This window comes from Hakea prostrata, chromosome 5 (assembly GCF_041222555.1).
Source record: "Hakea prostrata isolate BN-2017 chromosome 5, UWA_Hpros_2, whole genome shotgun sequence".
Classification (NCBI taxonomy): domain Eukaryota; kingdom Viridiplantae; phylum Streptophyta; class Magnoliopsida; order Proteales; family Proteaceae; genus Hakea; species Hakea prostrata.
This window is the reverse complement of record NC_142604.1, coordinates 7,549,371-7,621,459: the sequence shown is the minus strand read 5'-3', so window position 1 is coordinate 7,621,459 and position 72,089 is coordinate 7,549,371. Positions and strand designations below refer to the sequence as shown.

Sequence of the window (72,089 nt, the reverse complement as noted above, 5' to 3'; positions counted from 1 at the left end):
CACCCTTCAAGAGACTCAAGGGTAGAAATGTCAAACCCTAGTCTTTTATCCCCTTAATCCTTATTCCCTTTGTTTAATGGAGACTTTAGAATCTAAAAGAATTTTCTATAAATAACCTCACAATTATGTGAGCATCACGAGTTTATGGGCTAATCAGATGTCTCAAAGGGGAAATTTTTTTATTTGTTTATTTCCATATTATGTGTTTCTAGTGGGTAAGGTTCATTTGTGACACGTAAGCGTTGGACTCTTTGCCACGTATCTCTCATATATTATATGAGATTAATAAGTATTTGACTTTATCCTTGAAAAGAATCTCCAGATGAGATGAGCAAGTTATACAATTGAGGCACTTATAATATTCAAATTCAAGAACAATTATTAAATTTATCTTAAGCCTTAGAGTAGAATATTCGACATGACTTTCTATAATTCATTGAACATGTGTTGAAAGAGCAAGTCTAAAAAACGATTGAAGCTCCAAATTCAATTAAAAAAGACCTTAATTATGGTTTATTCGTTAAGACAAATTAAGAAAGTAAACCTTTGGAGGATCTCATGAATGGTGTCCTCTACTTGCCCTAAAGTTCTTTAAAAATATCAAATCCCCATAACAAGATTTAGGTTTTCTTCATATGATCGACTATGGATTAATTCATTTGATCACAAAGTGTACTTAAATCCTGGGGTTGGGTACCCATAACTTGTTCCATGTTCCAAGCTCTTTAGTGTAAATATTCAGGCACTGGATATTTATACATGAGTGAGATCATCTCAGTAAACTATCTCTCACAGCAATACATATCAGCACTACCACTAACTTCCTATGAAATTCATTCATTTCTTTTCCAAAATCACTCATAAAAGGGGGATTCTACCTCTCAAATCTGAAGGAAAAATCTGATTTGGTTAAACATCAAGGAGAAGTTCTACAGGTTGAAACAGAGATATTCACCTGAAACCAAATCATGTTAGCTATCATTGTCTCATTTCTCTAAATAGATAGTCATAATAAATTATAACTATAAATGAGAACAAGGCAACTGTGTGATGTGCACTTTTGTCATGTAGTCACCTATGCAGATCATACAAATCTCTGTAGAAGAGGAGTCACTAGCAATTAAAATAGAGATGGCAAATATAGTTAGCAAGCCAGCCATGACTTTTAGTTCCATCAGACGTTCTTATTTGTTAAACCAATCTAATTTGACCCCCCCCCCTTTTAGTTCCCCCCCCCCCCCCCCCCCCCCAAAAAAAAACCTAATTCGAATTTGCGAACTTGAAAAACACAAGAAATGTCAGACGATTTAGTGGATTACTAGCCTTGGTTTGCCGTCAATCATTCTCCGCAAAAAACATACAAATGTCCTTTCTTGTTAAGAATTAGGATTAAGCCATGCCTCGAGACTACTAATTATAAATTGAAAAGCCACAAGAACATGTGAACTTCAACTTGTGTAGTAATGGCGTCTTCATTGTTGCAATCAGATGAATTGCCATTCTCTTTTTCACTTCAATTTTTCCGAACTGAAAATTTTTATAATCAGATTGCGAAGAGATACTTTAACTATTAGAATGTGACCATCCGTTTATCTTCCCATTCCTAATTGTATTCAAGTTCCCTTTTTGGACCTCCGAGAAAGGAGTCCATCTAGGCCTTTTTTCACCAAACCAAACCCCCACTTCCTTCCCCAAAAAAAAAAAGTAATGACTATTCATCCGCCTATATTAAGGAGTATTTAGTGGAGAAAAACATTTTTTGCTGTGCACAGCACTCATAGTAGTGCACATATATGCCAAATAACTGGCTGAGAAAACCAAAAAATTATAAGGCTATTTTAGACTTTTTAAATTTAAAATCAATCTTTAAATCTTAACTAGTTATGTGGTATATATATACACAACAAAAGATTTTTTTTCCGCATTCAATGAGATACTTTAACTATTTTTTTCTCATTAAATTTATTAAATGATAATTTGATCATTTAATATTAAAAATTAATAATTCAAAGTTGAAAATTGTTTTCTGAAATTTTGTTTTGTGGTGACATCATCACTTAACCTTACTTAACAACAAATGGGCATTTCTAATTGATTTTTTTCTCAGAATAGCATATATAAATGATTGCAAAAACTAGAAAACTCGGGGCTTATATGTAATTTGTCGTTTAGAAAATTAAAGCCAAAAGTCTATCGAGAGGGACAGGGAGGTTTTATTTAAACAAAATGGTGATAGTGATACGTTAAATGCCTAAATAGGGACCACTCGTCTGCCAGCCATAAACGGCATAAAGCAACTTCTGGCAATATAAATCAAGAGAGGACCTGAGTTGAGTTGAGCCCAGCATGTTGGGCCTGGGTTGCAATATCACAATCTAAACCTGGACTGAGTTGGCTTGGGTTGAATTTGGGTCAATAATATAGGTGGGCCTCGGTTGCAACATCCTAGCCAGACCCTTGAATGAGTTGGGCTGGATTGAGCCAAGGGAAATTAAGACTGGACTGATTTTGAAAAACAAAGCCCTATTTAGCCCAATTGCACCCATAGCTATGGGCCTATGATCCATACAGGGATTTGAACAAGCTACCCAATCAAAACCCCCGTGGCAGTTCGAAACCAAATGAAATCCAACAGAAAATGAATTCAATTCAAATTTTTTTTGTATTGAAACCGTACCAAATTTAGGGAAATAATGGAATTTTAACAATTAAAACACTTTACCTTTACCCTATTCATAATTTTCTGTTTTAGTTTTTCGATTCATACTTCATTCTTCTTCTTAGATTATTTGTTTTATATTTGAATATCGACTTGATCGTTCAAGCCATTAGGATCTTAATGAACTAATGACAAAAGTGGCATGGGTTCGTTTGTACCCAAATTGTACTGCACTAGATACGGTGTTTAAACTATTTTTTTGTACCAATTTAATATCGAAACCATACCGAAACGATCATGCAAATACTGAAACCATGTGGACCAGAAGGGGGGTTTTTTCTCGAGTCTGGATTCTCTATTCATCAAGGTATAGTTCAATGCATTGCTCACATCTCTTCACCATATATTAAGAGATACTTATGAGTTTTAACAAAACGAATCCAAAGTGGGCAATGGGTCTTCTATGGGTAGTCCTAAGGTGTGATAGAAATATGTGAGAAAAGCACAAAAATCCAAATTGATGGATAGAAGACTTGGTTTATTCCCAGGGGGAGGTGATCCCAACTCATTTATTCCTAAATGTTAATTGTATCATTGTCCCTCTTGAAGTTGCCATGTTCATACATTGACTTAGGAAACTTCTCCCATATCTCATTTTCTTTTGCCAGAGGAAATTCCATTTCTATGATGGAGGGAACATTGTAGGGCTGCAATAGGGATGAGTTGGACTGGACTAGGCTAGGCTTCTTCAAATCCAATCCTTACCTTGACTTTTTATAGATAAGTCCATTTCCACCTTAACTCTAATCCAGAGCCTAAAATCTTTGTCCCTAAACCTAAGTTCTAATGTCCTTGATTGGGCTATAAATGGACAGGTTGTCTCTGTCCTTGATTGGCCCTAACTCTAGCCTTAGAATAATGATTCTAGTATTAAAATAATCTTAACTAAGTTGAAATTGAGATGTCAAATCGAACGAACACTTCCAAAATCCATTAGTTATTAATTTTAAGATAAAAAATCAAAGAAAAAAAAAAAAAACTAAACTTTTGAACTACTATTATTAAATATGTTATAATAATATTTTTATTATTATTATTATTTGGCCAACCTCGGTTAAAAACCGGTGGTAATATCTTAATTAGATGTATAATATGGGAAAGTTCCATAGATTTTTGCATCCACCAGAATTTGTTTAATTTAAACTGTTTATAAACAAATAATAATAGTAATAAACAACAATGACTAATAATATTCTTAATGTCTCAATGAAACAACCTCTTATAATAGTGTAACTTCTTGTTAAATTTTGATTACATGATATTTAAGAAAAATAAAGAAACAAGAGGTTTTCTAAAATACTATTAAATTTGATATAAAAAATAAAAACTATCCAAACTAAGAATAAAATGCATAAAATGGTAAAATAACTCAAATTACATATTGTTTTCTTCTTTATAAAATAATAAAACAATCTATAAATCCCTATTATCGTCTTAAATACAAAAATGAGTGTCATGATCAGGGCCCAAATCGAGGTCATGATTATGACCAACATTAGGTACTAATAGAGACAGGGTAGGCAAGACAATTACTAATCCCATACATGCCCTAGACCCTGATCGGCCCTTAGGGCTAAATTCTTGTGTCTATGCCCTAATCCGCTCAAGAAGGCAAGACGGGTCAAGGTCATCAGGCCAAACTTATACCCTTAGAATGCTGCAGCAATTTTCACCTTTATCATTTAATCCATAAGTCATTTAGCATAAATGAGGGAGAAATAAATTTTTTTTTGAAATTTTTACATGTCATCTACTTGTTATATTACAAGTTACCAACAATTAAATTTAAAAGTAAAATGATCATAACGCTTTTGGCTAATTAAATTACTTAACCATTTAATATTCTTTCATATCTAACCCTAAGTCTACTTTTACCTGTGTTATACATATCTGTCGGAAACATCTATGTCTCTCTCCATTTTCTTTAATCTATTGCGATTCGCTCAAACCTAGACATTTGGAAAAATTAAAACTATAAAAAGACTTGCGGAAGACCGAGTTGGACAATTGGAGATCCTAATCCTGTCAATAGCCCCAAGAAGAAAGAAACGAAAACCAGTTCCAACTTTCAACGTGAATCATTCAAGAAGGCAGAGAAGAATAAAAAAAACTGAATATAAAGGAAGAAGAAAGCGTACATTAAAGATGAGACTTTTGTTTTTGGCTTTACAAGCAAATCCACCTCTGAAATGGATGTGTAAGAAAAGAATGAATTTGCTTATGGGAAAACTAGGTTTTCTTGAGAGAGAATTTCAACAGGGATGTGCCGGTTTGCCTCAAAGTTGGGCTGTTTCAAGCGAGGTGTAGAATCCCTTCATCCACTCAGGGATAGGGTATGAGAGGATATTAAATGGTAGTAATTAAATAATTTAACTGCCCAAAGGATATTAGGATTATTTTACCTTTTACTTAGTAGAATCTTGATAAAAAGCCTTACTCTAGGTAACTTATAATATTGAAAGTATGGGACATGTAATTTTAGCCATAATAGTAGAAAACTCGAATTTTACCCCTCCCAATAATAGTGGTTGACATGTAAAAAAATTCGATTTTTTAAAAACTTGCTTAAAGGAGATGGATTGATATAATAGGCCCACTGTTATCCTCCCAAGACTTCTGATGATAACCCGAAGCATTATTATTATTATTATTATTATTATTATTATCTTTTTTTAGTAAATAGATATTCTTTTAGAAGAACTACCGAGAAAACCACCCAGCTGGCAAAACACTACACAACCATGGATCGGATAACAGCCAAACTGTCTCACTCAAAATAGACAGAGCCTTTCTAGCTAAGGAATCTATCAAACCATTGGCATTCCGACAAACATGAAAAAATTACAAGAAACAAAAGTGGAGGATGAAAGTAATGAATCCTCCAAAATACCCTCAACATCAATATGAATATTTCCACTCTGAGTAATTAAAAATGAAGCTACATATTGGTTATCAGTAAAGACACAAAGATGACGATAACCTCGATCAATAACATCCTTCAAGGCTTGATATATTGCAAGTGCTTCACTAGAGATCACATTGTGGAAATGTAGAGGTAGAGAAACTGCCATAAGGATCTCTTTTGTTGGAGAGATTAAAGCATACCAATGCCTCTTGTATTACCATCCCGAATTAAACTTGCATCACAAAACAACAAAAACTCTTGATCCCCAACAAGAGGGAAGAATTAGACAATATAGTAGATGATAGATGCAAAATAGCTTGAGATGCCTCATGGGCCAACAAATGAGACTACGCTCCCTGCCAAATGGGAAATGATGAAACTGTATGCTGCTAAAATTCTAAGAATGCTCTGTTGAGATTAGTAATAAGCACGTAAATAGACATATTTCCATGAGCATGTACCAAATGACATCGAGCCAACCAAAGATGCCAAAGAATAAATGGCACATAAGAACAAAATGTATGAAATTGCTCATTATTGCTGCATCTAATATCATTCCATCTTATAATGAAATCCTTCAAACTTGGTGATGTACCTGGAGGTGGGGAGAAACCAAGAGTTGATCAATGCCAAACTGCACGTGCAAAGGAACACCCAAGAAGAACATTATCTATAGTTTCCAAATATCCACAGCGAGGACAATGTGGGTCTACTGGTATATGACGACAGTGAAGTGAAAATTCCTAGAAAAGGGATTGAGGCTTGCTTGCATTTGAATTCCCTTACGAGAGAGTTCATGCTTATAAGCTGATACGATTACATCCAATCCCAAATATTCCTTTATAACGACAACTAGCAATCCTCTCCAATCAGAAAAAAGAAAAAAAAAGATATTGGTCATTTCTTGCTCCAGAAGCTTCTGCCACTTCATAGGCATTGTTGCCTCGTCACTTGGTGTGAGATCCACCATGGTTTGAGTAGTAGGAAAAGGTATGATGCTCATGCTCGTTTCTTTCACTACTTGCTCTGTTTCTTTTTCTCTCCGTTTCTTCCACTACCTGGCTCTGTTTCTTTTCCTCTCCATTTCTTTCTTTATTTTTTTTCTTACTGATAATCTTCATTGCCTTCTCAAGAAGATGGATCAACGCTGGAGAATCCAAGAAACCTTTCCTGCATCGTCAAGTTAGGATTATCACCAGAAGAAACATTTCTTCATACAAATTACCAAAGAATGTCTTGATAGTGGAGAGCTAGTGAGCCTCTCTCTTTGCCTCTCCACATTTAGATATGCATTGCTCTCATATTTCTGTTTTATGAAAATCTTGGCAATACCTGTCAACGAGTTTCTCATTTTTATTTGTTCTTCAATCCATTGTCTTACTAAACAATATCTTGATATATAATGGAGAGAGCTCGCGAGTCTCTCTCTTTCTCCACGTTTATAAATTGGTTTCGTATTTCTATTTTATTAAAATCTTAGTTAATAACAGTAGACTGTCAAGTGTCAACAAGTTTATCATTTTTATCTGTTCTTCAACCTGTTATCTTCACTCGTGATTGTGATTGAGATTAAGTATTTTCTTCTGCAAAGTGGGTTCGATTGCCGCATTTTCTATAGAGAATATGGTACATTACGAGAGTTTTTACAGGGGAGAGCTACTCCTCTCGGCGTAGATGGTAGGCAAAGTGTGTTGCTTAATCAATAAAAAGTTCACTCTATGTTTTGAATAGGGTAGGGATGAAATTTTAGGAACATGATTCAAAACCACTAACGGCTAGTGGGAAGAAGTCTTGGTGTTTTAAGTAAGTCCCATGATGGTAGGAACTGTTCTTAGTAGTTCATATTTAGTGGGATCAGTTTCCCATATTATCACATTCTCATTTCTAGGAGTTTAGTTTGCTTACGTTTAGCTATTTATTAGCTTGTTTTATTTGTTATGCACTAGCAATTTTGGAATTATTTAGTAAAAGAGACGGATCACTTTGCATCTATTGTGCTGTTAGTCATATTTCCTACTACCTTAAAGCTCTTTTATTCTATCATTTTGGTATCAGAGCCAGGTTCTTCTTTCTAGCATTCTGACTTCTATCTGGCACTCGACTTCTATTTGATAATTTCATAGCTAATTCTTGAACAAATTCGTCAATTGGAGAGGCTTTATGGAATATAGAGATTAAATATGCCAAAGAAACCACAGATACAGAACATGCCTGTGATATTGATGGCTAGTAAACACAAGATCAATGAGTTGGTTAAACTATTTATTCTGATAAACAGATCTCACTGACTTTATATCCATCATTAGAAGCTTCTTGGAGTTGATTCTTGATTGGAAGCACAATGTGCTAAGAGCATTGACCATGGTAGACATGTGAATGTACCTGGAGAGCATTGGTTTCTGCTGGGTTGGGTCATTCCTGTCCTGGTCAGATCAGACACTCGAACCAAATCTAGAGTCCAGACTCTGTTCCAACTGAACCATCAGAGCCAACTGACAAGAAAATGGACTGATAAATTTCCCAACTGACATCCCCTATAATATTCTAAAAGTGAGCTGGGCTGTGTCATTGCATACATATTCAATTCATAATCCCAAAATTTTCTTGTTTTTAATCCTAAGGTTGATTCTAGGGTTCTTGAAAGTCAATTTCTGTTCCTAACTTCGAGCTTGAAATGCTTGGAAGTTGAGATGGCAGAAGGTTTTACAGAGGAGAACCAAGACCGCCGAGTGGAGAAGTTTCAGGGGAAGGGAAAGAATTGGACAGTATAGTAGGTGATAGATACAAAATAGCTTGAGATGCCTCATGGGCCAACAAATGAGAATACGCTCCTTGCCGAATGGAAAATGATGAAACCGTATGCTGCTAAAATTCTGAGAATGCTCTGTTGAGATTAGTAATAAGCACGAAAGGAGACATATTTCAATGAGCATGTACCAAATGACATCGAGCCAACCAAAGATGCCAAAGAATAAACGGCACATAAGAACAAAAGGTACGAAATTGCTCGTTATTACTGCATCTAAGATCATTCCATCTTATAATGAAATCCTTCAAACTTGGTGATGTACCTGGAGGTGGGGAGAAACCAAGAGTTGATCCATGCCAAACTGCACGTGCAAAGGAACACCCAAGAAGAACATTATCTATAGTTTCCAAATATCCACAACGAGGACAATGTGTGTCTATTGGTATATGACGACAATGAAGTGAAAACTTTTAGAAAAGGGATTGAGGCTTGCTTGCATTTGAATTCCCTTACGAGAGAGTTCATGCTTATAAGCTGATATGATTACATCCGATCCCAAATATTCCTTTATAACGACAACTAGCAATCCTTTCCAATCAAAAAAAAGAAAAAAAGATATTGGTCATTTCTTGCTCCAGAAGCTTCTGCCACCTCATGCACTGTTGCCTTGTCACTTGGTGTGAGATCCACCGTGGCCTAAGTAGCAGGAAAAGGTATGATGCTCATGCTCATTTCTTTCACTACTTGCTCTGTTTTTTGCTCTCCGTTTCTTCCACTATCTGGCTCTGCTTCTTTTCCTCTCTATTTCTTTCTTTATTGTTTTCTTACTGATAAACTTCATTGCCTTCTCAAGAAGATGGCGACGCTGGAGAATTCAAGAAACCTTTCCTGCATCGTCGAGTTAGGATGATCACCAGAAGAAACATTTCTTCATACAAATTACCAAAGAATGTCTTGATAGTGGAGAGCTAGTGAGCCTCTCTCTCTCCCTCTCCACATTTAGATATACATTGCTCTCATACTTTTGTTTTATGAAAATCTTGGCAATACCTGTCAATGAGTTTCTCATTTTGATTTGTTCTTCAATCTATTGTCTTACTAAACAATGTCTTGATATATAGTGGAGAGAGCTCGTGAGTCTCTCTCTCCTTCTTTACGTTTATAAATTGGTTTCGTATTTCTATTTTATTAAAATCTTGGTTAATAACAGTAGACTGTCAAGTGTCAACAAGTTTATCATTTTTATTTGTTCTTCAACCTGTTGTCTTCACTCGTGATTGTGATTGAGTATTTTCTTCTGCAAAGTGGGTTCGATTGCCGCATTTTCTATAGAGAATATGGTGCGTCACAAGGGTTTTTTCAGGGGAGAGCTAATCCTCTCGGCGTAGATGGTAGGCAAAGTGTGTTGCTTAATCAATAAAAAGTTCACTCTATGTTTCGAATAGGGTAGGGATGAAATTTTAGGAACGTGATTCAAACCACTAACGGCTAGTGGGAAGAAGTCTTGGTGTTTTAAGTAAGTCCCATGATTGTAGGAACTGTTCATAGGAATCCATATAGGGGATTGGGGAACCCATCATGATGATAAAGATTATGGCAAGGCAAACAAAGGGTAGCACTTTGTGGATGTGAGAGTGGTGTGAGGTTTTTTCAAATAGTGAAACTTCTATTCTCTCTGGTGGACGTAGGCAGGGGAGGTTTTGCCGAACCACGTTAAATTCCTCTTGTGTATTTTTCTTGTGTTCATAGTTGTGTATCCGTATCTTTAACAAGTGGTATCAGAGCTTGAGGTTCTGCGATTTAGCTACTTTTCTTTTGCAAATTAGGATTTGGGATTGTGTATTTTTCTTGAGTTTCTTCTTTGTTCGTGGTTGTGTATCCGTATCTTTAACAAGTGGTATCAGAGCTTGAGGTTTTGCGATTTGACTATTTTTCTTTGCAAATTAGGATTTGCGATAGGGTTTTCTTGGTGAAACATAATTCACGAAACTGATCTGTGAAAGATGTCGACTAGTTAATTACGAATCTATGTGGAGAATTTCGGAGGAAATGATATTGAGTTATAAAAGCTAAAGATGGATGTTTTACTTTTGTAGTTGTGCATCCATATCCCTAACATGGGTGACCACTGTATCTTCAAGCTATCTGATGTTGCTAATTTGTATTTCAATGTCCATATCTCCCATGCTGCTGAAGTAGCAAAGCCTGCAAACAGGTTGGTAGGCACACGCTTTAGATCAAAGAATGCTTTATTTTTGATAACGATGACCAAAATACGAATAATATATATATATATATATATATATATATATATATATATATATATATATATATATATATATATATATATATATATATATTTATAGAGTACACCAAAAGATTTTGCCCATGAACAAATGAAAAAAGGACATCAAGAGATTAAACTATCAATTTCAGATGGCATAGAGTGGGATGTTAAATGCATTGTGTATGAAAATCAAGCAATATTAAGTGGGGGTTGGATTAGATTTTCTCGTGAGAATGAACTACAAGTGGGTTGTTGGGTTTGGGTGTCTTGTTTTTTGTGAGTCTATATAGTTATAATTTGATTGTATTTGTAATTGAAACATAGTTTGAGTCAATTATTAGCACTGCGTTAAAATTGTAACTATACTGAGATTAGGGTTTTAGGTTTTCCTATAAATAATTTATATGTGATAACATGTATCAATTCCTATAGAGGATTGGGGAACCCATCCTAGTGATAACGATTGGGGCAAGGCAAACAGAGGGTAGCACTTTGTGGATGTGAGAGTGGTGTGAGGTTTTCTGAAATAGTGAAACTTCTACTCTCTCTAGTGGACGTAGGCAGAGATTTGTCGAACCACGTTAAATTTCTCCTGTGTATTTTTCTTGTATTTATTCTTTGTTCGTGGTTGTGTGTCCGTCTCTTTAACGAGTGGTATCAGAGCTTGAGGTTCTGCGATTTGGCTACTTATCTTTTGCAAATTAGGATTTGTGATTGGGTATTTTTCTTTTGTTTCTTCTTTGTTCGTGGTTGTGTATTCGTATCTTTAACAAGTGGTATCGAGCTTGAGGTTCTTGCGATTTGGTTATTTTTCTTTTGCAAATTAAGATTTGCGATAGGGTTTTCTTGGTGAAATATAATTCACGAATCTGATCTATGAAAGATGTCGACTGGTCAATTATGAATCGATGTGAATAATTTCGGAGGAAATGATATTGAGTTATAGAAGCTAAAGATGATGCTTTACTTTCGTAGTTGTGCATCCGTATCCATAACAGTGGTGACCACTATGTCTTTAAGCTATTTGATGTTGCCAATATGCATTTCAATGTTCATTATCTCCCATTGCTGCAAAAGTAGTAAAGTCTGCAAACAGGTTGGCAGGCACACGCTTTAGATCAAAGAATGCTTCCTTTTTGATAACGATGACCGAAGATGCTGTCTCGAACTCTTTTATATTATTCTCAAATTCAACAGTTCTGTTTGAAATGCTCTCTTATATTGGTATGTTTTTATTAGAATGTATTATCACATTCAACACTCTGTTGAAAATTCAGTTACACATTATGAAAATCTTTTTTCGAAAACTACATGAATGGAGGAATCTAGAAGATGAAACTATCAATTTCAGATGGCCAAGTGTGGGAGGTTACATACAGGGCTTGTCAAGATAAGAGAATGTTTAATGTGGGTTGGGTTGATTTTGCCTGTGACAATAAACTAGAAGTGGGTGACATGTGTCTCCTCGAGCTTTCTGATTTTAAAGATGTAGATCTCAATGTTCAAATCCACCGTCTTGCTGATGCATAGCCGCAGTAGGTAAATGATAAATAAGACAGAAATAGAACAAGAACAGTGATTGATCGATAATCATTTTGGGTTTTGTTCATTTTTTTTTCCTTAAAAACTATATGGAATTAGATTACATTCTTGGTTTTCTATTGTGTATGTCTTTGACTATCGGTATTAATTGTAACTCTTATTTTTATTGTGCTCGCCTTTATTATTATGGCAATCCTAATACCAGTATGACTATTCTGGAAGGATAAACTTGAACGGGACTGGAGTCATAAAGTTTATGGGCAACAAAAGAGAGACATTATCTTTATGTTGCAGAAGAACAAACACACACACACACACACACAAAGGCAAGTGTCACTTGACTTATCTCCAGTCCTCCCTTGGTACATAGCTTTTATTGTTACCCTCGGTCGTCCCCATAACACATTTAAGATGGACTCATTTTTGAATGCTAACAAGATGGATCCCCTAAATATAAATAAAACATAAGATCCATATCTCCCGTCCTCCCTTGGTACATAGCTTATAATATTACCATCAGTCGTCCCCAGAACACATTTAAGATGGACTCACTTTTGAATGCTAACAAGATGGATCTCCTAAGTATAAAAAAAATACAAGATCAGTATTTTCTAGATTCCACCCTTGTGTAATGTAAATAAGAAAGTGCATGCTACCAACCTTATTCCTCCAAATATGATGAATGTGCCACCAACAGTGAGGGCTTTGGACAAAGATGAGGTCATAGATATGAAGTCACTCGTGACACTGCCACAGCAAAGTTGCACCCTTGTGGCTTTGGTCTCGAAAAAAATATCTCTGTGATGTATGTGTCTGGTTTTTTTCCCTCAGTGGTAGATAATAACTTTGTTCTAGTCCCCCATATCATGCATTTAGGCTTTCCACCTTCTCAATGTTCAAAATTGGGTAGCCTGATTAATTGATAACATCAAAAGCATACCTGTCTTACAACTAAAAAGAGGGCGCGGGGGAGGGGGAGCTTTTCACGATCTCTTTCTATGATTAGTGTGATAAACGTGTACTAATATTGTTTCTACTTCGAGCACTCCTATAAAAGTGATTCTGCTTCTAGAAATACCCATAATTATTTTTTCGTATTTTTCAAGGCAAAAATATTTGGTGGAGGTATCAAATGGCTCCTTGATATCCATTTTGTAATTTTATGGGTAAAGGTGCAAGTTTGGCCATATGGTCTTGGTAAGTTCTTAGTCTAAATAGGATTTAAACTCAAAATTTTGACCCGGTAGGTCAGGATCTGATGGTGTTAATTGTTTGACTTGAGTTGGTCCAACCAAGTCGTATCCTCTTATATGATATTTTTGGTAACTATACAATATGAAATTATGGATTATTTCATTGTTTTGTAGTTAGGGTTACGGTTGCGCTCAGGTTGGAGTGTTTGACTTGACCTAGCAAGATCAGGGTTAAGGTCGGATCAGATTAAACTAAATATTTATGGTTAGGATTAGGATTTTGAGAAGTCAAATCCAATCCAATACTATTTCGGCATGTAAGTTCTCTACTCTACTATTGAAGGGAACAAAACATAAATTTAAATTTACAATTCGAACTTTAATTATAAAGAGTCTACTAAAGCAAAGGATTGTGCTTCTCTTACACTCTTCCACCACAATATTTAAGAGGGGCCCCACTTTTACTCACCCATTCAGTTTATCAATGTTTAGAGCCACATCCCATCTAAATATGTGGTGGAGCATAATCCTCTTCCCAACTCAATCATATCATATTATTACTAGTTTACTACTATAAAAGCATGAACTCAAGAAAAATGACTACATTTCTATTTCCTCCTTTAACGAGTGGTTTGAATACAATCATAAATAATACCCAAAATTTAGTTTCATAATATAATAATATAGTCTATTAATTGCAACAACACTTCCAATGATATGTCATTACTTGATAACCACTTTCTTTCTTTAATATTAATTAATTTTTATAAGCCCTAAATACTTCTTGATATGCTTTAATTCTTTCCCTCCTCTTCAACTTTAGGATATAGGATAATTTAACTGGACATTACAATGGAAGAGAACAAAATAATACCTATTTTTCAACTAAAACTATAAAATACTAACAAACACTAAAAAACTTGTCTCCCTTTTGTTAGATTAGCCTAATGCCACAAATGCTTCACTAATAGTATGGGTGAAGGGGGAACCTTTCACCTATACTTCTGTGGTTCAACTTTGAAAATAGGGTCGAATTAGGTTTAGGGTATAAAAAGTAATTTTACAGTACTTGTTAAATTTATTTTTTATTGAGGATAAATGGTAATCTCCACTCAACTAATAATAGCAAAGGACTGTCAATGCAGGGTTGGTAGAGTGGTAAGATCCATACTTCTCAGTGGAGAGATCATGGGTTTGACCCTTGCGGACGACAAAGCTCCCGGTGAGGATATAATCGAGGTGTGCGGCAAATTGGCCTGAATGAACCTCAGACGCCTAAAAAAAAAAAAAAAATAATAATAATAATAGCAAAGGACATTGTTAATCACAAATTTTGTGGCAAAGCCAGGTAGGGTGGGGGTGCATGTGAAAAACTCAATACCAATGTTTATGAATAGGGAAAGTAGAGTTTATACTGTGATTTTAATGTTTTTCTTACTCACAAATTATTCATCGATACTCTAATAAATGATAAACCATCATACTATTATACCTGTTATTTCCCGTTCAACTCAATGTATCTTTAATATTGTCTATCATTCATTCTTTCCTTTACAGCTTAGTAATTTTGGTTTAAATTATAAAATAAACCCATGAAATCAATTTTTAGATTGATTTATTGATTTTGTTAACTTGTTTTTATTTTGGGAACTGAAATTTAAATGTTTGATAATTTCGAGGACACCCTAAGATTAATAATTTATTTTAAAAAAATAATGAATATATCTTTAGCTGTATTATTGTATATTTTAGATAGCACTACTCATTCTATTTTTGAAATTCTCAAACTACCAATTAAACAAACTGTAATAGAAAGCGAGGAAATTCGATTACTAAAATATTTTGGACCTTCTCCAGTTGTATGTCCTATGGGAATGCTGTCATGTTGTTGCTGCTTCAGATGTTGGGTGAGCTTCTTTTCAATAGGTAGTTTACTTGTAAGTTCTTCTATTCATAGTTTTTTTCATGTTGCTGGTTTTAGCTTTTGAATTCAATTGGGAGTAATGCAGTTTTGTGAGAATGTTATATCTCATGCATGCTTTAGTTCAAATTTTGTGTTAGACACAATTGGTGTTAAGAAAACAGAGAATAACATTAACCTGAATGTGGGCATGGCAGAATTGTTTTGAAATCCATATAAAAGTGTCAAATTTGAGCTGGAAGTCCATTGATTCTTCAATCCATTACCAAAATAGTTTTATTAATTATATTGGCCTTATGGAAGTAAATAAAGCTGCAGATTCCTTACCCTTCGATAATATATGGTTCAGTTGTCATTTCGATCGAGAATGTAACAAAAGAAAATAAGCATTTAAGTGATGAGGTTATGGTTGTACCGAATACAGTCGAATGTAATGTGAGTACTATAGTAGCAGTTTATGATCCTAACAGCTCGTCGTCGGAGAAACCAGGATCGGAGCTCAGACTTGCTTTGATTCTCTCTCTCTCGTTCATCTCTCTCCACCAATTATACTTTTTAGAGAATGAAGAAGACAAAGGTAATTAAGGGTTACACAAAAAGAACTTTGGTTCGGTCTAAATTGAGCCGGTTTGATTTGGAAAATGTGTTGAGCCGAACAGTCTACCTACCGGTTATTTCACTTAAAGCAATTAAAACTTACATACTAAAAATCAACGGTTATAATTTTAAGATGATGTGCTGGCACGATGTTAGCCGTTTGCAACTTAGCGTTGCTGTGCAGGCTACTTAAACAGGCGAAAAATAAACAAAAGATGCAACATAAATCATGATCAACTAAACCCCTTGGAGCATTGGATTCAATAAATATTTCATTCCAATTGGGATTCAATAAATATTTCATATAAATAAGAATAAGAAAGGAATTTCATATAAATACTGGGAAATAAATTTTGATCATAAACTATTGGGATTCAATAAATATTCCATTCCAAAAATAGAAAGTTTTGGAAACAATTAAACATCCAAGTCTTCACTAAACCTATTAACAACGAAGAACTGAAGTTTCTATAGGTATTTCAAAGCGACATAATGGACACGTATTCTTGTTCTCTAACCACATTACGATGCATTCACCATGGAATGAATGAGAACAAGACAACTGTGTGACATGGGCTCCTCTCATATATTCATCCATGCAGATCACACAAATCTCTGGAGAAAAGGATTTACTGCCATTGAATTTCTTAGTCTTTAAAGCCTGATCTACCTTCACATCTACATAGATGTTGAAGGTACCATTATAACCATTCTCATCCTCTTTGCAGAGAAATTTCGTGATGTTTACGTGAGCCTTCCTGGCAATCTGTAGTTTGAGTCTCCCAATAGAAGATGGAGGGATCTTTAAAGTCATAAGCATAGTTTGAATTTGGGATGAACTGACTGCAAGGTCAAGCAAGGAAGATAAATCAACGTTCAAGGCTTCGCATGCAGAAGGAGTACAAAATTGATCAAAAACAGTTGAAATCCCTTCATCATTCGGGCTTGATTCTAAAATAGTCTCACGTAAAGCAAAAATATGAATGGCTGCTTTGGTTTGGTCAGTAGATCCTAACTCGTTCCTTTTAAAAGATGTATTCCATGCGCAGAGGGCGACTCTGATTGTTTCTTCAGGCTTCGTCATGGTTATAAAAAACGAGAGAGAACACACAGAGGAGAATTGCAGTTCCAAGGAGAAAGGAAAATTTTGATTTTTTATGTTGAAGTTCAGTGATCGTTGGATATTTATAGCTCGGGCTTCTGTGATCAGTTCACTCCGAATTTGAATTGGAAATACTATATAATTATAATATATACTATAGAAAAAGACGTATTTCGTTACTTGAACCGGGTAGTTACGTAATTTTGGTTTGCCAACCCCGGTTTCCAAGGCTTTGCCCTGACTAATCCGGTGTTTGACCCGGGTCGCACACCTGGCTGTAGTAGGTGAGTCTCCCAGCGGAGATTTTTTGCATCCACAAGGTTTCGATATCCGAAATCTTGCTTAAGCGGACTAAGTTGCTTACCACTTGGACCAACCCGGTTGATTTTCCCTTTCTTTCTCATATGATGAAATAAAATAAGTGTTTAAGAAGAACATAATATATTTTTACATTATTAGATAAAATCAATTATATGTATAAATTATGTTTTAAATGTGTCAATTGATTTTGGAAAAATAATTTGCTTAAACCGTGACTTAATAATATTTGTAGCACAGAAACCTTTATTTCGAGTTTTACTAGAAGTTCCTAAAAAAAAGAAAAAAAAGAAAAAAGAGAGTTATACTAGAAGCTAACAAAGCAATTAAAATAGGGATGGTAAATAAAGTTAGTAACCTAACCATGACTTTTCGTTCTGTTGGACGTTCTTACTTCTCTTAAACTAATTATAATTTGATTAGGATTCTTAACAAATTATAATTTTATTATCCGTTTTATTTTTTGGTAGAAAGATTTAGTAATAAGCCGTGACAAACACATGGCTGAGTCACAACAAACTCACAAGTCATAAAGCTGAAATAAGCTTAACCATCAAACATGGCACTAATAGGGCTATTCGAGCCAAGGATTCAGCAATTCCTCCCTTGGAATATAGAGAAAATTATATGCGGGCAAATGGGAAAACAAAAATACATCATCATTACATGGCATAATTGGAATAATTGAATGTACTTTCATAACTATTGATGGTACCAACAACTTCCAACTAATTACTATTGAGGTATTTGAGTCATACTCAACTTGTGTTGAGGTACTCAAGTTATACCCAACTTATTGTTGAAGTATTTGAGTCATATTCAACTTATATTCTAATATGAGCCATCAGATTAGTTACGATCTAACGGTGTAATGGCCTTTGTAGGAGAGTCCAATTACCAATAGAATTCAGTATTTATACTATAAATACTAGTTGGAAGCAGCGGTCTGGGTATTCCAAACTAGATACTCAGGGTGTAATGCTTTAAGTAACCTCGTGCTTAAACCCTAACCCTAACAATTACTAGTAACTTCCTTTGATATTGCTGAGTAAGGAAATCACCATTTTTATAGCATCCATTGTCATCTGATGATGAGAAGTAGTGATCCCAACTCTACTTGGCAATGAGAGAAGTGGCAACACCATAGTGGCAAGAACACACTTTTGGAAGCCGATAGTGTTGGAAACGCTGTTCAAGGAAGTAGGACAACGATCATGGCGTGAATACCACTTGATGATACCACTTCATTTGCTGATCTTTTATAAGGGTCTTGACCTACGACTTGTTTTTGAATCTTCCTTTCGAGGACAAGCTGAAGGCCTTGGACTGCCACATGCTTTTGCACCTTGCTCTTGGGAAAATGCTGCTGTACAGCTGAACCTGTAAAGCATAGGGTTATAAATGAAGGTTTCACCAATGTCAACTATAGAGAAATTTCATGAACAATGGGCCAAGCTATTCAGCAAGGGTGTATATCCTGAGTACTAGATGATATAGATGCTAGTTACAAGAACACAATGCAAGTCTGATGACGAGTCCTAAACTTCACAAGGCTGCATATTTTGAGTATAAATGAAATCTTCACCTAGGTTGGCATATCATTTGACTATGGCCATGTTCAGCATTAGCTCTCTAAGCAAAGGGCCCAGCATGATGGATTCTACCACTTCTGGTGGTATCGACATTTTAATAGTCAGTAATTGCGGCTGAAGATCTAAGATACCTTTTAAGTTTGAAAACATAATATGAATTTATCCAACAAAAAAAGTTGAAAATCTTAAACAATAGTATAGATATTACTCATATTAGAAACAACTCGAAAAATAACTGATCAGTGGACATACCAGATGATGTTGGCTCGAGAAGCATCTGTTAGGGTCTATGAGATGTAAAGACACAGAATGTAGAATTTGTCTGGGTCTTCTGTGTATTTTCAGCCTCTATATCCATAAACAAGCTCAGGGAATCAAAACATTCATCCAAGGACATGGTCAAGCAACTTGATTCCAAACTGGAAAGAGATTCAGGATTAACAAGATCATCCAATTCTATGAAGTCTCCTCTGGTAAAATCATAGTTTTCATGCAGGTCCTAGATTGGATGATTAGGCCTCTGGTCTCGTAGATGCCTTTCAAACAGATCAGTCAGTCCATTCTCATGAATACCATAGTTCACCTGCACAAGCATAAAGTATGAGACAAAAGCAAGACTAGATCCAATTCTCATTTTTTTGTGATGAATTCACGTCTGAAATTCTGCATGCTCAAGAGAATTCATGTCCCCAAAATTAAGCAGCTATCTCCATAGATCAATACAAATACAGTCACTGCACATGTTTTCCCTCAGGACAACATCTGATAACATACTCTAGTGAGACTCTGGACCAAAAGTCAAAATTCTGACCATGGATCTTGCAGGGATTTGTTTTGAAGCAACAGCACACCATTGATTTGGGACAGGAGGCCTATCAAGAAATATATGAAGGATTTTATCATATAGTGCAGGAAGACGTCCTTTCCAACAAGCAATGGCAAATAAACCAAGTAATGGAGTTCACTTGGGACCTATTCAAGCCATAGTCATTGACCCTGGTTGCTGGTAATGGATGAATATAAACTCCATTAGCATCATGCGCACTAGTATGGCTCTGATCTTTCATGGTTTGGACTTTGGATGTTATTAAAAAAACTCTGCAAATTGAGCAAGCAATCAGCAGGTGCCTAGAAGGTTGGACTTGTCTAAAATGAAACAGAGATGAGCAGCTGCCTGATTAAGAGAACCATGCTCCTTTGTATGTAGGCCCTGCTTCCTCTTATTCAAAGTTTATTACAAAAAAGTTGTAATGTACTAGTTTAGTCTTTTATATTTGTAAGGGGAACTAACAGGGAATGAAAGAACTCCGAGGTTACATGAATGGGAATTGAATTGGTCGAATCAACCAAGCCCGATCTTGATTTCAGTGGATCCAGACCAAGCAATCTATGTTGGGTTTCTAGGATTCAGGTCATTTCCAGACTGATTCCAGCTGATTCAGGATAAATGGAAATTGGGCCCTGTCTGAATCGAAGTCTGAGTTTAATAACCATTAGCTGTGTTTTCCATTCTTTTCTGTTTTATCTTCAGTTTTCTATGCCACTAGGAGAAACAAACTTTTCTAGCATGCAACTTTAGTCTCTTGTCTGTAGCCTTCGGTGAGCTTTCCCTAACACTATTATTATACACATAGCCACAGAAAAATTGATATTGCATTTGAAGTGCGTGAGAGCAGAAATCGGATAACCATCAGATTCTATTTTTATACAGCACTGTACATCACATAAGTAAAGAAGAAAATGTGCTACTCCCTGAAAATGAATCACATAAAAAAGTTCACTAGTAGTGAACTGTACCTATGGGGTAAAATAAAATCTACTACTATAAACATGACCTACATTAGTTAATTAAGAACCAGAATTTTATGCACACCCTCAAGGGCCTCACCCCATCCTAGCTACCTCATCCCACCCCAAGAAAAGAAAAGGCCCATCACTTCATCAAACAATTCCAGACCATGAACAGAAATTATCTTTTCAGAAAGATACATTAAAAACACCAGTAAGCACTCAGCAGTGCATACCAAGGGGTTTCTTCAGTTGTCAGGATGTTTGCTTACCCTCTGCAGAACCACTTTTCTCGCCCTTTAAATATTCTGGCTACATCTCTCAGCTTGTTTAGTCAAATCTTCAATGTTTTTAAATAAAAAACCCCAACTTCTCAATCTCCTCCTCCACCACAATCTTCACTGCTACCTCTTTTCTAAGGGCGGAATCAGTGAACTCAATCAGAGTTTGGATCTCTATTGACAAGAAAATTGACTGTAACACGAATCTCCTGAGTCCTTGATGGCAACATAAGTGCCAATCCTTCCGTCCTTTCAGCGCATTCTCATAGCCCTTTCAAAGTGAATTGAACCACGTACAGATTGTTCCTACAGGGATTGAAGTACCAGCTGTCCCTGCAGCAACAACACAAGGCGCTGCCATGGAAACTGCCACCACAAGAAACAATGGTGGCAGCAAAAGTGGAAACAAACATAATGCTTGAAACTTTTTCCATGTCTTCACAGATTCAAGCTTCTTATCATATCCGTTCTTTCGAGGTTCCAGCTTCTCTAACATCAACACCTGATAGTTGTGAATAGCCAGGAAGTACTGGGTGAAGTTCCCCGTAAATGGGCTCCCTGCAGCCTTGAAACCCTGTAGTGTCTCCAGCATTGCCAAATACTTGTTGTCATCTACCACATCCTCCTCCTTGTTGAACTATTTGGATAACACTGTTTAACTGCACTATATTGTCATCTATACATTAATGTATAGTAATATAAAGATATTCGTAAATTGAAAAATAAAATTCTGTGTTCACTGACCCTATGAGTTGGGTTTATTGACTTCTCTTTCTCTTTTACCCATTTGGAAGGAGCATGCTGTAGATATCTTGATTTAGGCGTTGAATTCCTGGTCTAGTAAGATTCTGAAGTTTGATTTCGTTTAGGAAGCATTCTGTCTTGGGAGAAGGATCTTCTTGGGTTTTTTTTTATTGGAAACTTCCTCACTCTTAGTCATATACTTCATTTTAATTATCAGAGAAAATCTGAAATAACTGTTGAATGATGACTACCTAAATTCACAGAACGTCCTCAGCAGTTTAGACAGATTAGCATCATCTAAATAATTTCTTTGGGAATTTTGAGCTCTTTGTTACCTTACTTGATTCAAATGATAAAGGGCAACTTTTCCTAAAGTCATTTGTTGCTGTGCAGCCATGCATCAAGTGAATAGTAGCCTAGCTATCTCCCTTTGCATATTGATCTTGAACCAGAGGATTAGTATTAAGATATAGCTAGGCTCTGGTGGTGCCTATTGAACAGCTAGAAGTCTTCCCATCTGATGAGCTGTGGATCGTCCTCTTTAGATTGCACTATGATGTAACAAAATCAGGAGGACCAAAACAAGTCATTTTGCTGGTGTGATTTTTCCTGTAGAAAGCCTTATAAGGTCTTCCGGAACAATCTCCATGGTTTGGAATTTTTACGCTAGTGGATAATGTAGGAAGGTAGTGAACTATAAAGTGTAGATATCAAAATGTTCCCAGCTCTTTTGCTCCCAAATGTTTAGCTTCTTCTGATTCCTCGAACAATGTATCTCATCCTTGTGATCGTGAAATCAAAATTCCTCATGCCCTTATGCTTCGGACCGATCATAAAGCGAATACAAGAAGACTTACACACTGATAACGGAGTTCGCTAGCCTACTCTCCGGTTGTAATCCAATCCACTATAGATATGGGATATTAAGTTAAGGCATGATCATATAGCCGTTTGCATCTCTGGTCCTCAAAAGATCATCGGTCGCTTGCTCTTGCGATCGGCCTCTTTCCACACCAACAACCAACTAGACTATAAATCAAGACGAACGCCATGAAAAAATAAACAATAAGACCTAGCAACATAAATCTATTGAGTTGCATACCGACTAGCCCATGGCCCATTGAAATAATGTGGGGCCAGCTTTCTTTAAGTGAACCAAAAGCAAAATAGGGTTTGTTTTAGAAAGGAAAAATTATTCATGAACTTTGGGACCCCGCGCATATAAGAAAGACGATGAAAAAAGCGGGGAGTTTGAAAAGGAAGAAAAGATTTTTCTGATTTCTTCAAAACGGGGAGTTTGAAAAGGAAGAAAAGATTTTTCTGATTTCTTCACGAAGCAATCAAAATCCACGCGGTGATACGTTGTTGGAATGAAGTGAGAGTTGAAGGGAATGAAGTGAGAGTTGAAGGGAATGTTCGTGGCACTTACCTCTTTATATCCAAAAGGGTGTTTGGGGGAAGGAGAATAGGGGAGAGGTTCTAGCCCATAAGAGAGTGCTCAAAAGCCTCAAGTCTGAAAAGGAAGAAGGGATTTTCGTGTTCCAATCTTATCCGACGGTGATATGTTCCATTTATTGGTGATACTTTTCTCTAATATTTCTGATTTCCATTTATTTGATGATGTGCTTGTGATTTTGAATTCCTCTAGTGTTATCTAAAGATGGAATGTTGATTGTATACCCATTATTATTATCATTTAGTGATAGTGAAAGTTTTGAGTGAACTCCGATAACAACTAAACCCCTTGGACCATTGGAATTCAATAAATATTTTGATCATAACCATTGGGATTCAATAAAAATTCCATTCCCAAAAATAGAAATTTGGAAATAATTAAATATCCAAGTCTTCGACTAAACCTATTAACAACGAAGAACTGAAGTTTCTATACGCATTTCAAAGCGACATAATGGACACGTATTCTTGTTCTCTAACCACATTACGATGCATTCACCATGGAATGAATGAGAACAAGGCAACCGTGTGACATGGACTCCTCTCATATATTCATCCATGCAGATCACACAAATCTCTGGAGAAGAGGATTCACTGCCATCAAATTTCTTAGTCTTTAAAGCCTGATCCACCGTCACATTTACATAGATGTTCAAGGTACCATTATAACCATTCTCATCCTCTTTGCGGAGAAATTTCGTGATGTCTTCGTAAGCCTTCCTGGCAATCTGTAGTTTCAGTCTCTCAATAGAAGATGGAGGGATCTTTAAAGTCATAAGCATAGTTTGAATTTGGGATGAACTGGTTGCAAGGTCAAGCAAGGAAGATAAATCAACGTTGAAGACTTCGCATACGGAAGGAGTACAAAATTGATCAAAACAAGTTGAAATCCCTTCATCATTCGGGATTGATTCTAAAATAGTCTCACGTACAACAAAAAAGACGAATGGCTGCTTTGGTGGCTGCTTTGGTTTTATCAGTAGATCCTAACTCGTTCCTTTTAAAAGATGTACTCCATGCGCAGAGGGCGACTCTGATTGTTTCTCCAGGCTTCGTCATGGTTATAAAAAAGAGAGAGAACACAGAGATCTCGTGAATTGTTGTCTCCAAGGAGAAAGTCAAGGTTATGATTTAGTATGTTGAAGTTCCTACAGTGATCGTTGGATATTTATGGTTCCACGGAGAAAGGAAGAATTGCAATTCTAAGGAGAAAGGAAAATTTTGATTTAGTATGTTGAAGTTCCTACAGTGATCGTTGGATATTTATAGCTCAGGCTTCTGTGATCAGTTTACTCCGGGCCACGTTAGGCCATGGCCCTGGGATTTTTTGAAATTTTAAGTTATACCTATATTTTTTGTTATTTTACTCACTTTACATGTGAAATACCATTATTTGTTCCCTCTAAAAATAAAAAATAAAAATTTAAGATAAAGATAATGGGTACAAATGTCACTCTTAATCAATATTTAATGGTTTTCATTAAATCCATAGTTTTAAGGAATAAAAGATTAAATTCTAATTAAAAACTAACACACGATTCATGAATTTCTCCCTATATATTTTCATTCCTATTTATTTTCTCATAAATCTCTTCTTTTATTTCTATTCTTTTTCTCTTTTTTTCTCACACGTCTCACAAAATAGTGGAGTAGTTAGTAGACATTGGAATTTTCCTAAATCTTCTCCACAGTTATCAGGTATTTACTCTCTCTTTCTCAAATTATTCCTCTCTCATACACTCACGATTTTTCTAGTATTCTTTTCATAAAATATAATTTTTTTCCCATTGTTCTTTTTTTTTCCTAAATTTTTATTCTACTAATAACAATTTAAATCTCGATAGAATTCAGCCATTGATTTTATCATATCTAATCATAATCATTAATTTTTTTTTAATTCTAAATTTTTCTCCTAAAATTTCCTTTCCCGTGAATGGAAATTTAAATCTCTTTTAAGATTTCAGCCTTCAATTTTATCATATCTAATAGTAATCATTTACTTTTATTTTTGAATCCTTAAACTTTATCATAAAGTTTCGATTCCTACTAATAGCAAATTTAAATTTTAAGATTTTTTAAAGTTTTTTTCCCACAATTTTGGTCCTTACTTTATTTTAATATATTTTTTACAATTTACTTATAATTGTGGGACCCACCGTGGGTCCATCATTCGCCCACCTTATATTGGCTCCCCCAACATTCAACCCTGGCTCCTCCCCTGCTGTTAACAGATTCGAATTCGTATAGTATTTGGGCCGTTGATATATAATACAATCCAATTACTTATTAACTCATAATCCAATTAGGAGATGGAGTCTAAAGAAGCAGAGGAGTCGGTTCATTGGAAGAAGTACAGAACCTTTGAAGTAAAGGATCACGAAGGAATTTCCAACACTCCTAAATTATATTTTTATAATGATAGTTTAGGAAATAAATTTTGTTTGAATCCCACTATTATTAATTTATCATGTAATTATCTTTTTTTTTCTTCTTTCTAACGTCATGAAAATGAAATAATTTTATAAGAAGAACATAATTTATTTTTATATTATTAGATTAAATTAATTATATGTATAAATTATGTTTTAAATGTGTCAATCTAGATTTCATACCAAAAACAAGGAGAAAAAAATAAAAAAAATAAAAGAATTATACTAGAAGTTAAGAAAGCAATTAAAATAGAGATGGCAAATAAAGTTAGCAAGCTAGCCATGACTCTTAGTTCCGTTGGACATTCTTACTTGTCTTAAACTAATTCTAATTTGATTAAGAATCCTAACAAATTATAATTTTATTATCCGACTTATTTTTTCGGTTGAAAGATTTAATATATATTAATAAGCCATGACAAACACATGGCTGAAATATAGCAAACTCACAGGCCATGGAGCTGAAACAAGCTAAACCATTAGACATGGTACTAATAGGGCTATTCGAGTCAGGGAGTCAGCAATTCCTCCCTTGGAATAGAGAAAATTCCATGCGGCAAATAGGGAAAACGAAAATACATCATCATTACATGGCACAATTGGAATAATTATTTTTTTTTTTTTGTTGGGTTTTGTGTTTCACCCCCCCCCCCACCCCCTTTTTTTTTTTTGTTTTTTTTTTTTATATTTTGCTAACTAAGGAAATCACCATTTTTATAGCATCCAATGGACAATGAGAAGTGATCCCAAGTGCTCTACTTGGCAATGAGAGAAGTGGCAACACCATAGTGGCAGAAACATGCTTTTGGAAGCCGACAGTGTTTCCGAAACACTATTCAAGGAAGTAGGACAACGATCCATCTTGCAGCAACCCAATAATCTAGACTAGTGTGGAAACATTCATGGCGTGTATCCTAGGGTTTAAGGTACAATTATCGAATCAAACTAGGTGTCTTGGCTTTGACCATCAGGTTATTGGAGTTTCACTTACAATCCAAATCCGGATTCGCATCCTCTACAATTCATCTCCCTACAATTTCCTACAATTAGGATTTAGGATTGTAACATGTAGCATCTCATTACCCAATGATCATAATTAACACCCACTATTAAGGAGACATTGATCTTCTCTTCCTGCCTAAAGTTTATGAGAAACCATAAGAATTTCAATGGGATTGTGCTGCAGAATATGTCCTTTTGAGCAAGGCATTAAATAAACCAACTCATGCATTTCACTCACCTGGGACCTTCTCATGACATATTTGTAAACCCTAATTGCTGGTATTGAATGAATATCATCTCCATTAGCATCATCTGTAATAGAGCTTCCTCTCAAAGTTTATAATTAACCATCCATACTTTTACATACCATGCTGCTCAGAAATTATTCTTGATGAGCCTAATAAGCTGGAGTGTACTCCCCTTAGTGTATCTCCCTGCAACTTACCTCCCTGCAACTTACCACATTCTGCTGTTCTAACTTTTAAAATCTACAAGTAATTTCTTAGAAACCAACAACCACACCAAGTGCGTGTGCAACAAGAATTGCCGAGTAAATAACAACTCCAGCAAGTCTCTGTATTTTAATCCTTACCCGCCTCTCTCTAGTATGATAACTCCAGTTGTTTTCAATGTTTTATATGCTCACACATAGAAGAGCAAGTATTTGGTGAACTTCTCAGGAAGTCATAATTCTTTAAAGGTGAGTTATAAAGACGGTCTTACCAAAAAAAGAGTTACAAAGACGGTTTATTGGTAGAAAACAAAAACAGAGCAATACCTCTACAAAATATATAGGAATATATCTAACACTCTCTTTGGTTGCAGAGGAGAAAGAGTAGGAAGGTGGAAATTTTCGAAATCAAAGAAGCTTTTCTAATTTTTACCTCAAATTGTGTCTGATCAGTGGGCATACCAGATGATGTTGGCTTGAGAAGCATCTGATCGGGTCTATGAGATGTAAAGACACAGAATGTAGAATTTATCTGGGTCTTCTGTGTATTTTCAGCCTCTATATCCATAAACAAGCTCTGGGAATCAAAACATTCATCCAAGGACATATGTCAAGCAACTTGATTCCGATCTGAAAAGAGATTCAGGATTTACAAGATCATCCAATTCTATATGGTCTCCTCTCACAAAATCATAGTTTTCATGTAGGTCCTAGATTGGATGATTAGGCCTCTGGTCTCGTAGATGTATTTCAAACACAGCAGTCAGTCCATTCTCATGAATACCATAGTTCACCTGCACAAGCATAAAGTATGAGACTAAAGCACAACTAAATCCAATTCTAATTTTTTTGCGATGAATTCACATCTGAAATTCTGCATGCTCAAGAGAAATCATGCCCCCAAAATAAGCAGCTATCTCCATAGATCAATACAAATACAGTCACTAAACATGTTTTCCCTAAGGACAACATCTGATAACATACTAGTGAGACTCTGGACCAAAAGTCAAAATTCTGACCATGGATCTAGCAGGGATTTGTTTTGAAGAAACAGCACACCATTGATTTGGGACAGGAGGCCTATCAAAAAATATATGAAGGATTTTATCATATAATGCACGAAGATGTCCTTTCCAACAAGCAATGGCAAATAAACCAAGTAATGGAGTTCACTTACTTAGGACCTATTCAAACCATACTCATCGACCCTGGTTGCTGGTAATGCATGAATATAACCTCCATTAGCATATCATGTGCACTAGTATGGCTCTGATGATCTTTCATGGTTTGGACTTTGAATGTTATTAGGAAAAACTCTGCAAATTGAGCAAGCAATCAGCAGGTGCCTTGAAGGTTGGAGTTGTCTAAAATGAATTGCAGATGAGCAGCTGCCTGGTTAAGAGAACCAAGCTCTTTTGTAGGCCCTGCTTCCTCTGAATGATAAAGTTTATTACCAAAAAGCTGTAATGGACTAGTTTAGTCTTTTATATTTATAAGGGGAACAAAACAGGGAATGAAAGAACTTCGAGGTTACATGAATGGGAATTGAATTGGTCAAATCAACCAAGCCTGATCTTGATTTCAGTGGATCCAGACCAAGCAATCTATGTTGGGTTTCTATGATTCAGGTCAATGCCCTATCTGAATCGAAGTCTGAGTTTAATAACCATTAGCTGAGTTTTCCATTCTTTTCTATCTTATCTTCAATTTTCTGTGCTACTAGGAGTAACAAACTTTACTAACATGCAGCTTTAGTCTCTTGTTTGTAGTGTTCCGTTCCCTAACTCTATTATCCACAAGTGTACATGTCTAGCCACAGAAAAATTTGTTTCGTATTTGCAAAGCGTGAGAGCAGAAATCGGATAACTATCAGATTCTATTTTTGTACAGCACTTCACATCACGTTAAGTAAGAAGGAATTGTGCTACTCCCTGGAAATGAATCACATAATAAAGTTACTACTAGTGAACTGTATCTATGCGGTAAAATAAATTTCTATTACTATAAACATGACGTACATTAGTTAATTGAGAACCCAGAATTTTTATGCACACCCTCACCCCACCCCAAGAAAAGGCTTTTCACTTCAGACAATTCCAGACCATAAACAGAAATGATTTTTTCAGAAAGATGCATTAAAAACACCAGTAGGCACTCAGTGCATACCAAGGGGTTTCTGCAGTTGTCAAGATGTTTGCATACCCTCCGCAGAACCACTTTTCTCGCCCTTTAAATATTCTGACTACATCTCTCAGCTTGTTTAGTCAAATCTTCAATGTTTTTAAATAAAAAACCCCAAGTTCTTCTCAATCTCCTCCACCATAGTCTTCACTGCTATCTTTTTTTTGAGAAGGGAGGAATTAATTAATCGGTGTACACAATCAGAGTTTGGATCACTATTGACAAGAAATTAACTGTAATACAAATCTCCTTTGAATCCTTGATGGCAGCATAAGTTATAGCGTACATGAAGCCAATCAATTCCTTACGTCCTTTCATCTTCAAGAAGAACTTCTAATTAAGATTGGGTTTAAATTTGCTTTAAAACTCATGTTTTGATTCAAAGTATTCTTTTGAAATTTAATGAATACTATTATCTTTTGGAAAGTTATGAATGCTTATGTATTGAGTTTGAACATTATATTTCTAGGATTAATACTAGAGCCATATGTAAAACGTATGAGGAGATTGTTGAGGTATCTGAATCATACCTAAATATGGTTGAGGTATTTGAGTTATATCCAACGTATGTTCTAGTATAGGTCATCAGATCAGCTACAATCCAACGGTATAATGGGCCTTTATGGGAGAGTCCAACTAACTATAGAACCTAGTGTTGGTCTATAAATACTAGTTAGAAACAACGGTCTGGGTATTCCATTCTAGATACTAAAGGTTTAATACTTTAAGCAATCTTGTGCTTAAATCTAACCCTAATATACATTGTATTTTGGAGACCCAATATTAGTTTATAGTCCACTAAAGGAATCCACACATCAAAAACTAAAAAAAATAAATTCAATAATCAAAATTTTTATTCAATAAGTGTCATTTATCGATTGACAAAAAAATGAAAATGGACTATTTAGTATTGTCTACAAAGAAAATGCAGAAAATTTTATGTTTGAGTCACTTATTTTGGACCTTTGTGGTTCCTCCCTGACGTTCCCAAAATTACATTTGGGCCATGAGAAAACTAACACCGTTTAGCTTGGTTAACCTCATTAGTCAAATAATCAAAATTTTCTCTTCTTAAATTAAAAGGAATAAAAATTCGAAATATACCCTTATTTTCATAACATATTAACATCTTTCTCTTACATCTTATCCAACTCTTATCCTTTTTCACTTATCTTCTTCCTTCAGCTTGGCAAACATCACCCACCATGACGAGTCCATCATTGAAAACCACTCATCTCAATAAATAAATAAAATTACGGAACAACCACTAAAAAGCTCAGCAGAATCAAGAAAACCTCTACAAGAATTTCTTCGTCCTTTTCGGCCTTTCTGGCAAGTAATGACACAATCAGTAATACCTAAGCCAATACCCAGAATCAAATTATTTTTATTCCCTAAAGCTCTCATCCTCAAAGCTTATGGACAACTTCACCGAAAAGGCAAAAAAAAGAAAATATTTATGGACAACTACGTCCGGGTCTCCATAGAACCTGAAGTGGCTACAGAGAAAAACATACATGATGAAATCAAACCCAGACCCAACAAAACTGATTTCAAGAGCCTTTGGTCGAAAACCTTGCCCCTATGGATGGCTTGGCTTCTGAAACGCCTAAACTCTTCTTTTGCCTGGCATGGGTCCGGATCTTCTCCCCCCGATGGCTATTGACCACAAATTACAGCGGAGCCCCCAATTAGGGTGATGGGGTTTTTTTTTATTATTATTTTTAATATTTATTATTTTTCACTAATGGGTTCACATAATTTGTGGTTGTAACACCATTAGGGGAGCACAGAGTGCTACCGTAAAGGGAGATGATCGCACTAATCCAAGCACACCGTATAGAATAGATTTTCTTGATTTTGCCGAGATTTTGTGGTGGTTTTTTTCTCTTCATGGGTGATTTCCGACAGTCTATTGGTGGGTTTTCGACCTCTAAGGGCTTTGTAAATCTATACTCAAGAATGAGTCACATCAGCTACTCATGCTCTTGATGGGTTAGGCTTTTCTCTTTAGAGGAAATCTCTTCAAGAAGTGCCAATGAATTTGAAAGTTCACGCATAGAATATGTCGATCCAAGGGCAAAGATTTTTTTTTTTTGCTCGATTATGCCAAGAATTAGGGTGGTTTTCTTTTTCTTCTCGTGGGTGATTTTCAACAATCGAACTGGTGGCTTCTCCACTCTCGAGGGCTATGTACCTCTATTGTTGAGAATAAGTCATGTTAGCTACTCACGCTTAGGATGGGTTCAACTTCTCTTTTTGGAGGAGACCTCTCAAAAGAATGTTAGTGAATTTGGAAATTTCACACAGACTATATCGATCCAAGTGATAAGATTCTTTTTGAGTTTTTTTCATAGTGCCCACTTAAGTTAGGCCTAAATTCTTGATTATCTATTTGTGGGGAAAATTCTCAATTACCCATGATTTACTATTTTAAAAATTTCAAGTTACTCACCATTAACTTTCCAAGCTTTGATTGCTATTTTTTCAAACTTAAATGGTCAACTGACCAAAATACCCCTCGGATGGTTAAATTACTAAAATGCCTTTTCATTCATTTAAGTGACCACTTAATTTGAAAAGTTAATAGTGCATAACTTGAAATTTTGGAAAAAGTGAATTGTGGACAATTTGAAATTATTCACACTTAAATGGTCGCCATGAAAAATAACTCTTTTTTTTCTTTTCTTTTCTTGGTCCTAGTTTTATCCCCAATAAAATTGATAAAATCCTATTAGAATTGAAACCATTTTGAAATCCCCATTTTCCGCCTTTGAAAATTATATATCCCACGTGATGATTTTGTCCTTAGTCGCTTCACACCCTTCATATCTGATGCGGTTTTGTTTAACTCCCTATTCGTGCCCTTATTGTGCCTTGTCCAACGTGGCTTGGCCCTCATGCCACGTAGCTTCCACATAGAGTATCAAATAATCTTTTCACATACTTTGAATAAGGAGAAGATTTGAGAAACACCCCAAACTAAAAAAAAAAAGAAAAAATCATAGATACTTCAAAATATATCAAATTGTCAAGATAACCCAAAAATGTCTCTTAAAATGGCATAGTGGTGCACTCCATCAACAAATTTTATTAAGGGCGGGTCAGAGTCGGAGATTTAAACTATGTTTCAAATTTATGGAGCAATTTAAAAATTTAGATGTTTGGGGATGATTTGTGGACATCCAAAACTATTTGTCGCGGTTTTAGTGCGTAGTTTTGAAATCGGATCACCCCCTAATCTCGCCTTTGGTGTCGTTTCTGCGGTTTCCCGGGAATCCGCGCCGATGTCTCCGGTTCGTCCTGGCCTCATGGTTAGATAATTTATAATTCTTAAGTTACCCTTAATGTCTTGTGACATTACATTATTATTATCTTAACCATTAGCCTCTTTTTTTTTTTTTTTTTTTTTTTAATTTATGATTTTATGATATCTTAGTTCGATAAATTCCAATTCATAAACAGCGGTCATCTATCTTCTTCCTTTAGAAGCAAATTAAAAGTTATTTATCTTCCATCCTTCCTGTGAGGATGAGGATATATCCCCAAATAAATAAAAAAATCCAGGTTTTGGCAGTTTTGATTTTGGTAATGAAAGTTTTTATTTTCGTAACATTGTTTATTCGAAATTTCGAATATAGCCGTTAGACCTTTAGTTTAAGAGCACTGGGCTCATTACTGAAAAGCGTAAAAATGTAAATGATAACCATTTTAAGTGAGTATTGCTTAACGAGTTTCAGGGGTGGAACCGTTGATTGGTCTGAACCAGGTATAAATTAGCGGGACGTATCGTGTGATTACCAAACCATTGCTCTGGATCATCCCTGAAATTTCGAATCAAATTCACTTGTTTAAAGGATATCTAGCTAAATGAGTTCTTGCCATTTTCCTTCAGCTTTACCGTTTCACATAACAACAAACCACAAACCACAAGCCATGGCCCAGGAGCTCAAATGCAAATACCTTTCTTCAATCCAAAACGCGTTTCCGTCCCACTAGTATACTACCTGCAGCCTACCAGGAAAGCTTCGTAGTTGTAATTCTCACACCAGAAGGAATTTTTATTCAATGCTCAAAAGCATTCGTCATTTACAACCTTCAAGTAAATGATAAGATCAGCAAAGTTGTTCCTCATCAGGTGTAATGGACTAGTTTAGTCTTTTACGCGTATAAGGGGAACAAAACTGGGAATTGAAGAACTGCTAGGTTTCATTTATGGGAATCGAATTGGTCAAATCACTCGAGTCCCATCTTGATTTCAGTGGATTTAGAACAAGCAATCTATACTGGTACTTTAGGATTCAGGTCAGTTCCAAACTGAATCCAACTGATTCGGACTAAATCCAAATTGGGCAGATCATGTCTGAATCAAAGTCTGAGTTTAGCAACCCTTTGCAGTCGGGGTTTTCCATTCTTTCTCTATTTTATCTTCAATTTTTCTGTCGCACTAGGAGAAACAAAATTTTGTAACATGCAGCGCTTTAGTCTCTTGTCTGTAGTGTTTCTTGAGCTTCTCTTAACACTACCATCCACAAGGGTTAATGTCTAGTCAGAGACGAACTGATATGGTATTTGAAGAGCTTGAGAGCAGAAATATAAACAAGACAGACAGTAGTTATTTGAGAACCTAGAATTAATTAGTACCCCATACTAACCGATACCACCCCCAATTTTCAAAGAATTCCAGACCATGAACAGAAATGATATTTTCAGAAAGATAAACTATAAACTAATTTTGCTTGGATCATGAGCATTAAATGCACATAATTAACCGTCAAGCTGAGATTTTGGACTATAGATCAGAAATCTTGGTTGAAATTCAATTTCGACCATTGGCTTTCAATGATCGAGATCAAAATTTCTAATCTGACGACTGACTTGACGGTTCTACGAATTTAATGCGCATGACCCAAACAAAGTCCCAAACTACAAACACCAGTAAGCACTCAGCCCAGATACCAAGGGGTTACTTTCTTCAGTTGGTAGCAGGATGTTTTCCTACCTTTTGCAAAACCACTTTTGTCGCCCTTTGAGTATCCTGGGTACATCTCTCAGCTTGTTTAGCAAAATCTTCAATTCTCTCAAATAAAACCCTCAACTTCATCTCAATCTCCTTCAACAAAATCTTCACCGGTTCCTTTTTTCCAATGGCGGAATAATCAGTGTACCCAATCAGAGTCTGGATCTCTACTGACAAGAAGTCAACTGTAATCCGAATCTCCTCCAAGTCCCTGATGGCAACACAAGTGCCAGTGTACATCGAGCCAATCAACTCTTTCCGTCCTTTCAGCGCATTCCCATAGCCCTTCCAAAGTGAATTAAACCAAGTACCGATTGTCCCTATGGGGATTGAAGTAGCAGCTGCCCCTGCAGCAACAACACGAGGCGCTGCCACGGCAATTGCCACCACCGAGAAAATGCTGGTGGCGGCAGACGCGGAAACAAAGGCAATGCTTGAAACCTTCTTCCATGCCTTGACAGATTCAAGCTTCTGATCATATTCGTTCTTTCGAGGTTCCAGCTTTTCTAACATCAACAACTGATGGTTTTGAACCGCTAGGAAGTCCTGGTTGAAGTTCTCTGTAAATGGGTTCCCAACGGCCTTGAATCCCTGCAGTGCCTCCAGCATCGCCAAATACATGTTGTCATCTGCCGCATCCTCCTCTTTGTCGAACTGTTGCAACGCAAATTGAAGGAACTTCTGGCTTTCACGAAGCTTCCTGAGGCATTCATGTAAGGCCGTATCACTGGAATTTAGGGTTCGGAAATTCTTGTCGAAGTAATCCTTTACAAGCAGGAAGAGCTTCTGATTTATCCATTTAGGTTTCTTAGAATCTAAGATGCACTGAACATCTTCTGGGTTTACCACTAGAGGGCTTCCAATAATAACTTCTCCGAGTGAGTCAAAGGAGAGCATTCGAAGATTGACCCTCGGGGAGGTTGTGTTAACAACAGGAGGGTCGGTGATCACGTGCAGAGTGGAATCAGGAGAAGACTGCGGAATCGATCTCATTGACATCGTCTGAGTCTCGGCCGTCGTCGTCGTGTATTGCAAACTGGAACTGCGCCTGAAACATGGGCAGAGGAGCCTCTCCTTTCGTCTTGCTGAATTGTCCTCCCATCGATGATGCCCTGATCACTCCTGAACCCAGAAATATTATACAGATACGAACTGCGAGGAAACCTTGGCAAGACATGGCATATTTATAGTTGAGAATAAGCCAAGCCTGTTACTTTCGCTGCAGAGTGACTAGCTTCAGATTCCTTAGTTCTCTCACTGTCCGTAATTTCGCTTCAGAATAAGCTAAGCTACTCACGTCAGTTTTACTCACGTATTCTGATGTTTTCAACGTCTACAACTGGAACTGCGCTGAAGGTGAGGAACTCCTTCAAATCAGGCAACAATATCAGAATTGGAAGTTCACTTTCATTTGTAGGGATTGAGACAGATATAAAGGGTAGAAAACGTAGACTGACGTTAGCAAGATGTTACCACTTACCGGTCAATCAGTGAAGGCATCCTTTTTGTAAATGATGAAGAAAATTCTAACGTGTCTTGTTTGTTTGGTTCACGAGTAACAGTCGTATATTTTACATTTAGAAAATATAGCAATTGACAGAGAGACTTCAAGACCCACCTTCACGCCAAGGTATATAAGGTTGAAGAAATGGTAAAAGAGATCGAAGGACGTCAACAAAACAAAAAGCAGAATCAAACAAAGAGCATAAACCTCTAACACCCAATCCCGAGTTGGAAGAACCAGGAAGCGGAATGTGAAGAAACTTGAGTACGTAGTTAATAATTACACACTATTTTTTTTCTTACTTTTCCTAGTCAAAGCGTATTTTTTAAAGCTATCTTTTTCTTCCTTTTCCTAGTCCTATTCTTGGAATAATTAATGAAATCAACAATGAAGTTGTTAATTGAGGTGGTGTATCCCTCAAATATAAACGATGGATCTTGTTTATTGTCTCAGTTTTGGAGGTTACCTGGCTAAGAGTGTCAATCACTGCGGTTTTGATAATTCGGTACGGTACCAATTTTGATTATCAAAAATCAGAACTGTAGCGTACTAAATTTATATGGTATGGTACGGTACGGTTTTAGCATTTACAAAAACGGTTTCGGTTCAATTTCTGTATTAAATCGGTGCTAGAAACGGTTTAAACACGGTACCTAGTGAGGTACAATTTTGGTTCAAATGAACTTCTATCACTTTTGTTATTAGTTCATTAAGATCCTAATGAAATTGCAATCAACCAATCGATTGATATTAACAGAAATAAATCTAATTAATAGAGACAAAACAAGCAAATGTTTGCCAACGTAGGGTTGGTTGAGTGGTAAAGATCCATATTTCTCAGTATTCATAGGAAATTAAGGATAGGGTTGTAAAGTATTTATATCCATTAATTTGGTACGGTACCAATTCGGTACGGTTTCAATACATACCAATGGTATAATTACCTAAAACGTAAACCGAATAAATTCGGTTTCGGTACGGCACGGAGTGATTTTAGATGGCACGATTCAGTATGGTTAGACGATTTAGATACGCAGTTGACATCCTTTATAATTGACCATTGATTATGGGAATAAGATAAAAAATAAAAATTTTAAAAAGAGTTCTTCAAAATCTCTTACGAATAGCGTAAAAAGCCCATATAATTTTCAGAGTCAACAATTACAAAAAGCAGTGGCTGAGAAACTTCGGCTGTTCATGTTACTCTACAAGCATTTTCGTCAACTGAAGATGTAATCACTCTCTTTTAGTTTTCTTGTTTTTACTTTTCAAATAATTAGATTCTCACATATTTTCACAGAGTTGAATTTCAAAAAGGGGCAGAAACCTGAACTCTTCAGTGGGAGGGATCGGTAACTTCGATGATATTTACACTTATACCCACATTTATCTTCAGTTTTTCTGTCCACTAGGATGATTTGTTCCATTCACAAATAAATGAGAGATGTAGGGTCTTCCTTTCCTTATCTTACCAAAAAATAAATGAAATAAAAAATAAATAAAAATAAAGAAGAGAAGTTTTTACAAACAAATTAATTGATATGGTATTTGAAGAGAGTGAGAGCATAAATCAAATGGGCCCTCTGGAAAGATCGAGCTCTTGAGATTTCAATTTGAAGGTGCTAAGGACTGCCTATTAGATACAGTCCAATGGGCCCTTAAAGAGTGGAGAGTTTTTTAGTAGGCCCATTCACAAGATAATTTTTATACAATCTAGTTTGCAACCGACCCCTTCAGCCCACCCAACGGCATGGAGCCCACCACAACCTCCCTTCGACAAATTAATTACTGATGGTAGTTTGAAGATGGATGTCTCTCTGTGTTGGGCTTTTTAATTAGGTCTCACTCTGGATCGGTAGTTATGGCAGTATTGGATCCTCTTGCCGTCAACTCGGTGGCAACTCGCAATGGAGGAATGCTAGCAGTATTTCTCTGTCTCTCTATTTCAATTTTTCGGCTATATTCTTTTTAAAGAACACGAACTAATTGATTTTTTTTTGGAATTAATTATTGAATTTATTGTCTTTTCTAACATTGTATTGAACTAATTGAACTCAACTAAACAAGTCACTAGTATTTGATTCTTATTTTACTTTTTTTAGAAAACTACAAATTAAACAATTAGAAAATAATTCTTAATTTTTTTTCCAAATAATTAGTTCAAAATTGTCTATACTAATGTCTAATGATTTGTTTAGTTAGATTCAATTTTAGTTCACATTCAATTTCAGGGGTGGAACCGTAGATTGGTCTGATCCAGCTATCATAATATCATTAGCGGTACGTATCGTGTGATTACCAAACCATGGGTTTGAATCAGCTCTGAAATGTCAAATCAAATTCATTTGTTTAAAGGATATCTAAATAAATTCTTGCCATTTTTCCTCAGCTTTAACCGTTTCACATAACGACAAACCACAAGCCCATTGCTCAGGGGCTCAAAAGCAAATACCTTTCTTCAATCCTAAACGTGTTTTGGTCCCACCAGCATACAACAAGGAAGCTTCGTTGTTGTAATCCTCCCATGCACCAAGTCAATAACAGAAGGAATATTTATTCAATGCTCAAAAGCATTTGTCATTTACAACCTTCAAGTAAATGATAAGATCATCAGCAGAGTTGGTCCTTATAAGGTATCAATGGACTAGTTTAGTCTTTTACATTTATAAGGGGAACAAAACAGGGAATTGAGGAATTCTTTAAGGTTTCAAAAGTATCTCAGTTACACTCAAATATGGTTGAGGTATTTGAGTTATACCCAACGTATATTCTAATATAGACCGTCAGATTAGTTACGATCTAACTGTGTAATAGGCCTTTGTGAGAGAGTCCAATTAACTATAGAACTTGCTGAAGTGTATAAATACTAGCTGGAGGCAACGGTCTAAGTATTCCAAACTAGATACTCAGGTGTAATGCTTTCTTAAATCCTAAATGATAACATTGAATTGGTCGAGTTAACCGAGTTTGATCTTGATTTAATTGAAAATTTACCAAGCAATATATACTGGGATTTTAGGATTCAAATCAGTTCCTGACTGAATCCAACTGATTCGGACTAAATCCAAATTGGGAAGATCATGTTGATTCAAAGTCCGAGTTTAACTTTAACAACCATTTGCAGTCGGGGTTTTCCATTCTTTCTCAGTTTTATCTTCAGTTTTCTGTACGTACCACTAGGAGAAACCAAATTTTCTAATTTAGTCTTTCTGAGCTTCCCTAACACTATTATCCCCAAGTGTTAAATGTCTAGACAGATACAAATTGATATGCTATTTGAAGAGCTTAAGACCAGAAATAGAATAATCATCAGATTCTATTTTTGTACAGCACTTCACTTCATATAAGCAAGGAGGAAGTGGCCGGGCTACTCCCTGAAAACGAATCGCATAGAAAACTTTACTACTAGTGAATTTTATTTATGCTGTTACCATAAACAAGACAGACAGTAGTTATTCTACCCGATCCCACCCCAAGAAAAGACCCATCATTTCAAACAATTCCAGACCATGAACAGAAATGATAAATCTTTTCAGAAATTAAAGTTATACTACAAACACCAGTAAGCACTCACTCAGCCCAGATACCAAGGGGTTTCTTCAGTTAGCAGGATGTTTCCCTACCTTCTGCAGAACCACTTTGCTGGCGCTCCGAATATCCTGACTACATCTCTCAGCTTTTTTAGCAAAATCTTCAATTCTTTCAAATAAAACCCCCAATTTCTTCTCAATCTCCTCCAACACAATCTTCACTGGTTCCTCTTTTCTAGAGGCGGAATCAGTGTACTCAATCAGAGTCTGGATCTCTTCTGACAAGGAGTTAACCCTAATATGAATCTTCTCCAAATCCATGATCGCAACACAAGTGCTAGTGTACATCGAGCCAATCAACTCCTTTTGCCCTTTCAATGCATTCTCATAACCCTTCCAAAGTGAATTGAACCACGTACCTATTGTCCCTATAGGGATTGAAGTAGCAACTGCCCCTGCAGCAACAACACGAGGAGCTGCCACGGCAATTGACGCCACCGCGAAAGTAAAGGTGGCAGCAAAAGAGGAAACAAATATAATGCTTGAAACCTTCTTCCGTGCTTTGACACATTCAAGCTTCTGATCATATTCGTTCTTTAGAGGTTCCAGCTGCTCTAACATCAACACCTGATTGTTGCGAACCGTTAGGAAGTCCTGGGTGAAGTTCTTTGTAAATGGATTCCCAGCATTCTTCAAATCCGGCAGTGCCTCCAGCGTCGCCAAGTAGTACTTCTTGTCATCTACCACATCTGCTTCCGTCTTGTCCAAGTGTTGAAATGCAAGTTGAAGGAACTTCTGGCTTTCACGAGCCCTCCTAAGCCATTCATCTATGGCCGGATCACTGGATAGAAGACTTTTGTCGAAGTAATCCTTGACAAGCCGGAAGAGCTTCTGATTTATCCATTTAGGTTTCTTAGAATCTAAGATGCTCTGAATATCTTCTCGGTTGATCACAAGAGGGCTTCCAATAATAACTTCTCTGAGTGAATCAATGGAGACCGTTCGAAGAAGATTAACCCTGGAGGCGGTTGTGTTAACAACAGGGTCGGTGACCACCTGCAGAGTGGAATCAGAAGACTGCGAAATCGAGCTCGTTGAGTTCGTCTCAGTCTCGGCCGTGTATTGCAAACTGGAACCGCGTCGAAACATGGGCAGAGGAGCCTCTCCTTTCGTCTTGCAGAATTGTCCTCCCATTGATGCACTCACTCCTATTCAGGTTCTGATTAGAAAACCTGAATAGAACCCAGAAAAATTACACATTGCTGCGAGGAATCCTTAGCAAGCATATTTGTAGCCTGCTACTTTCGCTGCCGATTGGCTAGCTTAAGATGTTTAGTTCAATCACCATCCGCAATTTCAGCGTAGGGAACAAATGGGGCCGCGACGAATCAGAAAATAAGTGCATTACTTGATAAAATTCTATGGTTTTGCGAGAACAAATGGGGTTTACGCGATGAAGCAGAAAGAGAGTGCAATCTTATTCCCTTCAAGCTTGACTCCATAAGTCTCAGTCAATCATTTATGGTCATTTTTTTGGCTCTGATTACTTTTCTTTTTTTTTCATGTCTTAATAATCCTTTCCTCATTCTGGCTACTTTTTCCTTATTTGTATGTCTCAGTCATCACTTCCTTTCCCTGCCAGTATGAACGAGTGCAGTATTATCCATGGCCATGGAAAAGCTTGTAAAATAAGCTTTAAAATATTAAGGACACGGTGAAAAGCGAGTAGGAAGTGATTGGGTAATGGTCAGGAGACCTCTTTTTGAATGATCCATGATGCCTAAACAGGGAATCTGTCGCGGTTATAGTGTGAATGTTGTTGAAAGAGGGTCAGGGGGTTAGAATGTCTACTGTCTTTTTATGTCTCCATTCCAGTTTAAGGTTGGAGCCCAATATGTGCAATGGAGGAAGTTTTTTAATTTGAGAAGTTGAAAGTTTAGACGAGTAGGTTAAATAGTGATCTACATGCAAACTTATTCTTCTTCTTTTCAAATGAAAGAGAAGCAGGAGGTTAAATAGTTGTAGTTGCAAATTTGAATGAAGCTAATGTTAGAAATCAAATGAAATCATGTATATATTATGGGTTTAGGGCGTTGTGGGGGTGTGTCCTGCAGTGTGTTCAGTGTTCATAGGAGATTATGATGGTGGGAGAAATTAAATGAGAGCCGAAAGGTAAGATAGTGTTTTGTTTTAACTTTATCAAGGAAGAAGAAAATTCTGTTGTATCTAATATATATCTTGTTTGGTTTACAAGTGACAGTCGTTATACTTTACCAGGATTTAGAAAAGAGACTTCCCAGATAGAGAGAGACACGCTTCCAAACCAGAGATTAAGAACGAAGAAAGGCCAACAAAAAGCAGAATCATGCAACAGCATAAAGCTCGAGGACCCAATCCCGAGTTGGAAGCATCAGGAAAGTACGTAGTTAATATATAATTTACACAAGACTATTTTTTCTTACTTTTCCTAGTCCTCTTCCTAGTTAATAATGAAATCTACAGGTGTTCATGTTACTCTACATTAAGCATTTTCGTCAACTCATGTAATCACACTCTCTTAGTCTTGTCTCTTAGTCTTGTTGTTTTTACTTTTGAGATATTAGATTCTCACTGATTCTCTTAAGAGTTAAATTTCAAAAAAGGGGTGGAAACCTGACCTCTTCATTAGAAGGCATTGTTCATTATAATTGAATTGACCTTTGATGATATTCACACCTATAACCCATGTTTACACGAACCCATGGCCCAGGGGCTCAAATGCAGATTTCTTTCTTCAACCCTAAACCCGTTTCCATCCCACCAGTATACAACAAGGGAAGCTTCGTTGTTGTAATCCTTCCACCAATAAGTTAATAACAGATAGAAGGAATTTTTATTCAATGCTCAAAAGCATTCGTCATTTACAGCCTTCAAGTAAATGATATATAAGATCAGCAAAGCTGGTCCTCATCAGGTTAATGGACTAGTTTAGCCTTCTACATTTATAAGGGGAACAAAACAGGGAATGAATTGAAGAACTTCTGAATCCAAATTGACCAGATAATGTCTGAATCAAAGTCTGAGTTTAACAACCATTTGCACTCTGGGTTTTCCATTCTTGTATATTTTATCTCAGTTTTTCTGACCCACTAGGAGAAACAAATTAAATTTTCTTAACATGCAGCTTAAGTCTCTCGTCTGTAGTGTTACCTGAGCCTTTCTTAACACTATTATCCACTAGTGTTAAATGTCTAGCCACAGACAAATTGATATGATACTTGAAGAGGTTGAGAGCAGAAATCGAATAACCGTTAGATTCTATTTTTGTATAGCACTTACACGTCACATAAGCAAGAAGGAAATTAATACACATGAAATGATATTATTTTGCTCTGAACTAAACGTAATCTAAACCGTGACCCAATCCGATTTTATAGCCTTATTTAAAAGTTTTTGGGTGTTTGATTAGAAAGAATAAAATCTTTATTTATCCCTACTCAAAGTTTACAAAATTATCCTATCCGCATTAAGCTCTATTAAGGGTCATATAGTTTTTATTATCAGAACAAAAGGTTCCCATACTGAAGGAAGTCAATATTTGCATTCTCATTACCGAATATAACATCAAAAAGTTCCCAAACTGAAGGAAGTCAATATTTGCGTTCTCATTACCGAATATAACATGGTGCTTATAGTATAGGTTAACATAATATTTTGATTTTTTTTTTTTAAATACGTTTGGGATATCGGATGCATAACCACAAACAAAGAAAAACCCAAGTAAAGTAGACACAAGGAATTTAATGTGGTTCAGCAAAACTCTGCCTATGTCAATTAGAGAGTAGGAATTTCACTATTTTAGAAAACCTCACACCACTCTCACAACCACAAAGTTATACATTTGGTTTACTCTCAATCCCTATCATTGGAATGGGTAACGGAGACTATTTATAGAAAAACCTAAAACCTTAATCCCAATATAATTACAGTTTTAACCCAATACTAGTAATTGACCCAAACCTTGTTTTAATTGTAAATACAATTTAATTATAATTATATAAACCACAGAATACAAGACATCCAAACCCAACAATCTCTACCTTGGCTTGAATTCTGAAACCATCTTCAAGAAAATTATTGATGATGTATCTATGCAATCATCTGTCTCTATGTATCCGCTACACATTATAGCATGGTCCACATCCCCTTCTGGAATACAATTTTTGAACTACATCATTAAACCAACATAGATCACACACTCCCACACCTGGGGTGTCATGTACAACTCATCACCTCCATGACATGACATGGCTTCACTTCTCTTATCACACACAGCCGGCTCCGAAAGATCACCACCACTAACCAATTGAAGGGAAAGTCACATGCTTCTTTCATAGATTTGCCCTTGTTTGACACCTGAACAACCTGGAAATTCTAACCTCCTGTACCCCTTACTCGAGTGTCAACTAGAGCTCCACCTGTTTTTACACTCCCTACAAGTGTGTACAATTCACCTGATTTATGCCTTTTGTATCCATCAATTAACCTAAAAAACATGACCGTTGATCTCCATACGTACCCACAAGATCAATTCCAACCTGATCTGTGCCCTTTGTACCTGTAATCAACCTAAAGAACTTGACTATTGATCTTTGTATGAACCCACTAGATCAATAACAACGGAACGAAATCTCATCGATTGGTCACTTCCATTGAGTCTAGAACGTCCAAAAACCATAGGAACACATAATCTTGTACAAAATACATTCACATAAAATCTTGTGAAAATAACCTGTACGGCACACCTCTGATAATAAAAAACAAAAAAAAAATTTTTCATTTTTGTCTTTTCACCTAAGATGTGTTTGTTTGCAAAGGTGGGGTGGAGGAAAAAACATGTGGGCTCCATATGTAGTAGGGTGAGAGAGAAGGAAATAAAAGGAAGAGATTTTGTAGATAAATGTTAATTGTGGGTTCATTTTTTAGTTTTTCACAATTTCCACAAAGTCTCACACAATTTGTGGAGCTTTGAAAAGCTTGGGGTGGAAAAGTTAGCTTGCCACCTCAACCGACTTATTTCTAACTTTCTCACCCCCAAACAACCAAACAAACTACACTTTTAGGATTTAAAGAAAAATTTTGTTTTTTCAAACTATAGAATCCTCCACCTTTTTTTCGTTTTTTTCATTGTTCATGGCATCTAAGAAGTGAAGCCCCAAAACGCGTTTTTTTCTTTCTTTTCTTGGTTACACGTTATCTTTCACTCATATTTCTACTTTTTTATTTATTATTTATTATTTATTTTCCAATGTAATCATTACATTTAAGAAATGAAGACACATAACCGTGCGATTGGCCATTTAACCATCGTTCCCTTCCCAATCTTAAACAAAGATCCTCCCTTTCTTATTTTTTTTTCCAATCGACCATCCGATATCAAATCGAACAATCACAAGAAAAAAAAATGTGATAAAAAAACTTCATGATCTCTAAATCAAACTAGAGAATCGTACCTTCGAATGATCTATCGAAGCCTCCTTCATTCTTCATACATTGATCATTTCTTTCCTGGATCTTTGCACATTTTTGACAATGATCCATTGAACTTTGCTTTGACACAATTGTTTGGGGATAATAGATTCACAACCCCACGAATGACAAAGAACACAAGTAATTTATAAAAGGGATTTAACATGGTTTGACAAAACTCGCTATGTCCACCAAAGAGAAAAGAAGTTTCACTATTTTAGAAAATTCATATCACTCTCACACCCACAAAGTGATACCCATTACTTATCCCCAATCCCTATCAGGCCTATCCTCGGGATGGGCCAATTCCCTACAGGGGTTGATAGATCTAGGTTATCCTATAGAGAAATTTATAAAAAATTTAAAACCCTAATCCTAATATAATTACAATTTTAACTCAATACTAGTAATTGGCCCAAACTTGTTTCAATTACAAATATAACTTAATTATAATCATGTGGACCTATAGAATACAAGACACTCAAACCCCACAAAATAGATGCTAGATGAACTTGCCAATGGTAGGTTAGTCGAGTGGTTAACAACGGCACATATATTAGTAATAGCCCCCCACCACATAATATCAACTCGCCAACTCCAAAAAGATTCTAGATGAAGTTAGCATGGTATAGTTGGCAAAGTTCAGATGGTATCTTCTTCCATAAAGGAAAATCAAGGATGACAAAACGAACTCATGCTCCCAAAGAGGCTGCGGCCTGGAATACTTGATATCGAGCTATCTCACTAAAATGTTTGACTCTACGCAATTTCTGGATCTTGCTATCAAAAAGTTTGGGCTCATAGTGATATTTGTAAATGGTGTTTATTGCAGGTAGTCCAAACCAAATACGGCAAATAACATGTCAGCAAAATCACTTTTTTTTTTTTATTTATGAGTCAGCAAAATCACGTTAAAAAACCAACTAAGAGTCTTAGAGTGCCAATTAAATGGAGTACAGATTAGAGAGTATAAATTAAGAAATTATGGAGGTAGGGTTATGATGACTAATTCTTAATCCCAATGGCCTTCCAGCCCATAGATGATTTGTTCCATTCACAAATGAAGGAGAGATGTAGGGTCTTCCTTTCCTTATCCTAAAAGAAAAATAAAGAAGAGAAGTTTTTACAAACAAATTGATATGGTATTTGAAGAGAGTGAGAGCATAAATCAACCCCCAAAAGGCGGGGCCCCCCCCCCCCCCCCCCCCCCCCCCCCCCCCCCCCCGGGGGGGGGGGTTTTTTTTTTCCCCAAAAAATATTTTTATACATCTTCCCCCCCCCCCCCCCCCCCCCCCCCCCCCCCCCCCCCCCCCCCCCCCCCCCCCCCCCCCCCAAAAAAAAAAAGGGGGGGGGGGGGGGGGGGGGGGGGGGGGTCTCTTGGGTGGGCTTTTAATTAGCCCCCCCCCCGGGGGGTGCGTTCGAGCTCTTGCCTTCAACTCGGTGGTAATGGAGGAATGCTAGCATTATTTCTCTATCTCTCTCTTTCAATTTTTCGGCTATTCTTTTTAAATAAGATGAACTAATTGTTTTTTTTAACATTGTATTAAAATAACTGAATTCAACTAAACAAATTACACAAACATTTGAAAATTTGTTGTAATCACAATACTTTGTCCACACAGGGTTCAATCCTTAACCCCAAAGTTATATAACATAGGTAATTACCATATATAAACGAGATAGTCAACTCATTTCCGCCTGATGTGGGATTAAAGTTTTCATTATCAAAAATCATAGGATAAAAGACATGGTTAAAACATATTTAAATAAAAAAATAAAATAATAAACATAAAGTTTTAAACATATTTACAACATAAACAATTAAAAAACAATTCTTAATTTTTTTTTTTTTCAAATAATTAATAGTTCAAAATTGCCCATAATAGTGTCTAGTGATTTGTTTAGTTAGATTCAATGTTAGTTCAAATATTAGCTAATAGTTAAAAAAATTTGTGGAAATTGAAATACAAAGGTAGTTCAATATTTTCCAATTTTCAATCAATTCTAGTGATTTGGATGAAATTTTAAAAAAAAATCGTTTAAGAATTGTTTAAAACAACTTATTCCTAAAAATGAAAATAAAAAAAGAGAGAATTTTTTATGTACTTTTAATATGTGATTCAACGTCTAAATACAATAGAATAATTCTCACAGTGGCACCTCCAGTGGATCACACATGGGGCCCACACAATATATGTGATAAAAAGACGTTATTGTTCACTTGACGAGGAAGTGATCTAAATTCTCAATATTTGGCCCCTTATGTTGAATCCTAACTCTGCCACTATTGAAATCATTTAATGTTTTTCCTTTTGTTAGCTAAAGAGATCATCTAATGCAAAAAATAGATTTCTTCTACAATCTATGAATCTGAGACCATCTAATGCTAAAAAAAGGGAATTTTTGTATATTCACTATTTCACGTTTATTACAGTTCTAACCTAATGTGATGTCTTTTCTCTTCTCTAGCCCATTCATTAGTTCAGTTCTAACCATTTGGATATCTTTGAACACGGATATTTTTTAAGTTTTTTCTTTCTCCATCTTTTCTTTACATCATTACATGTGTGCTCGAAAATTTATAAATTGTTTTATTGATGTAATAATAGCATGTGGGATTTTCTTGGTGCGAGTGGCTGAGGGAAGTAGTAGTGCACAGTTTGGCCTTGAGTACCATCGTTGCTATTGTTGATAAGTACTTCATGAAGCATTATATAAATAATCACCCTAACGGCCTCGAGGTATGGGAGAAATTGAAGAAAGAAGTTTATCCATGTTGAGAAGTATCTGCTCCATTTATGGTTTCTTGAAGCTAATTGTTGCCTTGTATAATTTTCATTACTCTAATTTTCATAGTAAGTCCTACAAACAAACAAGATGCTATGAATTGATTGACATTAATCATAAATTTGAGAATTTTTTTTTTCATTGGAATGGTTCTTTTGTATGGAAATTATGTTGTACTTTGCACTGTTTTCCCGCACTAATTTTGTATCCAAACTATACTGTACCGTTTCTCAAAATACCATTTTCATTTAATATCGTAAAAATTTGGTATACTACGGTGGTATTGAAATTTGTTATAGTAGCATAACCATTCCCATTGACACCATTAACCTTGCCCCTATTATAAAGGGAGGGTTCGTATCAATTTGCAACCTAAACCTTTAAAACCGAACCAATTGGCCCATTATAGTTTGAATTAGTCCAAACTGAATTTTAATAGATTGTGTTTGGGCTGAGGGACAAAGCCCAAACGGTTCGGGCCCATATTTTGGCTTATTAGTTCTACTAGGATATAGTTTTAGAGGTTATAGTGGACTAGTTCTACTAAGCAGTTAGTTTTTTTTTTTTTTTTTTTATTTTGTCACTGAAAACAGTTAAATTAATGATCATTTTCAAAAATATTCCCATAATAAATAGTGTCGGAAAGGTTTTCAGTGATAAATTGGACAAATATATCCAATGAAAATTCAATTTTGGGGTTTATGTGTTTTTTAAACATAAAGTGGAGTGTCAGTGCTTTAAGACTTCCATTTTAGGGTGCTAGTGAAATTTGCTCTAGTTCTATTATTATTAGAAAATAAATCTATCTAATTAACTTTTGAAATTAATTTTTCATAATTTTAGCATGGGCGTTGTTTTATTTTTCCATAGGAAGGGAAAGAGTTAAGAGAACAAATCTCTCAATACACAAATTGGAGGTGAATTAATTTATTTATTTGTGATCTAATAAAAGGTAGAACATTCACTTTCCCTTGGATCCAACTGGATAGAGGTAATAAGAATAAGGTGGAAAAATCAAAACTCACTTTCAGAACATAAGATTTTCTACCGCAGATTTGTTCATAATAGTGTTCATCCTATATAATAATGTTTGCAGATTGATCATTAATGTTCTTGTAAGATAAAAAAGGGGGAAACAACTCTACATTTTTTCCTTTATTCCTTGACAGAAGACAAATGCTATTAAGGAGTTTTATAACGATATTTTATTTCTTATTTTTCAGTAAGAAATAGTGCTTCTTTGTTTCTATGCATTTTTATTGTCGTTGAAATCATGTATATTATTTTAGGGAAAAAAATATTTGTATAATAATAAAAGAAACAATGAAAAATAAGAAATTTTTTTGAGTTTTTAATATTTTAAAATAGGTGGTTATATTTTGATGTCAGAAAAACAAGAATACTACACTATTTCAAGAGAAGTGTTTTTGTTTTTTATTTTTGTGTTTTAGGGTAAGGAAGACCAATTTAGTGTTTCTTCATGTGTGCTCAAAACTGTGCCAAAGCATTTGTTCATTTCAAAATAGGAAAAAAAAACACAAGAAACAGATCATAGATACATGATTCAGGTTGATCCATTGTCACGATTAGGGGTGTCAATTTATAGTCCGAACAGTTAAAACTCGAACCGCACCGGCCCATTATAGCTCGAACCGGCCTAAACCGAACCTTAATGGGCCGTAATTGGGCTGAGGGTTGTGGAGCCCGCATCAACCCGAAACAACACCGCAACCCGTTATAACCCGTTTTGTAATTTTACATTAAATAAAACTTGAATTATTATATTACGATTAGGTAGTTGGTATAGACAATTAAAAAGAATTAAGCATGAATTTAAAGATCAAATAGTCATTTTACTACTTAATATCTAGGTTCTTGATTTCTATAGAATGGGTGGGGGTTTTTTTAAAGGAAATTGACCAATAGCAACTTTGCTTTCCATGTAATTTTCGCTTTTGTTGTAGGATGCTCAATTGTTTTTTCTTGTTTTTCTTCTTACACACCATAAACCATTAGTCAACCTGAATCTAAAACCGTTATCACAAACCATTAGTTAGCTCGAACCCAAATCGCACCAAACCGAAACCAGCCCAAAACCTTTACTTTGCTAATGGGCCGTGTTTGGGTTATGTGTTTTTCAGCCCGAAACCGCTCCAAACCGCACCGTTGACTCCCCTAGTCGTGATAGATGACTATGGTAAATCCCTGCCTTTCAAGCAAGCATGGGAAATAAGTTGATTGTTTCTGTTTCAAAAATTTTGAAAAAAAAAAAAAAAAAAGAACATTGTCATACAACCCCTTATATACTCTTGATTTAATTGAGACTTTAGGGTTGTTTGCTGGGTTTTTATGTGATTTTCGTGACATGCTATTTGGTTTGGAATCCATAATAAACACCATTTTTTTGTAAATATCACTATTCACTATACCTTCCCTCTTTAACTTATCAGCAGACCCCCACTCATAATAGAATTAATCAATAAATTAACCATCTCAGATTGTGGAAAATGTCTTAATAACACCATTGTAATTACAGGTATTACCGCCCCAGAAATGAAATCAGGATAATAGTGCATGTAGAGTCTTATGGAAAGGGAAGGCACCATATATGATGCAGCAGTTGGACATTTTTACTAGTGGACCAACATATATAAGCTTCCTACAGTATTTAACCCTTACTAGGGATTAATGTTGATAGGATAGTTTTGTAGACTTTCAGTTGGAATTAATGAACTTTCTTCTTTCTCATCAAAAATTGAGATAAAAGAGGTTGTCACGCGGTTGAGAGTTTTCTCCTTCCTACAGAGTTACTAACAGCCCAAAAACAGAGTATTCTAGACAGCAACAAAAACAGAGCTTTTATGGGATTCAATTTGGATAGCTATCAGTGGCTTTATCATCTGATTACCAAACCCTTGCATCGAATCAGCTTTGAATTTTCAAATCAAATTCACTTGTTCAAAGAGACGTTTTTGCCGTTTCTCCTCGTCTTTACCGTTTTACATAAGAACAGCAAACCACAAACCCATGGCCCAGGGGCTGAAATGCAGGTGCCTTACTTCAGTCCCAAACGCGTTTCCGTGCTAGTGTCCAGCAAGGGAAGCTTCGTTGTTGTAATCCACCCGCCAATAAGTCAATAAAAAAGGGAATTATTATTCAATGGTGAAGATCATTCATCATTTATAACTGTTATAAATGTAACTTGCTAGTCTTCCAACCTATAAGCAGGGCGGGGGGGGGGGGTTTGTTTTTGTCTTTTTGTAAACTCTTCCCCTTTCTTTTAATGATAAGATCAGCCTCACCCCAGAGTTGAGGGATTCTTGCCGGGAAGAAGTTCTACAATAATCGCCCCCTTTTTTTTTGGTTCTTGTGTGTTGTGCCCTGTCCCTAGGGGGCGCAGCATCTCAATCCTAAAGCATGAAAGATCAGCAGAGTTGGTCCTTGAAAAATTCTACAATAAGCAAATCCCCGCAAGACATATATATATATATATATATATCTATGAATAGCTATTTGAGTATTCTTGGCACCATCAGGTCTAATGGACTAGTTTAGTCTTTTAAGGGGAAGAAAACAGGGAATGAAGAACTTTAAGGTTTCATGAATTGAATTGGTGGAATCAACCGAGTCCGATCTTGATTTCAGTGGATTTAGACCAAGCAATCTATACTGGAATTTTAGGATTCAGGTCAGTTCCAGACTGAATCCAACTGATTCGGACTAAATCCAAATTGGGCAGATCTTGTCTGAATCAAAGTCTGGGTTTAACAACCATTTGCAGTCGGGGTTTTCCATTCTTTCTCTGTTTTATCTTCAGTTTTCTGTACCACTAGGAGAAACAAAATTTTCTAACCTACAGCTTTAGTCTCTTGTCTGTAGTATTTCCTGAGCTTTCCCTAATACACGAGTGTTTCAACGTCTAGACAGAGACAAATTGATATGGTGTTTAAAGAGCTTGAGAGCAGAAATGGAATAATCATCACATTCTGTTTTCGTACAGCACTTTCAAAGAAGGAAGTGGGCTACTCCCTGAAACGAATCACACAGAAAAGTTTACCACTATCGAATTTTATTTATGCTGTTACTATAAACTATAAACAAGACAGGCAGTAGTTATTTGAGAACCTAGAATTAGTACCCCATCCTACCTGATCCCACCCCAATAAAAAGCCGATCATTTCAAACAATTCCTGACCATTTGAACAGAAATGATGTATCTTTTCAGAAAGATAGAATCTACAAACACCAGTAACCACTCAGCCCAGATACCAAGGGGTTTCTTCACTTGGTAGGATGTTTGCCTACCTTTTCCAGAACCACTTCTCTCGTCCTTCGAATATCCTGGTTACATTTCTCAGCTTGTTTAGCAAAAACTTCAATTCTTTCAAGTAAAACCCTCAACTTCTTCTCAATCTCCTTCAGCAAAATCTTCACTTGTTCCTCTTCTCCTAAAGCAGAATAATCAGTGTACCCAATCAGAGTCTGGATCTCTACTGACAAGAAGTTGACTGTAATCCAAATCTCCTCCAAGTCCTTGATGACAACACAAGTGCCAGCGTACATCGAGCGAATCAACTCCTTCTGCCCTTTCAACGCATTCTTATAGCTCTTCCAAAGTGAATTGAACCACGTACCTATTGTTCCTACAGGGATTGAAGTAGCAGCTGCCCCTGCAGCAACAACACGAGGCGCTGCCACGGCAATTGCCACCACCGAGAAAATAATGGTGGCAGCAAAAGCGGAAACGAATATAAGGCTTGAAACCTTCTTCCATGCCTTCACACATTCAAGCTTCCTATCATATTCGTTCTTTCGAGGTTCCAGCTTCTTCAACATCAACACCTGTTGGTTGTGAACCGCTGGGAAGTCCTGGTTGAAGTTCTCTGTAAATGGGTTACCTGCAGCCTTTAAACCCTGGAGTGCCTCCAGCGTCGCCAAATACTTGTTGACATCGACCACATTCTCCTCCTCGTCGAACTGTTGCAACGCAAATTGAAGGAATTTCTGGTTTTCACGAACCTTCTTGAGGCATTCATCTAAGGCCGTATCACTGGAATTTAACGCTTGGAGACTTTTGTCGAAGTAATCCTTGACAAGGAGGAAGAGCTTCTGATTTTTCCATTTAAGTTTCTTAGAATCTAAGATGCACTGAACATGTTCTGGGTTGATGGCAAGGGGGCTTCCAATAACTTCTCTGAGTGAATCAAAGGAGAGCGTTCGAAGGTTGACCCTGGAGGCGATTGTGTTAGTAAGAGGGTCGGTGACCAGGTGCAGAGTGGAATCACAAGACCGCGAATTCGAGCTCATTGAGCTCATCTCAGTCTCGGCCGTGTATTGCAAACTGGAACTGCGCTGAAACATGGGCGGAGGAGCCTCTCCTTTCGTCTTGCTGAATTGTACTCCCATCGATGATACACTCACTCCTATTGAAGTTCTGATTAGAAAACCTGAATAGAACCCAGAAAAATTAGACAGATAGGAACTGCGAGGAAACCTTGGCAAGATCGATATGCCAAGGCCGACTCCAGGGGCTTTGGACATTTATAGTTGAGAATAAGCCAAGCCTGCTACTTTCGCTGCAGATTGACTAGCTTCAGATCCATATTAGTTCTTCTATGACCGTCAGCAATTTCGATGTAGGGACAAATTGGGTCGGCTACTGTTAGACACTCGACTGCGTATGACGTATCAACGGCACCGTTACCAAAGTGTCATGAGAGAGAATTTCCGCGTGAGTCTCAATCAATCGATTCCTTTTGTGGTTTTATCTTTTCTTCATCCTTGCCGCTCGCTGCTGGATGAAGTGTCATGAGGTTCCCTTTTTTAGGTATCTTTTTTCCAGTTCCAACTTAAGTGAGACGGACGCTGATCTCGACCGCTGGCAGTGCTGCCCATTAAGTCTGACCCTGTTTTTTCTCGAACCTGTTTTTCATCCTTACCACTAGCCGGATGAAGTGTCATGAGGTCTCAATCAATTTCTAGCCATGGACAGACGCTTTCAATCACGTACAATCGAATAGAAAATAAGAAGGAAGGAGACCGATTTTACTTACCCTTTGGTTCACCTCAATTTGAGGTTAACGCGGCTCCAACATTAGGTTTTTCACTATGTTATTTTTGAAAACAACTACTTACAATGTTTTGTTACAAGATAATTTATATAAGTGTTTAGAAATCCTAAGCCACAACTATTCATGGACCTAAGCCCAAACTATAAACAAACTTCAAGCTCCATAGAAACATGGACCCTCTACAAGACCCATGTCTACTATCACGACACCACAATGTGAAACATGAGTCATATTCAACAATTAACAATCAATGCCCAGGTGCTGCCAGTATTTTCAGCTCAAAGGAATTAAAGGTGAAAAAAAGCTCATGACGAAAAGCTTGTGCAGAATTATCCTTGAATTAAGGACCCGAGCAACGGCGAGTGGCAATGGTTAGGAGACTTGTTTTTGGTATCATCCATGATTGAAAATGCAAAAAGTGTTTTATGAAGAGGACCGACCACACATTCCTAAACTAGGAATCCCTTGTCGATTTCTTAATATTTCTAGGATTTGAATTTCCCCTCATTATGCTCTCTTTATTCTCTACTGGAAAAGCCGACTTGAATTCTTAGATTTAATCGGTTGCCAATGAATGATTTTCATTGTCAAATTACGTAATTTGAACCAGAAACTTCCTTTGATTGATTATAAATAGCAACATCGATATTTGGTAGAATTGGAAGCCCACTTCCATTTGTAGGGATAGAGACAGACATCCTATGGGGTGCCCCCCCCCGTTGGGGGGGGGGGTTTTTGTGGGTTGTGGGGGTGCCGCGGGGGCCGTGTCGTTGGGGGGGTTTCTGTATGTTTTACTTTGAAGGCATCCGTTTTTTTAAAATAAAGGAAGAAGAAAATCCTATTGTATTTTGTTTGGTTCGTAACCGTTTTTATATTTTACCAGAATTTAGAAAAGATGGCAATTGACAGAGACCTCAGGATCTACTTCCACGCCAGAGGTATGCAAGGTCTTCAAAAGATAAAAAGAGAAGGACAACAAAACAAAAAGCAGAATCATACGAGAGCATAAACGTCTAACACGTGTCACTCCCACCATTATACAACAACGGAAGCTTCATTGTGGTAATCCTTCCACCAATAAGTCAATAACAGAAGATTTTTTTAAAATTTTTTTTAAAATTTTTTTTAAAGGTAGCTGTGTATTAGAAAAAAAAGAAAAAGTTACAATCTGAAATAAGTCTTCCCTTCAGCATCATCTTTTATAATATGAGACAACGCTTCAGGTAAAGAATGAGGAGAGAAAGAAATATCATGTACAGATGGGTCCCGCCCAGCCAAAACCAGCATGAGCTCAGGGACCCCACAACATCATCGAAGCCCATTTATTTATTATACGGCTGTGGGGGTTCGCTGACTTCTTCCCTTGCATGCCATGGAATGGGACACCGCACCTAAAATCATCGCAATAGCTTTCATGAATCAGATGAATAAGACTCCAGCCATAGAATTTGTTTCATAAGCTCATTGACAAGCATGATGAAGCCCATATTGCCGTGACGCTCCATGTAAAGAACATTTGTTTCCAAACATCTACTAGCAGCAGCGAAGATAACTTCACCCATCTCATTTCTTGCAAGAATCCCATATCCTCCTTGATTCCCCGTGACAGAGCCGTCACAATTGAGAGAAACTCATTCCGTAGGTGGTTTATTCCAAATTAGAGCATGTGGTCTTGAAATTCTATATTGCACCTCGATCTTCCAACGATGAAACAGAGACCGATTGCGTTCATTATCTATGACTGGAATTTCTGTCCCAAGGAATCTCAACCTCGTATCATAAATAATACGGTTTAAAACATCAATGTGAGTATCCGACTTCCCCTGAAAAATATGATTATTCATCTCTATCCAAAGATGATAGAGAAAGCAACAAAAACTGAACCGAAATAGTTTACCCATCAAATCCTGGTTGTTGAAATGAGAAGCTGCCCAGGTCAACTCTTCGCTCCAGCTAGATCTATCGCTTGACTTAAAACCATGTAACCGAATAATCGAATTCCAGATCTGTTTTGAATATACGCAGTAAAAAAATAAATGTTTCATGTGTCTCGTCTTCAGGCAGACAGAAAACACATGTCCCCTAGAACGCATTTATAGTTACTCTTTAGTCCTGCCGAATTGCCATGGTTAGATACTCTTAGCCCTAATTCTTGTGTGATGACATCTTTGTTAAACTTCATCGCCTTGAGGCAAGGCTCTCTGATGACGTAATACAGAAGGAATATTTATTCAATGCTCAAAAGCATTCGTCATTTACAACCGTCAAGTAAATGATAAGATCATCAGCAGAGTTGGTCCTTATAAGGTATCATCAGGTGTAATGGACTAGTTTAGTCTTTTACGTGTATAAGGGGAACAAAACAGGGAATTGAAGAACTCCAAGGTTTCATGAATGGGAATTGGATTGGTCGAATCAACCGATTCCGATTTTGATTTCAGTGGATTTAGACCAAGCAATCTACACTGAGATTTTAGAATTCAGGTCAGTTCCAGACTGAATCCATCTGATTCGGACTAAATCTAAATTGGGCAGAAAATGTCTGTATCAAAGTCTGAGTTTAACAACCATTTGCACTCTGGGTTTTCCATTCTTCTCTGTTTTATCTTCAGTTTTCTGTCCACTTGGAGATTGAAGGAACAAAATTTTCTAACATGCAGCTTTTGTCTCTTGTCTGTAGTCTTTCCTGAGCTTTCCGAAACACTATTATCCACAAGTGTAAAATGTCTAGCACAAACAAATTGATATGATATTTGAAGAAGGATCCTATCCGATTTTAGCCTTTTATTAAAGGGAACAAAATGTATTATTTTATCTTTTTTAGGTGTTAGATGATAAAGAATAAAATCTATTAATCCCAACTCAAAGTTTACAAAATTATCCCATCAGCATTGATGCCTATTAAGGGTCACATACTTTTTTTTTTTTTTTTGTTGCCAACCACGGTTCCAAGGCTTTGCCATTGGATAAAACCAACCAGTCAAAACCCGCTCACCCAATGGGTAATCAATTGACCGGGCGTGCGACCTGGTGCCCGGATGGTTCCATCAACTCTCCCGGTCGTGGTTGCATCCTGGTGTAACGCTTCATCATGGTGGGTCAAGTGGAAAGGAGTCTTTCCCACCAACCTTATCTTCACTTATCCGAAGATTCTAGAATCAAAAAGACTTAACAGGCATCTACACAGGCTTCCGACCCATCCTACAGAGACCCTCCTTCTTCTGGGTGCTCCAAGCGGGGGTCTTTGCAAGGTGGGGGGGGGGGGGGGGGCGGCGGGGGGGGGGGGCCCCCCCCCCCCCCCCCTCTTTTTTTGGGGTGGGAAAAGGATAATAATATATATATATATTTTTTTGTTGGGGGCCCGCGCCGGGGGCGGCGGCGGCCCCCCGCGGGGGCGGCCGGCGGGGGCGGCCCCCCGGGGGGGGGGGGGGGGGCGGCCCCCCGGGGTTTTTTTTCCCCCAGGATGCGGCCACCGCACCCCACCTAAGCAAGTCACATACTTTTTATTATCAGAAAAAATAAAAATAAATAAAATAAGGATCATATACCCGGTGGCCTGTAGTCTATATATGTGTTTTCATTACCGAATATAACATGGTCCTCGTAAGTTAACATAATATTAGAAATTCTTTTTTCTGTTTTTCTTTTTTTCAGTAAAATAGATACTAGATGAGCGGAGTGATAAAATAGGTTGTCATACGTTTCAGAGTTTCCTCCTCCCTACAGGGTTACTAACAGCCGTAAAACAGAGTATTGACACCAACAAAAACAGAGCTTTTATGGGATTCAATATGGATTGGCATCAGTGGCTTTATCATCTAATTTCCAAACCCTTGCATTGAATAAGCTTTGAATTTTCAAATCAAATTCACTTATTTTAAAGGACATCCAAAGGAAGTTTTTGCCATTTTTCCTCATCTTTACCGTTTTACATAAGAACAGCAAACCACAAACCCATGGGCCATGGCCCAGGGGTGAAATGCAGGTGCCTTTCTTCAATCCCAAACGCGTTTCCGTGCCAGTAAACCAGCAAGGGAAGCTTCGTCGTTGTAATCCACCCGCCAATAAGTCAATAAAAAAGGGAATTATTATTCAATGGTCAGGATCATTCATCATTTATAACTTACAAGCAAATGATAAGATCTACAGAGTTGGTTCTTGAAAAATTCTACAATAAGCAATCCCCGCAAGACATATCTATGAAGAGCTATTTGAGTATTCTTGGCACCATCAGGTCTAATGGACTAGTTTAGTCTTTTTTAAGGGGAAGAAAACAGGGATGAAGAACTTTAAGGTTTCATGAACTGAATTGGTTGAATCAACCGAGTCCGATATTGCTTTCAGTGGATTTAGACCAAGCAATCTATACTGGGATTTTAGGATTCAGGTCAGTTCCAGACTGAATCCAACTGATTCGGATTAAATCCAAATTGGGTAGATCATGTCTGAATCAAAGTCTGAGTTTAACAACCATTCGCAGTCGGGGTTTTCCTTTCTTTCTCTGTTTTATCTTCAGTTTTCTGTACCACGAGGAGAAACAAAACTTTCTAACCTACAGCTTAATTTAGTCTTTCTGAGCTTTCCCTAACTCTATTATCCACAACTGTTGAACGTCTATAGAGAGACAGATTGACAAGGTATTTGAAGAGCTTGAGAGCAGAAATAAAATAATCATCAGGTTTTCTTTTTGTACAACACTTCACGTCACATAAGCAAGAAGGGAGTGGGCTACTCCCAGAAAACGAATCGCATAGAAAAGTTTACCACTAGTGAATTTTATTTATGCTGTTACCATAAACAGGACAGGCAGTAGTTATTTGAGAACCCAGAATTACTACTCCCATCCTACCGGATCCCACCCTAAGAAAAGGCCCATCATTTCAAAAAATTCCAGACCATGAACAGAAATGATCTTTTCAGAGGGGTTTCTTCAGTTGGTAGGATGTTTTACTACCTTTTGCAGAACCACTTTTGTCGCCCTTCGAATATCCTGGCTACATTTCTCAGCTTGTTTAGCAAAAACTTCAATCCTTTCAAATATAACCCTCAACTTCTTCTCAATCTCCACCAGCAAAATCTTCACTTGTTCCTCTTCTCCTAAAGCAGAATAATCAGTGTACCCAATCAGAGTCTGGATCTCTACTGACAAGAAGTTGACTGTAATCCAAATATCCTCCAAGTCCTTGATGGCAACACAGGTGCCAGTGTACATCGAGCCAATCAACTCCTTCTGTCCTTTCAGCGCATTCTCATAGCGCTTCCAAAGTGAATTGAACCACGTACCGATTGTCCCTATGGGGATTGAAGTAGCAGCTGCACCTGCAGCAACAACACGAGGCGCTGCCACGGCAATTGCCACAGCCGAGAAAATGATGGTGGCGGCAAAAGTGGAAACAAATACAATGCTTGAAACCTTCTTCCATGTCTGGACAGATTCAAGCTTCTCATCATATTCCTTCTTTGGATGTTTCAGCTTCTCTAACATCGACACCTGATGCTTGTGAACAGCTAGGAAGTCCAGATTAATGTTCTCTGTAAATGGGTTACCAGCAGCCTTTAAACCCTGCAGTGCCTCCAGAGTCACCAAATACTTGTGATCTACCACATCCTCCTCCCTGTCGAACTGTTGCAAAGCAAATTGAAGGAACTTCTGGCTTTCACGAACCTTCAGGAGGCATTCCTGTATGGCCGTATCACTGGAATTCAAGGTTAGAAGACTTTTGTCGAAGTAATCCTTGACAAGCAGGAAGAGCTTCTGATTTATCCATTTAGGTTTCTTGGATTCAAAGATGGACTGAACAACTTCTGGGTTGATGGCAAGGGGACTTCCAGTAACTTCTATGAGTGAGCCAAAGGAGAGCGTTCGAATACTGACCATGGAGGCGATTTTGTTAGTAACAGGGTCGGTGACCCCGTGCAGGGTGGAATCACAAGACTGCGAATTCGAGCTCACTGAGCTCATCTCGGTCTCGGCTGTGTATCGAAAGTTGGAACTCCGCTGAAAATTAGTCGGAGCCTCTCCATTCGTCTTGCTGAATTGTCCTCCCATTGATGGTGCAGTCACTCCTCTATTCAGATTCTGATTAGTGCCCAGAAAAAATTATACATATTTGAACTGCGAGGAAACCTTACTGGCAAGATCTGATGCCAAGTCTGGGTTCTCCACCCTGGAGGGCTTTGCATATTTATAGTTAACATCCTTGCTATTTGCATCTACATCTTCACCTATTTACTTCCTTTTGCCATCCTCTTATCAGTTACTTTAACATTTTTTTCTATTTTAGCGCTACATCTTCACATCTTCACATCTTCAGCTATTTACTTCCTTTGCCATCCTCTTTTCGGCTACTTTAACATCCTTAGCTATTTGCATCTACATCTTCAGCTATTTACTTCCTTTTGCCATCCTCTTATCGGCTTCACTTTAACTTCCTTTGCTATTTGCATCTACATCTTCAGCTATTTACTTCATTTGCTTTCCTTTTATCGGATATTTTAACATCCTTAGCTATTTGCATCTACATCTTCAACTATTTACTTCCTTTGCCATCCTCTTATCGGCTACTATAACATCCTTAGCTATTTGCATATACATCTTCAAATATTTACTTCCTTTGCCATCCTTAGCTTTAGGCTTCATCCGGACCAGCTGGCGCGGACTTTGATTACATCCTCGGGAGGGAGCTTTATTTTTGCTTTTCTTTTGCCGGGTCTTCGCTCAAGTTGCATCTCAAATATTACTCCTTGCCATCCTAGCGCCCATGATCTCTCCACTAAAAAGTATGGATCTTACCACTCTACCAACCCTGCATTGACTCTCTATTATCATTTTTATTTTTTACATGCTTACCTATCCCATCAATTACCATTCTTGTTCATTCTCATATTTTCCTGTCCTTTAATTTGGACAAATGACATTGGTTAATTGCCTATTCCTTTCATCCTCATCTCGCATAGCTAGTTGAACCAACACTAATTGCGAGATAGTGGAAAAACATTGCTTTCAGAATGCTAACAGAAGAAAAATTGCTTGGGTGCTACACAATTAATAAGTAGCACCTATAGCGAACGGTCAACCATGATTTCGATCTCGAGTGTCTATTTTTTAAGATTGAATGCTTAATTCCATTGGCTTTTTTAATACTGATCGGTACCTCATCCCCAATATATGGAAAAATCGCTCAGTTACAAAAAATAATAATTATTATAATAAATAAATAAAATCTAAATGGTAATGGTTATGGGAAATTTTCAAACATCAGTTTGAACCGGCTGAGCCATTTGACAAATCTAAAACGTGAAGAGTGAAAGGCACATATTAAGCAACATAAATGGATGCGGGAATTCGTGTAGGTCTCTAGCTCATTTTCTTGCTTCCCAACTAGGGGTGTCAATTTGCAGCCCGAACAATTAAAAACAAACCACACTAGCCCGTTATAGCCCGAACCGGTGCAAACCGAACCTTAATGGGTTGTGTTTGGGCTACGGGTGGCAGAGCCCACACCAATCCGAACCCTAACCGCAACCCTTTTTACAACCCGTTATATAATTTAACATTAAATATTATTTGAATCATCATATTATCACTAGGTAGTTGGTATAGACTATCAAAAAAATTGAACATGAATTCAAAGATCAAATAGTCATTCTACTACTTGTAAGAGACAATTAGAAAGATTAAATATGAATGTCCAATTGAATGTACAAAGTTTGTTTAAATTAAGTAAATATTTATCAAGAAAAAGAATGTTGATTAAGTATGATAATATTTATGGAGTGGTATTTCTTTGCATATCAAATAAATACAAACCCAAAAAAGAGATAGATTTCATAGAAAAGGGAAAAAATCAATATTCTCACAAAACAAGAAGTTTCTATGTTATTACCTATTATTTGAGTTCTTGATTTCTATAAGGTGAGTGAGATTTCTACAACATGGAATGACTTTTCATTTTTTAATGAAAATTGATTAATAGCAATTTTGTTTTCCATAGAATTTTGGCTCCCGTTGTAGGATGCTCGACTATTTATTTTTATTATTTTTGTTGCATATTATAAATTATTAGCCCAAACCGTTAGCTCGAATCTAAACCGCATCAAACCAAAACCGGCTCGAAACCGTTATTTTGCTAATGGACCGTGTTTGGGCTTAGTGTTTTTGAGCCTTAAACCGTTAAACTCAACCCGAAAGTTGAAACCGCCCCAAACCACACCATTGACATCCCTATTCCCAACTGTGCCGTCAGAAAGAAAAGTTAAAAGATTTGAGCAAAAAGGAAACCTTAATGGCAAGATATGGCAAATGGAGGCCAACTTTTTACTTTTCCTACGGTGAAATTGGAGGCCCAATTCCGGAAATTACGACCTTTGAGAATAAACGAGTACCCGGAGGCCGATTAGCTTGAGATCCCTTTTGTCTTTTATAGAAACCGGCCCGTCGTGGATCCCTAAGAGACAAATAAACATTGCCGCATTACGTCTCTAACCGCACATTTTGATTTTTTTTAGAGCAAATTGCACTGACAATCCAAAATGGAGGCTTTAAAGCATTCACACCCCCACTTTATGTTTAGAAAACACAGACACCCTAATTCATTAAAAACACTAGTCCGTTCGGTTAGTGAAACAGTTAACCCATTGTTTACTTTCTTCAATTCAAAAAATGCCCTTACTAAATTTCTGAGGAAAAAAAAATCCAACAACGATGTCTTATTAGAAGAATGTCTTTTTATTTTTTATTTATTTTAGTAAATAAGAATAAGATTTCTTGGAAGAATATAATAGTTTTTACAATAATATAACTAATAATTCTAACAAAATAGGATCTATGTGTTTTTCAAACAGAAAGTAAGGTGTCAGTGCAATTACTCTTTCTTTTATGTTTTGGTAAAGAGTGGCAGCATTTTTTACGTTCTATTTTAAAAAATTAACTGAATCTTAAAAGCAAATTTGACCCTGAAGGTCTGAACCAATGTAGGTCCAATTTAAATTTAGAATATATAAGATTTATATTGTGAAATTCAAGTTCGAAGAAGAGTAGCATCTTCGCAAAAAAATCCTTTCTTGTGCACAGCAGTACACTTTTATACCAAATCAGTGGCTGAGATTAGAAACTTAATTTTAAATTTTTGTAAAAAAATCCTAAGAATAAGTTATGAATTTCTTAATATTTCTTGGAATTTCCCCTCATTATGCTCTGTGTAGTCCCTAGTGGAAAAAATATGCAATGTTGGAATTTTTTATATTTTATATTTTTGGTACGACAATGTGTGAAGTTTAAGTGATTGTGAAGTTGAAAGGTTAGAGGAGCAGATTAAATAGTTGTAGGTGCAATTTTGTATTCTAATGAAAGAGAACTTAGAAGCAGGTTAAATAGTTGTAGATGCAACTTTGAATGAAGCTATTGTTGCAGGCAACCCTGCAGTGTGGCCAGTGAATCAGTGTCCTAAGAGATTGTGATGGTGGGATCATGAGATTATGATCGACTGGTTAGAAGTCAAATGAAATCAATGTATATATTTAAAATTCATGGGTCTACACCGTTTAGGGAGTAGTATGGTCAGTGATACCTTGATAATAAAAGTTGAAAGAGTTTTTTTACGTGTGGGTCCCTTTAGTGGATTATAAACTATTCTTGGGTCTTCTTAATGCAATATATTACTTTTGGGTCCCTAACAAACTAACACCGTTAGCCGCCATTAAGTATATTCAAATTTCAAATGTGAATGGATCAAAGTGTCCCTCAGATTATTAATATATTGTATAAATAGGCCCAACAGGAGGGTGAAGAGACTAGATCGGCGCAGAAGAGGGCAAGTGGGCTGGGGAAAACAAACAAGGATAGGCAGAAGCTGGGCCCGGCCCAAGAAAGAAAGGCTCAGCATCATTGAAAGAGGAGGCGAGAGGTGGGCCGAGCCCAGCCCAGGAACCAGGGAGGAGCGAGTTAGAGGGGAAGGGGTCGGGTAGGGAATCGTATGTTTTTTTGGTTTTGGGGGGGGGGCGGTTTCCAGCTAGCTCTGAATTTGAAATTTGAATCCTTCCAAACTCTGTCACGTGTCTATCGTATCAAAGATTCTAGGTTTCTTTTAAGATTTTTTTTTAAAAAAAAATTCTCTTTTGAAGTTTGACACTTGAAAGCTGAAATTCATTTCATATATCGTCAATCAATAAAGCAATAAATACTAAAACGCTAAAATATGAATTACAGGTTTCTTTCTTTCTTGCGGTTGGATACACAAAACCTGCTCTCTGTTCCAATCTTTCTATGGAAACAGTTTCTATTAAAAACATGAGTACCAAAGCCTTTACTCACTACTTCAATGTTATTGGATTCTAGCCCGTCTAATACCTTCAATTTGAATCATATTATTACTCCCTTTTCACTGCTGTAATCATCGTCTTCAATAGCATTCATCTCAATCATCTTTTCCCTCATTTTGTCACATACTGGTGCTACCCCTTGGTTCCTTCGAATCCTTTCATCTCTGGCTTGATCCTTTCCCTGATATCCAGAGATTCCTATAAACAATGAGAACATATCCATGATAAGACTTAAGGAGAATGCCATGTGACTCCATCACAAGAAGACTTCATGATCTTGTTGCGTATGATTTTTATCCAGCCAGAAAACCCTGATCTCAGAGCTTTATCTTAGAATAATGTGTTGTGAACTTGTGACTACTTGTGACTGATTGACTAATAATTCCCTGTTTTCTTCCCCTTAAAGACTAAACTAGTCCATTAGATCTTGATCATTGACTAATAATTCCCTTTTTTGTTGACTAATTGGTGGGTGGATTACAATAATGAAGCTTCCCTTACTGGATACTGGCACGGAAACGCGTTTGGGATTGAAGAAAGGCGCCTGCATTTCAGCCCCTGGGCTATGGGTTTGTGGTTTGCTGTTCTTATGTAAAACGGTAAAGATGAGGAAAAATGGCAACCATTATATTTGTTTCCACTTTTGCTGCCACCATTATTTTCTTGGTGGTGGCAATTGCCGTGGCAGCGCCTCATGTGGTTTAATTCGCTTTGGAAGGGCTATGAGAATGCGCTGAGAGTGCAGAAAATTTTTGATTCGCTCGATGTACACTGGCACTTTTGTTGCAATGAAGCACTTGGAGAGGATTAGGGTTTCAGTTAACTTCATGTCAATAGAGATCCAGACTCTGATTGAGTACACTGATTCCGCCCTTGGAAAAAAAGAACCAGTGAAGATTGTGCTGGAGAAGATTGAGAAGAAGTTTGGGATTTTATTTAAAAGCATTGAAGGTTTGACCAAACAAGCTGAGAGATGTCACAAGGATATTCAGAGGGCGAGAAAAGTGGTTCTGCAGAAGGTAACCAAACTTCCTAACAACTGAAGAAACCCCTTGGTATGCACTCAGCAGTTTTATGTAAGATAAGTTCTGTTCATAAAATGATGGGCCCTTTCTTTGGGTGGGATAGGGTTGGATGGGGTGAGGGTGCATATAATATTCTAGGCTTTCAATTAGCTAGTGTCTGGTGAAGGAATGGGAGACTTTCCTTCAGGCCAAACAACTCATCCTCACCTCAAGCCCAAGTGAAGTGGTCCGGAAGCGGAAAGTGGATCAGAGACCCAAATGGAGGACACCAATGGAACCTTACTTCAAGCTAAATTCAGATGCGAGTCTTAACTCTAATGGTTCAGGCATTGGATTTATCATTAGAACCCATACGGGAGAGGTTCGCCTTGCGGTTTCTGACCGAGTCCGGTTTGGTGATGTTTTGTTGGGGGAGGCCTTAGCAATGAGAGAAGGTCTTTATTGGCCATTGGTGAAGGAATTGACTACATTATTGCTGAGTTTGATAGCTTGGAACTCATAAATTCCATTAATGGAGGTATGCCAACAGCCGTAGTAGCAAGAGAGGTTGTATCGGACATTATCCAGTTGGGTTTGTCCATTGTGGATTGTAAGTTTTCTTATGTTCCCAGGTTAGGTAACTCGCCTGGCCCTGGTGGCCTCCGCGTGGGGGGGGCGTTCGGGGGCGTTTTGGCCACTTTCCATCCCTGGTTCCTTGACTCGGAGTTAAGCCCCCGGGTGTTGTTCCCGTCTTTCTCAATAGAAGTTTAATTACCAAAAAAAAAAAAAAAAAAAAAAGTGTCTGTCATGTTTATGGTAATAGAACTTATTTATTAAGTACAGCATAAATACAGTTCACTAATAGTAAACATTTATATGTGATTCATTTTTAGGGAGTAGTCCACTTCTTCCTTACTTAAATGCGGAGCACTGTGCTGCCAACGGACTGTTCGTATTGCTTTCAAACTTCTGCTGGACAGATATTCTAGATTGAAATCTTGGTCGAAATGAGGGTCTAGATCTCAACCGTTGGCAACAGTTGCTGTTTGAGTTCTATGGACTAGTTTAGTCTTTAAGGGGAAGAAAACAGGGAATGAACAACTTAAAGGTTTAATGAACTGAATTGGTATAATAACAGAGCCAGATCTTGAATTCTGTGGATTCAGACCAAGCAATCTATATTGGGCTTTCAGGATTCAGTTCAATTCCGGACTGATTCTAGCCGATCCGGACGAAATTGAAATTGGACAGATCATGTCTGAATCAAAGTCTGAGTTTAATAACCATTTACAGTGTTTTCCATTCTTCTCTATTTGATCACAGTTTTTTCTGTCCCACTGGGAGAAACAAATTAAATTTTCAAAATAACATGCAGCTTTAGCCTCTTGTCTGTTGTGTTTGTTAGCTGAGCTTTTCTTAACACTATTATTCACAAGTGTTAAATGTCGAGCCAGAGACAAATTGATATGGTATTTGAAGAGCTTGAGAGCAGAAATCGGATAAGATTCTATTTTTGTACAGCACTTACACGTCACATAAGCAAGGAGGAAGTGGGCTACTCCCTGAAAATGAATCACATAGAAAAAGTTTTGTATTTATGCTGTTACTATAAACATGACAGACACTTGTTATTTGAGAACCTAGAATTACCCCATTCTATTTACCAAAAAAAAGAATTACCCCATTCTAATCGATCCCACCCCAAGAAAAGGCCCATCATTTCAAACAATTCCAGACGATGAACAGAAGTGATCTTTTCAAAGGGATTTCTTCAGTTGGTAGGATGTTTGCCTACCTTCTGCATAACCACTTTTCTGGCCCTCTGAATGTCCTGGCTACATCTCTCAGCTTGTTTTGCAAAATCTTCAATTCGTTCAAGTAAGCCCCCCAATTTCTTCTCAATCAGCTTCAAGACAATCTTCACTGGCTCCTCTTTTCTTAAGGCAGAATCAGTGTACCTAATCAGAGTCTGTATCTCTACTGACAAGAAGTTAACTGTCATCCAAATCTCCTCCAAGTGCTTCATTGCAACAAAAGTGCCAGTGTACATCGAGCCAATCAACTCCTTCTGTCCCTTCAGCGCATTCTCATAACCCTTCCAAAGTGAATTGAACCACTTACCTATTGTCCCTATAGGGATTGAAATAGCAGCTGCTCCTGCAGGAACAACATGAGGCGCTGCCACGGCAATTGCCACCACAGAGAAAATAATGGTGGCAGCAAAAGTGGAAACAAATACAATGCTTGAAACCTTCTTCCATGCGTTGAAACATTCAAGCTTCTTATCATATTTTTTCTTTCGACGTTCCAGCTTCTCTAACATCAACACCTGCTGGTTGTGAACCGCTAGGAAGTCCTGCATGAAGCTATCTGTAAATGGATTCCCTGCAGCCTTGAAACCCTGCAGTGCCTCCAGCGTCACCAAATACTTGTTGTCATCTACCACGTCCTCCTCCCTGTCGAACTGTTGCAACGCAAATTGAAGGAACTTCTGGCTTTCACGAACCTTCTTGAGGCACTCATCTAAGGCCCTATCACTGGAATTTAAGGTTCGGAAATTCTTGTCAAAGTAATCCTTGACAAGCAGGAAGAGCTTCTGATTTTTCCATTTAACTTTCTTAGAATCTAAGATACACTGAACATCTTCTGGGTTGATCACAACGGGACTTCCAATAACTTCTATGAGTGAGCCAAAGGAAAGTGTTCGAAGATCGACCCTCGAGTCGATTGTGTTAATAACAGGGTCGGTGACCCCGTGCAGAGTGGAATCACAAGACTGCGAATCCGAGCTCATTGAGCTCATCTCAGTCTCGGCTGTGTATTGCAAATTGGAACTGTGCTGAAAGTTGATCGGAGCCTCTCCATTCGTCTTGCTGAATCGTCCTCCCATTGATGGTGCACTCACTCCTCTATAAACCCTGGCAAGATCCGATGCCAAGTCTGGGTTCCCGATCCTTGAGGGCTCTGGATATTTATTGACAACAAGCGACGTCAGCTACTCTAGCTTGAGATCTTTACCTCGAAATTTCTTTTTTGTACTTTTTCAGTACTAGAAATGCCAACCAGGGTCAAATTTAATGTACAGCAATAAATGAAGATCCATTCCTGTTCATTTAGCTGCTTCCTCTTATCCATTCCATCCCATCCATTACTATTCCAGTCGCTTTCACTTTCGTTTTCATTTCGCAAGTCTGGGTTCTGGACCCTGAGTTCTTCGCATATTTATGAACAAGCCACATCAGCTAATTGACCGACTGCTGAAGCTATTTCTGTTCATTCTCATATTTACCTGTCCCTTTCATTTCCAACACTGATTGCGAGGATAGGGGCAAAGCGTCGTTGTCAGAATGAGGACTGAAGAATGTTCAATTCCATCGGCCTACTTTCTAGTATCCGGATCATCACGGATCATCACCCCCGAACGGGGAGCACTTTGTGCTCCCCGCCGGTTTTTCCACCACAAAAAGTGGTGGCCCCCACCTGAAAAATATATAAAAATAAAAAAAAAAAACACAGAAAGACCCTCCCATCACCACTCTGGCCCCCTGTTTTTTGTGGTGGCAGTTGCAGGTACTGGTTAGCGTATTTGCAGTAGTTATTTTCGTTGGCTGTCTATTTTCTTTAATATATTACTAGGAAGAATTCTTTAAGAAAGAGGTTGGGGTTGGAAAATCCATCATTAATCCTAGGGGAAACAAGGAATTCTACCACTAGCCTTCTAGAATGTAGGGAGCGAGAGAACGAGAGATGTAAAGTGTGTGTTGACGATAGATTTTCCCTTTTTTCAGAATTGGGTCTTAGAAACAGATGGGGTTGACTGAAATGGGTCATAAACATAGATATTTTTCACTTAAAATCCAGCCTTTGTAATCTAAGCGATTAATTAAGAATATAACACGTGTCAAACTGTGGTGCAACACTTACTGTGCATAATATATAGACGATTTTTTCTCGAATTTAATCGGTTGCCAATGGATGATTTTCATTGTAAAAGTATATAAGTAATTTGAAACAGAACATCCTTTGAATGAATGCAATAAAAAACAATATCATTTTTTGTTTTTTTGGTAAAGAACAAAAAACAATATCGATATATATCAGCAAAATTGGGAGTCCACTTTCTTGGTCAAAGAGATAGTGATAGAGATAGGGTAGAATCACGTAACTCATGTTGTGCATCACGACATCATCAGTCATCGCGAGATTCATATGCAGGAAGCCGAACTTACTGGGCTGCTTCCATCTTCTACCAGAGAAAAAGCTGGGTGATTTTTTTAAGGTTCCAGTTTAAGGTTGTAGTCAAATATATATACAGTGTATGAAGTTTGTTTGTTTGTGTTTTATGTTTTAGTTTTTATTATTTATTATTATTATTTTTTATGGGATGCGTTAATGTGGGAAGTTTATGTGTTTGTGAAGTTGAAAGGCTAGAGGAGAAGATTAAATCGTTGAAGGTGCAATTTTGTATTCTAATGAAGAGAAGCAGGTTAAATAGTTATAGATGCAACTATGAACGAAGCAATTGTTGCAGGCAACCCTGCAGTGTGGCCAGTGTTTCTAAGACATTGTGATGGTGGGATCATGAGATTGTGACTAGTTAGAAATTAAATGAATTATAGAGGATGTGAATTCTTATTGTTGTATTTATAGTATTAATCAAGACTCAAATCTAATTACTCACAGTTTCACCTTTCAAGATGCGGAAGCTACTGGGTTGGTTCCTACCAATCACATTGCATTTCCCGGTCCATGGTAGAATTTTAGCCACAAAGGTTTTAAAGGCCGTGAACTCTCTACTTTCTCCACTTTTGTAACCACCCTTCTGGATACCCCGTTGCATTTCAATTTAATTTCAAGAGTAAAGACAAGTGTAGTCCTTGGTAGTCCTTAGATAATGTAAACTATCGTAAGCAAAGTGCATTTAAGGCTTTTTTTAGTATTAATTCTCATTCTCTATTATATCTATTTAAAAGAAATAAGTACAAGAATTCATTATTGGTCATTAATAAAAATTGATTTGGTAAATTTTGTCAAAAATAAATTATGGAATAAAAAATAAGTTTGCTCTTAAAATAAAAAATTGTTAAAAAATAATAGTAAGTGAGAAAAGAGGGGAAAATATGGTTTTTATTAAAAAAAAAATATGTATTGACTATTTTACCCTCCTCTTAACTATAATTACATAAACAAAAAAGATGAAATTCTCACCATAATTCATAATAGATAAATTATCTATTATGAATTTTGAAAGATTTTGTTATCTTAAATAAAAAATAAAACTAATAATAAATGCTAAATAATTTAAAATAATAAAAAATTTTCATTGATACCAAAAACGACAGCAAAATGTTGAAGAAGTTGCCATGTGGATACTATGCTTTTCCCTTTCAATCAAAAGAAAATATTTCCGCAAAAAGACACCTGACTCTTCTCTCCGTTATCCAACTAGATAGATAGAGGTATTAAAAAATGCTGGCACAAGTTTTTCTCAAAAACTAATACTAAAGACAAAAGATTTTGTATTGGAGACTTATTCATAATGGCGTTTACGTCACATCTATTCTATTTAAAATGTTGTAAATTGATAGTACTGTTTTTTTTTTTTTTTTTATAAAAAAATTCATTAACAAAAAAGAAGAAAAAAAAGGGAAAGGGGAGAGAGAACAATAATAAAACACCACGACGTTTTTTCAATCTCATATGATGAAATCTCAAAGGCTCATGGGGATTCATATTCAAGGCCTAGTCACATCATTTTTGAAGAACCTATTTTTTTTTAAATTTTTTTGATGGATTATGGAATAGTACTTCACACAAAGGAGGTCGAGGGTGCATCATGTGGGATTAGAATGGTGGTTTTGTAGCGGTTCAAAGCAGGTTTGGTCATAGTGCTTCACCAACCTTAGTTGAACTTGAAGCAATCAAAGATGGCATTATTCCGAGCTCTTCTTTAGAAGCGATGGATTTGCATCTTCATTCGGACTGTTTACCCGTTATTAGGGCTCTTTTGGGTCTCCAATTTTCTTTGGATTTGATGTTTCAATTTAGTAGTAGATATTTTAAAACGTTGTTTTTTTTTCCATAGAGTTTCTTTTAATTATATTCATAGAATTGGCAATGGCTATGCGGATTTTCTTGCTAAGGGTGCTTGCATGTTATCTCTAGATAGATCTTGGTGGAGTATACCACCTTTGTTTATTGTGGATCCCTCCCATTTGTATATGTCTTATGACCTTAACTCTTTCATTTAATTTTATCTCTACGTGTTTGTTTTGGCAAAAAAAAAAGCACCACGCGCTCACGGTACATGGCCAATGCCAGACAAAACCAGAAAAAGCAAAGAGCATGGCACTAAATGCCAAAAACAGAGAGGCAAAACAAACCCAAAACACAATATTTTTTTCTTACTTTTCCTAGTACCGTTCTTGAAATAATGAAAATCAACAGCAAATCGTCGTTGAGGTAATGTCTCCCTCCAGTCAACAGCCATTCCTACGGATTTTTATTAGATTCACTTAATGGTTAAGAATTTAACTCTTCATTAGTCTTACTAAAAAAAAAGCTCTTCATTAGTGTAGTTGTGGTTCAATCTTTTCTAGCCGCATATAAATAATATCTCTCTATCTTTACTTTTTCTATATATAAAAGTCTTATTTTGTTAAAACAGAGTTGTTCAAGTGGTTGTGACCAATACCTTTTAGTGAAGAGGTTATGGTTCGACTCTAGCTAAAGCATATTAATATCCCCATTCCCCAACTTAATGACACCATAATTTTCGCTCCCCTCGTCTCATATGCTAGTCTTTTCCCCCTTCAGTCTTTTGTTTTTTTCCTTTCTCATACATGGCTTTAAAGGTTAATCTTTTCTTCTTCATGGCAATCAACATTTTTACACCTTATAAATCACCCACCACTAAGTCTTTTTTTTCATTATTAAAGTCGAAAGAATTGGAAAGATCGGATGGGAAAATTATTTGGAGAAGACAATGGGTTCGAAGAAAGCAAAACGGATTTGACTTGTTGAGGGACTAGAGCATTTAGATGGGTGTTTCTAAGATTTTATGTTCGGCAAGTTTTATGTTGTTTTCTT

At 36.8% G+C, this 72,089-nt stretch overlaps 5 protein-coding genes and 1 long non-coding RNA gene across 6 annotated transcripts; all 6 read right to left on the bottom strand.

Moving 5' to 3' along the window:
• Positions 1-17,837: 17,837 nt before the first annotated feature.
• On the bottom strand, positions 17,838-28,515 carry LOC149014798 (uncharacterized). Its single transcript, XR_016173524.1, has 3 exons — positions 28,253-28,515; positions 27,538-27,869; positions 17,838-18,713 (listed from the first exon to the last, which is right to left on the bottom strand). It is a non-coding gene; the product is annotated as an uncharacterized LOC149014798 (long non-coding RNA).
• A 5,716-nt stretch (positions 28,516-34,231) lies between these two features.
• Positions 34,232-35,275, bottom strand: LOC149014797 (UPF0496 protein 1-like). Its single transcript, XM_089155347.1, has one exon. It carries the CDS (start codon positions 35,273-35,275, stop codon positions 34,232-34,234), a length of 1,044 nt encoding a protein of 347 aa, XP_089011473.1.
• A 4,104-nt stretch (positions 35,276-39,379) lies between these two features.
• LOC149014796 (UPF0496 protein 1-like) lies at positions 39,380-40,504 on the bottom strand. The gene has a single exon (XM_089155346.1). The coding sequence runs from the start codon at positions 40,502-40,504 to the stop codon at positions 39,380-39,382; it is 1,125 nt and encodes a 374-aa protein (XP_089011472.1).
• An 11,382-nt stretch (positions 40,505-51,886) lies between these two features.
• On the bottom strand, positions 51,887-53,011 carry LOC149014795 (UPF0496 protein At4g34320-like). Its single transcript, XM_089155345.1, has one exon. It carries the CDS (start codon positions 53,009-53,011, stop codon positions 51,887-51,889), a length of 1,125 nt encoding a protein of 374 aa, XP_089011471.1.
• Positions 53,012-58,519: 5,508 nt separating this feature from the next.
• On the bottom strand, positions 58,520-59,725 carry LOC149014794 (UPF0496 protein At4g34320-like). Its single transcript, XM_089155344.1, has one exon. The coding sequence runs from the start codon at positions 59,723-59,725 to the stop codon at positions 58,607-58,609; it is 1,119 nt and encodes a 372-aa protein (XP_089011470.1). The 3' UTR covers positions 58,520-58,606.
• A 7,046-nt stretch (positions 59,726-66,771) lies between these two features.
• Positions 66,772-67,890, bottom strand: LOC149014793 (UPF0496 protein 1-like). The gene has a single exon (XM_089155343.1). It carries the CDS (start codon positions 67,888-67,890, stop codon positions 66,772-66,774), a length of 1,119 nt encoding a protein of 372 aa, XP_089011469.1.
• Positions 67,891-72,089: the final 4,199 nt, after the last annotated feature.

Coding starts and splice junctions, on each gene's coding strand:
- LOC149014797 (XM_089155347.1), bottom strand. CDS start 35,275: ATGTCAATGAGATCGATTCCGCAGTCTTCTCCTGATTCCACTCTGCAC.
- LOC149014796 (XM_089155346.1), bottom strand. CDS start 40,504: ATGGGAGGACAATTCTGCAAGACGAAAGGAGAGGCTCCTCTGCCCATG.
- LOC149014795 (XM_089155345.1), bottom strand. CDS start 53,011: ATGGGAGTACAATTCAGCAAGACGAAAGGAGAGGCTCCTCCGCCCATG.
- LOC149014794 (XM_089155344.1), bottom strand. CDS start 59,725: ATGGGAGGACAATTCAGCAAGACGAATGGAGAGGCTCCGACTAATTTT.
- LOC149014793 (XM_089155343.1), bottom strand. CDS start 67,890: ATGGGAGGACGATTCAGCAAGACGAATGGAGAGGCTCCGATCAACTTT.